At 37.7% G+C, this 60948-nt stretch overlaps 3 protein-coding genes and 2 pseudogenes across 3 annotated transcripts; 2 read left to right on the plus strand and 3 right to left on the minus strand.

The window, feature by feature from the left end:
* The first annotated feature begins 2799 nt into the window (after positions 1-2799).
* On the plus strand, positions 2800-8679 carry LOC146913617 (HSP20-like chaperones superfamily protein). Its single transcript, XM_085716861.1, has 6 exons — positions 2800-2869; positions 3970-4153; positions 4588-4744; positions 7395-7423; positions 7527-7572; positions 8396-8679. Exons 1-6 carry the CDS (start codon positions 2865-2867, stop codon positions 8428-8430), a joined length of 456 nt encoding a protein of 151 aa, XP_085572987.1. The 5' UTR covers positions 2800-2864; the 3' UTR covers positions 8431-8679.
* Positions 8680-29868: 21189 nt separating this feature from the next.
* LOC146913618 (uncharacterized) lies at positions 29869-33156 on the minus strand (annotated as a pseudogene).
* A 9688-nt stretch (positions 33157-42844) lies between these two features.
* On the minus strand, positions 42845-46132 carry LOC146913619 (uncharacterized; annotated as a pseudogene).
* Positions 46133-48773: 2641 nt separating this feature from the next.
* LOC146913620 (uncharacterized) lies at positions 48774-50042 on the plus strand. Its single transcript, XM_085720955.1, has one exon. The coding sequence runs from the start codon at positions 48774-48776 to the stop codon at positions 50040-50042; it is 1269 nt and encodes a 422-aa protein (XP_085577081.1).
* A 1178-nt stretch (positions 50043-51220) lies between these two features.
* FIP2 (potassium channel tetramerization domain-containing protein / pentapeptide repeat-containing protein) lies at positions 51221-59480 on the minus strand. Its single transcript, XM_085716867.1, has 11 exons — positions 59397-59480; positions 59182-59291; positions 57355-57489; positions 56557-56712; positions 55991-56074; positions 55547-55593; positions 55393-55466; positions 54862-54920; positions 53302-53361; positions 52442-52522; positions 51221-51627 (listed from the first exon to the last, which is right to left on the minus strand). Exons 1-11 carry the CDS (start codon positions 59443-59445, stop codon positions 51574-51576), a joined length of 909 nt encoding a protein of 302 aa, XP_085572993.1. The 5' UTR covers positions 59446-59480; the 3' UTR covers positions 51221-51573.
* Between the last annotated feature and the right edge of the window lie 1468 nt (positions 59481-60948).

Below are 60948 nucleotides of genomic sequence, written 5' to 3' on the forward strand. Positions count from 1 at the left end.
TCTTGTGAAATATGTTTACTGGATGTTTAGGGCTTGCAAAATAGGTTCAAGGTTGAGGTAAAACAATGATTTTCGAAAAAATCTGGGCAGGAACTCAAGAAACTCGCTAATGGCGACATTTCCACGCCATTAGTGGAATTTTCCAGCACCACTCCAGAGGGTTACACTATTGGCGAGTCTAGCAGGTGGGAGTTCAAAAAATTTCGCTGATAGCGAAAGTCTCTGGACTTCTGGAGACATTTCGCTACAGCACTACGTACACCGGATTTCGCCATTGCCAATTCGATTCCTTTCATGGAGCACTTCTATAACAATTGAATTCACCTCTAAACTTCTTATAAACATGAAAACAAAGACCTCAATACAAGAATCTATAACCTACAAACCCTAGACATCACCTATCAAAGAGGAAAGAAATAACATGAGAAGCACAATAACTCAAGACATAAAGATGTTTGATGAGAGAGTTATATCTAGGTGTATAGGGTAGAAAATTTATAAGACATGGAAACCCTAGAAACTCGACCAAGAGGTCGAGAAACATGTAGAACGTATGAGTTAGACGTAAGTTTGATTATAATAAATTGCTTTCATATGTATGAAATGTTGTAGGTGTTGCGGTTCTCGTAATCCACAACAGTGGATGCGAGGAGTTTCCTTTATGGAAATGGGATAAGCTCCGCAAGGGGGGGCCCACACGGCACCGAGGGAGTCCGACGTGCCTTAGCTAGGTACTTTCGGCTATGTATGGGATTTGTATTCGGGGTTACTCCACCCAGAACAATCCGTAAAACGAACTCAGATAATTGTTTGTTACACACTATTATGACATGTATGAAATGGCTATGGCAAGCAAATATATGTTAATAGAGTTACAAGTATAGATTATAATGAGCGACCTAGTTCCCCGCACGGTCGTGTAGGCATGCATAGAAGTCACACACGTATAATCAACCAATCGGTTGTAATGTAGACACGTGATAACCATAGAATGTCCCCAAAGTTATCACTAGCCTAGGAAATAGATAGAACTCACTGAGACGTTATGTCTCATCCCGTTTTTTCATTTGTTCAGGTTCACAGGTTTCGAGTGCCAAAGGTAAGGAGAAGGCTTTGGATTGATCGTGCTATCATGGATCCGATTAGAAGACTTTCTAGTGATGCATATGTTATATTAATTGTTGTGTTGTAATGAATTTTGTAACCAAGTTTCATACGACAACCTTTGTGAAAATAATGTAACATATGACTGGAGTAGACTTTTGTAATCGAACTTCCGACTTATGTCGCTTTGTATTGTATAATTAATGTATCCAGTACCAATTATAACACACGTATTTATTATTCTAGACACTATTAAATATGGGCGTTACAGGCACCTCCCTAAGTACTTACTATCAGGGTACGCTCGCTTTCGATTTGTTTCGCTAGCTACTAGTTAATTACTTTCTAGTTAGACAGATATAAATATCAATATTAGGCCATGTCACTACCAAAGTGCCTAAATCAGGGTTATGTTTCAGAGGAGACAAATCTTACGCACTACAATAAAACTAAATAGCGAACAGAAAATAACTGAATAAAAAACTTTAAATTAAATAATTATCCAACAAACAAAATAGAGGTTCATCTTAGAACCCTAGCCTAAAAAGATTTAATTACTCATGGCTAAAAACAAATTACAAAAGAAATAAAACATATCATAGAAAAACCTTGAGTGAGGAGAGATGTAACATCCCAGACGACTTTAAGCATTGCCGACTGACCCTATAAACCACGCTTACCGGGAAACTTCCCAGTAGGTCACCCATCCAAAGACTACTCCAAGTCAAGCACGCTTAACTGTGGAGTTCTAATGGAATGGGCTACCAATCTTGTTGATATAGGTTGTACCAAACAATTCTTATAAGCCTTCATTCAACCATGCAGTACCTTACCTGCACGGCCTCGGGATCTCTCTCATTCCGGTGTGATTCGGTTTGTCTAGAAGTTGTCAGGAGCCGCTCTGTCTTGTGCACCGGCGACCACTCCCCGCACTCGTCAGCCTTGAAGCTCTTAGTGCTTGCCTTCCTCTTGAACCGCTTCGTTCTAAATGAGAACTTGTGAGTGAGGAATGTGGTATTTATAGGAAGAGTTTCCACCTGAACTTGAGCTAAAATATCAGACTTTTCGCACCAAAAAGTCACAAAACAGCACCTTGGACCGCAAGAAACAGGCGTCAGGCACCTAGATAAATGCACCACGAACATGTGAGTGACATTTTGGGAGCCAGACACCTACTTTCATGCGCCAGGCGCCCTAATGCAAAGTTCCTGGTCACCTAGTGTTTAAACTATGACTCTTGCATACCAATGTGGCAATGTCCATGCAGCTTAACAACAACAACCGACCTACAATAATATTTTTATAGGCTTAATTGCATGTTTGATCCCTTATGTTTATTTTAGTTTTCAAGTTTAGTGACTGGAGGGACTAACTTATTCCAACGTGAGTAACGTTTTGGACCAACTTGAAACTTTTAAAACGTAAGGGACAAATTTGAAACTTTTAAAACATAAGAGACCAACTTGAAAACTAAAATAAACATAAGAGATCAAACATGCAATTAAGCCATTTTTATATTATAATTTTACTCGTAAATAAATAATCATTTGTGACGTAGTAAATACACATTCGTAGTAAATACACATTTTTAGATTATATTAAAAAAAATAGATATTTTTTTATTAATATATATTTTTAAACATATTTTATTTTCAGTATTCCTCGTATAAATAGATTAAGGAACAAAAAAAGAACAACCAACGACACATCAAAGAGTCAAACGTTGTCACTCTTTCACTTCACTCTCACTCAGCTCAAGAATGAGGTTCTTCCTTTCCCTTCGTTTTACTTTCACTGAAATCTCAAACTTTTCATTATTATTTGAATTATTGCTTAATTTCAGCATAACCCATTTCAATTTTTTTGTTATTATTGTCTTTGTAACATTTGTTTCAACCATAAAAATCACATCCTTGTAAAAATAATGATGAAAATTTGTGATTTTTTATGCACTTTTGTTGACCCATTTGTTTGTAACATGTAAAGTTTCAATATTTAAAGAATTTTTGTTTATTGAGTATATTGAATGTTGGTTTTGAATTGTGGTTTTTGATATTGTGGAGAATCACGATCAAAGGCTGCTGATATGATTTTAATAATGGCCGTGTTGTGGTTGCAGAGACATCAAAACCCTCTGATGTCGCGGCTCAGATTGTAGTCGAGGAAATTTTTGTAAAACCCTATAGAGTTTCAATATTCTGGGTCATTATTTTTATTAAGTAATTGAATACTGGTTTTAAATCATGGTATTTGATATTGCGGAGAATCATATTCAAATGTTGTTGACACGGTTTCAATGATGGTCGTGTTGTGGTTGTAGAGACATCAGAAACTGTTGATGTCGCGGCTCATATTGTAGTCGAGGAACTTTTTGTAAAACCCTATTAAGTTTCAATAATCTGAGCCTTTTAAACAATTTATATTTATTATGTAATTGAATTTTGGTTTTGAAATGTGGTTTTTGATTTTGTGGAGAATTGTGATCAAAGGCTGCTGATATGGTTTTAACAATGGCCGTGTTGCAGTTCAAAATCCTTTGATATCACAGTTCAGCTTGTAGTCGAGGAACTTTTTGTAAAACTCTATAAAATTTCAATGTTCTGAGCTATTTTAACAATTTATATTAATTAATTGGATAATCATTTTATATCGAAATATTTGATATTGCGAAAAATCACATTCAAAGGCAGCGGACGCGGCTTCAATGAAGGCTGTGTTCAGGCCGCGACTGCAGAGACATTAGAAACCTTTGATGCTGCGACTTAGACTACAGTCGTGGAAAATTTTGTAAAATCCTATAGTTGAAAGATTTTTTTTTTTTTTTATAATTTAATTTGATATGATTTTTGGTTTGTGTATATGTAGTCGCCATCCAGAAGTTCTTTGGGCACAGCGTTCTGGTAAGGTTTACCTGACTATTGCTCTACCTGATGCCAAGGATGTTTCTGTGAAGTGTGAGCCTCAGGGTTTGTTTACCTTCTCTGCTTCTAGGGTTCAACATGAATCCTACAGCTTTAGCTTGGAACTTTACGGATCAATTCAACCTGAGGTGAGTGATCTTTTCTTTAATGGCATTTGAAAATTGAATGCTTTTGTTTGTTTATGCACATACTTTGTGGTTATATCCTACTTTCAAATTGTGGTACGTAATATAAAGGTTTTAAAGGCCTCTTTAACTACATCATGATTGCAACTGCGGCCACATTTGTCTGCATTTTTTCACATTATCAAGGATTGCATAACGAGTCGTCGACTCTTCCATTTTACCAATTGTTGTTCGTGCTATGAAAGTTTTCTGAGCCTCATAACCACATTGCGATTTCAATTGCGGCCGCATTTGTTTGTAGTTTTCCACAATATCAAGGTTTGCATATCTAGTCTATGACACTTCCACTTCACGAATTGTTTTAATTTTGTTTTTCCTTATCATGTTTTGAAAAGGTTGGATGGTCCTGTCTGAAAAATTGTCATTATGGTGTGCAGGGTTGTAAAACTAAAACTGGCTCAAGAAACATACTATGCTCAATTCAGAAAGGACAAAGAGGTTGGTGGAAAAGATTACTGAAGTCTGAAGAGAAACCTGCACCATACCTGAAGGTTGATTGGAATAAATGGTGTGATGAAGATGAAGAGTCAGAATGTAAGCTTTCGTTATCATAAAGTATTTTCTAATCGGCATTTCAAAATTTCACTCTAATTCAACATGAGCATTTATATTTGTATGGGCATTCATGTGATTTCTGCATGTTAGTTTGAAGAATAACCCTTATTTATAGGCATAAACGGCTTCAAATCATAATTAAATAGGGAAGAAATCATGATAATAGCAATGAAATATGTAAAATAATCTTGAGATAATCTAAGATACTAAGATTAGAAACGGATCCTTTGAGATAAAATATGATACTCTAACACAAAATCAAGATATATACTGTCTTATACTCTAACAGTCATTATGATCTTGGAGGTTCACTTGTCTATCGAACCTGGCAAGTTTCTCCAACACATGTTTCTTTGCTGACTTTGTATTCCTTTTGTACGTCATTTCGGCTGGTCTATCTTTCCTCATCCATGCTCATTTTGTTTGAGCAGCATGATCCCTTTCTGCAGTAACTCATTCTAAATGTGTGTTTGTTTTAGCTGCATATTGTTCCAACCTTCCTGCCATGCAGTCACTGCATATTGTCTCTCTCACCGTCTCTCACATACCTTGTTTATTTTATATCTTTTGAAGCCCATCACATGTGACAGTTTATGAAGCCTGTTATGTTATATTTGTAAGTTTCTTTATTTTATTGTTTTGTTTTCAACGAGCTGAAAAAGTAATGAACTTAGGCTCGAGGGGGGGTAATAGAATATTAGGATTATAACTGTGTTAGGATTATTACTATGTTACCAATGATATATAAATGGCCCTTGTCCTAATTGTAGTGAACTTAGTCTAGAATGTTAGCAGGAATAGGAAGGAGTATTAGAATAGTGTTTTACTACTCCCAAGTGTCCTTATCGCGTAATCTTACTCATTGAAAGCTCTCTAACGAAAGGGTTAGAGAAATCCAATTTAATCGTGGTACAATAACTAACATCATATCGTTGGGACATAAAAAAATTGTTTTTCATCTCGTGGCAAAATGACTAAGTAATAAGTATATTGTATTGTTACGAAAAAATAAATATGCACATTATCTTCCGATGACACGATATTATCTTAAGATATGTGAAAAGGCTGAGGGCGTGGTTGAGACATTAATCCGAGCAGTTGGCAGATTTTTGCCTGGCCTACATTGAGCTTCAAGTTGATCAGAACCTGATTAGTTATGAGCTAGTGATTGTATCTAATTCTAGCCTAGGTTGTGAGCTCTTGAGATGTATAGTGATGTTTTTTACGGCGCCATTTATAAATGAATTCTGAACCTCGTCTATTAGTTGCTTTGGCTAGTATGGCGGGTGGTAGAGCAGGTAGATGAGAAGGACATCGGAGGTTGTGGCCTGTGGGTGTAGTATGATCAATGGTTGTATTGGTGGCCGCAGTGGTGTTGATGATTGTGCACAAATGTGCATATCTTTGTTATTCCTGTGGTGAAGAAGGCTGTTAGAATAGCAACTCCGAATCTAAATTAAATAGATAAAAAATGCACACAAGACACAAGCAACTGATCGCGGGGTTTGGTCATTTTACTTACGTCTCCTACAGCAGAGTGACTGCCATGATTTTCGATTAAGCAAAATTCAGGTTACACATTACAACTTGAGTTCAAATATTATGGTCTGGTTTACAAGTTTTACCCTGACCCATACCTCCCTCCTCTCCCTAACACAACAAACAGATGGGCCAAAGGCGCTCCGTCTCTGCTCATTGCGCTTGAGCAACTAATTATGAGTCATACACAGCGAAGGCGATGTTAAGAAAAGTTGTTGGAAGTTAAATGGGAAACCTATAGCACACAATATCAAGGCCAACATTATGCTCTCATGGCCTTACCCTAAATTTTTACCGTATTAGACGCTAATTTGACGACTATACTCGAATTCCAGGCTATAGTAGATATTGTCACTTTTTTATTGCTACTCTTGTTCTGTTACTTGATTCCACTGCTTGTCTCATTTCTTCTCCTGCAACTTGATTATTTACTTAGATGCAAAAGATGGCATGACTGACCACTGACCACTACCTATTTTTCCCCTTCTCTTCCCCTGCAGTCTGTCTTCAGTCATCTATACTTGATTAACATATACACTTGCGCGAGAGCTAGAGAATATTGAGCTGAAATTATATTTTATGTTTTGTGCTTTACTTCTTGGTAATAGTATATAGAGACAAGGAGACTAACAATGGAGTTCTTTTCTCTATCAATTCAAAAGTGAAACTATTAGCTTATTTTTCCTCGGAAAATCTTTTCTGTTCATTTTCTATTTTGATTTTTTATTACAAAAATGTTGCATCATTTCAACAATGTTTCTAGTTTTCAAAGATTTGTATAGAAAACAATGTAAACAACTCATTGTTTTCTATACAAATCTTTAAAAAAAAAAAAAAAAAAAAAAAAAGAAAATAAAGCAGCATTTTTGTAACTAAAGTCTAAAAGCAAAAACAAGAAATGAATACAAAAAATATTTTCTCAAATTAAATAGGACCTTAGCATCATGGTCCCTGTAATTTACCTTGGGTGACAGATTGGTTCGAGAACCTTGCTTTCTTATTTGTGTTAGTTTCTTGAGGATTGAAAATAAATCGACTACTTGTGAGTATTTCACCTGTCTGATTAAAGTTTCTGTTTGAATTATTGCAGCTGAACCGATATCTGACGATGATGGACGGGTAATTTAACTTTTTTCACTTTTCACATGTAATACTGTGTTGTAGAGTTTAACAAACCTCCAGGTACTTAATCTTTGTCCAACGCCATCTTGATCTTTTGCAGTTTGCTGATGAAGATGATGAAAGCAGTGACGACGAAGGAATGTTATGTGAGTGAATCCATTGCATCTCTACTTTAGTTAGTGTGATGTTTGCAATTGCTTACCAAAATGATATTTGTTGGTAATATTGATGTCAATGTAGAATCTACTCCTATGAATTATGTAGGCTCAGTTAGGATAAGCTGTTTAATTAAGCGCTTATGCTTATAGCACAAAAAATTAACCATATAGGTGCTTATGCATAAGCTATTTCTATATTAAGCTGTTTAATTAAGCGCTTATGCTTATAGCACAAAAAATTAACCATATAGGTGCTTATGCATAAGCTATTTCTATATTAAAGGATAAAATAAAGTCAAATTGTTTTCATGCAAGATATAAGTTGTTTTCACAAGTTATCCTTGAGAGTTTATGGAAGTAAGCTGAAAACAGTTTGTGGACATGTTATATGTAGTTTTTCAACAAGCTCTCCCAAATAGCCTCACAAGTGCTTATACCAGTAGATAAACTCAAATAAGAAAATCCAAACAAACCCTTACTTTATTCCATAATATATGGTCAAAATATACCATGCATGCATCTACTCTATCTCTCAATATTTTTTTATTTTTTAAAAAAGGAATAAAGATCTTCACAATTTACATTTTAAAGGATATACATCGTCCGTATAAACCAATTTTACACTTACATCCAATGAAAATCCACTATTTTACCACATCACTCAACTTTCGAAAGTTATGTTAAAATTGATGGTATGACATGGAAAAATAGAGCTTTCTCATTGAATGTCAGTGTAAAACTGATTTATACTAACAATGTATGTTCAATAAACTCTCAGTTTATGTATCAATAAATGATTATTGTTTTGCAGATCTCCCTGACTTGGAAAAGGCTAGAGCAAAGTAACTCTGACACAAAGGTTGATGAAGCTTCAAGGAGATGGAATTATATGGAAGTTTTAGATAGGTGCAAGGATAGACTACTTTATAAGAAACAATGATATTATTGTAGCTATCCTGTATATATAAAATCTGAGTAATGCTTTGAAATCTGAAAACAGTCTTGTTTTTCTTTGATTACTCGGCACTAATTTTAGCTAGCTATCTTTGTTGTGAATGTTGGTTGCATCACATAATATAACATCTTTTATTGTAAGTTTTTTTGTTTTCTTTTGAGATTATACAAACCTGACATCAATCGTTGTTGTTAAGAGTTGGGAATAGGCTGAGCCGAGCTAGACTATTTAAGGTCCAAGTTTGACCTGTAGCCTATCATCGACTTATTTTTAGGCATGAATATGGCCTTTTCAAAAGCTTAGTTGGCATGTTAGCCTATTTAAAAACATATTTCATTTGAACGGATGTAGGTAAGTAATTGACTTATGTTTAAATAGACTAATGAGCTAATAAATCAATGCGACTAAACTGTTGATGTTTGACATGATGTTTTATGAATTTTACTTTATAAAATATCATATTTCATATTATACATTTAAGTACATGAAAAATTAATATAGGTTAATAAGTTTAAATTACTTTTTTTTTAAGAAATAAGTTTAAATTACTGAAAAGTTAACGGATTTATAATTTAATTTGAATTATAAAATCTAATATAATAGTAATAATAATTGTATGGCTTTTCGCCCCTAATTTTTTTAGCTAAATAGACTTATGAAAATAAACCCAAGTCATATTCACTTAAAAATAGTTTGACCGGATCTGATGTAGGGTAGACTACAAATCCTTATTCATCGATCTGACCTATTTCCATTCTAATTGTTGTAAAGCCAAGTATGCGTGCTTTTTTCTATTATCTTAATTTTTGCTTCTAGTTAACCACACAACTTTGACTTTTAATTTGAAAAATGCTAAGATGGATATAACTCTTGATCTTTTTTTTTTGTGGTGGCCGGGGTTTGAACCCCGAACCTTGCATATATTATGCATTGTCCATACCAACTGATCTAAGCTCACGAGGACAATTCTTGATCTTTTGACACAATGGGATATCATTTGACAAATGACTTTTTTTAAAAATATTCAGGTTAAACTAATGTCAAAACTGAAAAGAATTTCATTCGTCAACTTTAGGGTAATTTAGGTTTTCTGCATACATATAGAAGATATGTTGCAAACCTTCATTGAAAAGAGATGTATGTAGGTTGTGTATGCTTTAACCAATTGTGCAAGGAAAGTTTGAGTAAGAAAAGAAAGCTCAACTTTCTGTATTGTTCCTCTGTTTGGAACAACACATAAAGTTGAACGAGAGATAAATTTAAAAAATAGAAGATAAAATGTTCGATTATAAAAAAGGATCACAATTCAACATTGAAGAAATTCTTACAAATTATTATCAGCCTTAAAAGTGATGTCTTTTGGCGCAAAAGAAAAAAAGAATTTTAGTCTCAAATGTGATATTTTAAATTTGACTCAACAATGAAAAAATAAAAAAATAAAAACCTTTTTTAGGGAAAGAAATCATGAATTGAAATCAAAATTGCAACAAAGGTGAAAATAGAGGACAAAAAGTTTGATTTAGAAAAGATTATTTTCATAAATTTGACAAAATAGGAGATAAAAATGCAATTAAACCAATAAATTAATAAATTAAAACAGCAAAAATTAACTAAAAGTATAGATAAAATAATAAAGAAGATCCAACGACTATGTACAATCAAGTTTGATTCTTCATCCTTGATAAGTTAAATTATATTCCACCATATCCATAGGAAATTAATCTTTAGGCACATAGCATTTGCGCACCTCAAACTTTCAAAAATACCCCCAATGCCGTTTGCAACTTTTTAAACCGCTTAAACGAGTAACCGGTCAAAATAATATCCCCTTTCTGGGAGACCATCATAATGGTTCAAATAAGTGAGACTTTTTAGAGCGGTTTAATGTATTATCGATGTAACAAATTGTTGTTTCAATTAGCGAATTACAACATTTAGATCAGTTAAACGTGTAACCAATCTAAAAAGACTTTGAGAACGGTTTTTGTTACATTTGAGTGTTTGAGGTCTTTTAGATGATTTTGTTAACATTTTGAATGACAGTTTGTTTGGGAGCAAGATTTGATATTTACAAAATCTAACCAATCTTTTGTAAACTTTAATTCTATGATCTTCTTTCAATTCATGTGTATTGAAATTAACATTCCTTATTTGTTTCATATATGCATTAGAACAAATAGAGCTACTTTGAAAGTGAGCATAATTTAGAGACTCAAAACTTGCACAAGAAGTACAAGCGAACAAGAGAACATATAAGAGACAACACACACACGGTATATAGGTGGCACGAGCGAAAACAATAAAGCCCAAATGGGCAATACAATTTACCTTTATGGTGAAAAAAAACAATAAAATTTACCTTTATCAGAAGGAGATTGCTTGCCTTCCTTCAAATAAACTTCCGAATGGTAAGGAGTTTTACCTTCCAATTCTGAATCGTCATCATCCTGTTATTTCTTTTGAGCTAAAATACGGGAAGAAAAAAAACAGAAAAATTATAATATTTAAGAGTCATTTTCTCGTTGATTTATCTGATGTATCATTAACCAAAATAAACAAATCGAAAAAGCGCGGAAGCATACACTGCAGATGAAATGATGGCCATGATAAATGTATTCATAATTGTTCGAAGACATTGCTAATACTCTACGAAATAACATAAGAGAGGTCGTTAAGGCACGATTGTAAAAACAATGTCTACCACAAAGTAAACAATACCATATATATAATTAAAACATAAACAAAGATAATTCTAAATCTAAGCATCGAATGAGTTATTCTAAAATTTATCATAATGCCATAACAGGTGCAAAGGAACTCACAATCACAATTATGTTTGGATAATGAATCTCGTTATTCTTTTGATTTTTAAAAAAAATATCTAACATAGACAAAAATAGAGCAATGTTATGGACAACCTCTCTCACACTCTCTCTTAAACACTCATTAAACTATTGGTCCACGTCATTAGTTGTTAACCAATGTATACAGGATAACCAACAAAACAAAAATAACAGTTCACCCATCTCCTTCTTTGTGACTAGTAAGTGCTTGTGAACCCACTTCTAATAATCATAAAAAAAGAAGTCTTCGGATCAAATAAAATATCAGACCCCAAGAAGCCAAATACATTAAAATATCAGACCCCAAGAAGCCAAATACATAATCCTTATTTACATGATAAAAATGGATTGTTTCTTATATGAAAAAAGGGGTTTTTCAATTTTTAAATCAGGAATAGGAATGGATTTTCAATTCTCAAATTGGGTTTCAAAAATTAAGGATTATATTAACTTTTTTTTTGTATGTTGTTGTTTGAGAAGGAACAAAACAAAATGAAGTGAGAACTTATGGTTGTTTCTTATCATGACCCAATTAGCATTCCTATACAAAAAACTGCACTTAACTTTTCTTGTTGTCCATATAAGGATTTATCTCCCTCCTATTTATGGCATTTCAGATCACTTCTTTACAGTGTTGTCAATTCTATGTCGCGAAAAATAGTAATTAGTTATGGTTGTTGTAGAAGTGTTATAGCTGGTATCAATGTTGTCATATGGCAATTGTGACATCGCTAGCGGAATTCGGAGAAAATTGCTATTAATATACGATTTCTTACAAAGTGCTGTCTGTAATGCCCCGGATTTTAGGTCCAAGACATTACTTGAAAATAATCATTCTTTATAAAATTAGGCTCTTTTTTTCTTTAAAAAATAGAATTTCCTATCTCACTAATTTACTAAAAGATTTATTTATTAACTTGTGGTAAGGAAAAATAATATTCATTTCTACATTCATAAAATAACGTGAATAAAATTCTCAAATTTATTTTAATTAAAGGCTCAGTGAAATTTTATGTATTTCTAGCAGAAGATAAACCATCTCTGCGTTTAAAAACAACATAAGAAGTTATGAATTCAAAATGAGATAAGTAGTACGACAGACTTTATTACAAAAGTTCTTTTATTTGTAAAACCCTATTTTTGCCCCCGTACGCGCTTCAACAAGTCAAACATCATCAACCTTGGAATTCTTCTTTGGTACCTAAAATGTTGGTGAAAGGGGTCAGCTTCCTTTAACCACAAACCATGCAAATCAAACCAAACATACAGTATAGTATTATAAAATAAATCATACAATACATAAACGGTCAAAAAGAAAGAAATACTCAAAAATTGTTTTCTTTTATATAAAGGTTTTAATGCAATGTCATGCATGCTCCTGAGAACTAAATGATCCGGATATAGTCAGCCCGCCACTAAGGCACCACACAGAATATTAAACCCGCCACATAGGCACCACACAGAAATTCACATGCCATGATGACCAAATTGAAATAAAATCCAGCCACATAGGCACCACACAGAATATTTATAAATAACACATCGTCATGTACGTAGCCAAAAATCATAATTTTTTAATAGAAGTCATTTGTCCATTATTTCAGACATTAACAATTTCACCTTATTAGTAAAGGTCCAAAAATTAAAACATGAATGATGTGTGATTCGTATAATCATTTTTTTAATAGAACAACATTTCATTTTTTTTTGTTCATCCAATATTTCTTTCGCAAACATCAAAGAAACGTATAAAACATAATAATAATCAAAACCATCATCACATATCACATACTCATGCAGAAATAAGTAAAATATAATAAGAATATCACTTTATAAAAGATTAAATATTATCTTATAAAGTTGTGTTTTAATTTCATTTCTCTTTAACAACGAATACGAATCATACTTTTTAAATCATAATACCTAACCATTATTTTTAGTTATGACAAGTATGGGGAAGTGCCCTTACCTTGGACGCTTTCCTTCCAACCCAATACTCTAGAGCCCACAAGTACTCACAAGCAGAAGAACAAACACTTCAAGGAAATAAATTCTAGACTTTAGAAGGAGATGATGTTTGAGAAGTAGAGGGATTCTCAAAGGCTGACGGGAAAAGGACGAACGATAGTGAGTTAACAACTTAATTTATAGGGAGATATTCCAACCTATCGATGACAACTAGGCTGCAACTCTACAAGGTAATAACCACGTTTTTCTTTTGTCTAAGTCAACAATTGATTTTGATAAATCCCAGTCAAAAGTAAAACTATTTGATGTATTTATTTTGGGTAAGAAATTGGAGTACCGGCCAACCTTATTACGTGAAGTAGCACCTTCCATGCATTATCACACATGAAGCACATGGCATAGTGTTTTGAAACTCTATAACCGCCCACTATATTCCTATTAAGCATGTGTCTTTTTGAGGTTCTAGCACAACCGTCCACTTAAAGTACACTACATATCTTTTGTATTTAGTTTAATAATTAAATTATGATTAGAATTTGTCCTAGCTAAATGGTATAAAGTAAAGGATGAGCCACCCTAAATTTGCTAATAAATAAAAGTATATTTAATCATAATTCTATATAATTATATCATATTGCTCCTACACATACATGTTGTAGTTATTAATCCTTATTTATTGCAATACTATTATTATTAAAAAAAACTAGTAGTAATCTTTAATGACTATTTTCATAACTATAACCTCCTAATAGAAAGAAAGAATGAATAAACTTAATAAAATAAAGGATTTTAATTAATTAATTAAAATAGAGAGTGTTACACTGTCAAATCAGTATTGTCAATTGTGTGTTACAAAAAATAACAGTTTTTTCAAATTCCACTACGCAACAGTGCTATAGCACTGCCTTTTCACAATATTTTGTATAAAATAGCCTATCGTAGAACAATGGCAATTTGTTCAAGTTCTGCTATGCAATAGCGCCATAGCCACTATTTAACAACATTGGCTGCTATTTGACAACACTCTGCACTAAACCGTGTAGGTATATCACAAAGTAATAGTGATTTATTCAAATTCTGCTACGCGCTATAGCCAGTATTTGACAACACTACTTTATAATAAAAACACATATATTAAAGATAATTGATATGGATGAACACATCGCCCATTTTCTTGTCATAGTCCAAGGTCAAATTAAAAGTTAATATATATTATAACATTCACTAAATGGTAATCTACAATTGCACACTCCTTGCTTTACATCAGCAAAGCCCTGTTTGTGTAAGCGGCTTAATTTGTAGCTTATAGCGTAAGCGCTTATCATATAAGCTATTCCCATAATAAAAGATAAAATAGAGTCAGATTGTTTTCCTATAAGATATAAGCAATTGTCATAAGCTATCCTGGAAAACTTATGGAAATAAGCTAAAAACATCTTTTGAAAATGTCATAAGTTGTTAAGCTATTTCCATAATAAAAGATAAAATAGAGTCAGATTGTTTTCCTATAAGCTATAAGCAATTGTCATAAGCTATCCTGGAAAATTTATGAAAATAAGCTAAAAACATCTTTTGAAAATGTCATAAGTTGTTTTCAAAAGTTCTTCCAAACAGTATCACAAGTGCTTATGTTAGCAGATAAGCTCAAATGAGGCAATCAAATACATGCCCTAAAGCCAACATTTGACAAGACTACTCATTTTCTAATAAACATATTTGCATCAAAAGAATTGACATGAATAAAAACAAGCTCATATTTGCATCATTGAAATTAAGCAATGAAGTAAAACAAAAATATTTGAATCATTGACAACATTGTAAAGTAACACAATTAAGCAATAAAGAAAGAGAGATAGCATACATACCTAAGCTTATGGTTGAAATTAAGCGAAGCTGTCGAGGAGAAGGAGAAAACAAAGCGTTTTGTTTGTTTGATCTGTGAAGAGTAGCGCTTACGGCGATACGATACCAAAACCAAACAATAAACCTATGAAGCCCAGATACGTGACACGATACCGATACGGCGATACGGAAAAATTTGCAAAATTCCCGATACACTATGGTCAGGATACGTTTAAAAATATTAAATTTAAAATTAAATATATGAATGCACAATATATAAACATAACTAAAATTGATGATAAATTAACATTCAAATTACTCAAAATGAGCAAACAAGTGGCAATTACATATACTATCCTAAAAGAACATCATTAGTATTATCCCAAAAACTCAAGACATAGTTTAGTTATCCATAAAGAACATCATAGTCTAATAACCATTCAGCCTAAAATAATCACCATTCAGCCTTCAGTTAGTGCGAAATAAATTTGAATTATATTTTAATGTAAAGAGTAAAGATTATGGCGGATCAATTTCAACATATACATAAAAAAAATATTCAGCAAATCTACGAAGATTACAACTAATGAAGTGTTTGGAAAGCTAATTATGTTTAGTTTAATCATAGAATTGATTTTGAATGAAAAATACGTTTCAGACTAAAAATCATGTTTGGAGGCAAAATAATTAAATCTCATAATCAATTTAGAATTCCTCCTAAAATATTAATTGTTTCTACTCAGAACACACAAACATATTCAAATGAATTGTATATATAAGAGAAACAAACGAATTCAAACATGTACAAAAGTGAAATCAAAACATGCACTAACTAGTATGTCTATTTGATATGTGTGTCTGAGAAACAGAATCATGGCATAATCATGACATAACAATTAGTAAAGATGATGAAGAAGGTAAATAAATGTATTCGGTGATTGCAAGAGATCCTTACCAAGGAATAACGGATGTTGATGCAAACAAGGATCTCTGCAGGAGAATGCACGTGATAAACAATTAAAAATAAGAATACACATAATAAACTGTGTAGACAAATATTCTAAATTAGCATAAATATAAACGAGCTGGATTAGTTCCATCAAGAGAGACGGAGAGGTAAAGCTAAGAACCCCACAAAGTAAAGTTGTCGATCGCGGAAAATGGTGATTTGTTCAGATTATGCTATGCTACAGCGCCGCAATAGCAGGTATTTGACAACGGGTTGTACTAAATAGTGTACAACAAAACACTTGCGATTTGTTCATATTCCGCTATATTATAGCACCGCTATTGGACAACGCTACCACAAACAAGATAAATTTAGCAGTATTGAATAAAAAAATACCTAGCATAAACATTGTAACACCCATACTAGACGTATCTAGAATGTCTAGCACGTGCGTTAAGTTTAGTATTGGATACATTAAAAATTTACACCAATAAACTATGAATGAATATATATGTACAACCAAATGCGTTCGTACAAAGAACATAACTCAACTTCTCTAAAAAAATATAATAGATGCATTCCTTGAATATCCATCTCATCCTGCAGCGGGTACAAACGAACACTTGTCGCATCATCCATTCGGCTACTAGCTTGCTAATCCAACCTGTTTATCTGAAACAAAAAGGATTGGGATGAGACATAATGTCTCAGTGAGTTCCCCTAAATCCTAGGCTATAGGTAACCTCAGGGGAAAACTACGGTCACCACGTGTCTAAAATACAACCTGACGGTTGATTATACGTGTGTGGGGACTTGCATACTTAGACGGTCGTGCATACTAGGGCCGTCATAGTCTTATCTCACTTGTTATAGGCTTCACTTCCTATACGTGTCATGGCGGTCAAGGGGAATCTAGAACCGCAATGCCTAGAATACGCTCTACGTATCAAGGCCCAAACATACTATAATCATGACACAATTCTAAACCGGACGGTTAGGGGAAACCTAAGACCGTCATCGGCATATCTTTCTCTATTTGCTCTAATGCATAATACGATGTTTCTAACAACGTATCTTATCATGCTATCATACTAGTTTTGACGATCTACGTCTATGTTCTACATTTCTTGACGATCTACGTCAAGGCTCTACTATTTCTTGACGATCTACGTCAAGGCTCTATGACATATCATAATATATCTAATAATATGCACAGTCAGATTCATTCAAGAAGTTAGCGTTTAACAATCAACATTATCTGAGTTCATTTTATGGAAAGCCCCGAGTGGAGTAACCCCGAGCGCAATCCCTATCTATCCGATGGAAACCTATCTAAGGTATAACCAACGGCACTCCTGCAGTGACGTGCGGGATCCTTACGGCTAACCCCATTTCACCTAATGGAAACCTCTTGAACCAACCTAGTGTGGACACAAGAGACACGACCACTACATCTTACTTACTAAGTGACATGCGGGTTCCTTACGGCTAACCCCGTTTCACCTAATGGAAACCCCTTGCACCAACCTAGTGTGGACACAAGAGACATGACACCTTAACTTTAAAGTCTAGATCTATAAATGCATGAGGAATAAATCTATGCTAGCTATCTCTTTTACCTCGGATGCCTATACGATCCATCTAGGGGTAAACTATATGCTTGCTTAACTTGCTATGTGAAGAGATGTCTAATCAATTCACGTCTTGCCATACTCGTATGGCACTCTAGTTTCTATACGAAGAGAATACTCTATATCACTTCGCATCTAATTAAGCATACTACTCATGCCTAGCATTCTATTCTTTACTAACTATTCTAGTTCTTGACAAGCTATGTCAAGGCTCTACGTTCATGCCCTTTCTTAATTCATCACTACGCGAGTAATATCGGCTTACTCCCTCTTGATTCACTCTTGCCATTCTTGTTAAGTTTGCCATGATTTTCTTTTCAAGAATCGTTTGATGTTATGTGCATTGCTTAGATGTTGTTTTGGGGTTATAAAGTTGTAAAACGATGAAAGAAATGCTTCGGAACGCACCACCGACCCGAGGGAGGGCCAACAGGCCAAAATTAAGTTGGCCATTCCAGAGGGCTGCGCTAATAGCTCCCCTGGAGCGTGGCTTTTCTGGGGAGCTACGCTATTAGCGTAGAATTTCGCTAATAGCGTAGTTCTTCGGGTCTGTGGTACCAAATTTCCAATTTTTGACCCAAAACTCATTCTAATGGTTCCTGCAATGCACCAAAACATCCAGCAACATACATATACATTTCTAAACTTATTTCATGGCAAACTAACAAGTAATCAACAAGAATTTATCAAAAGTACACTAAGGTTCTAAACCTCTCATAAACATAAATCTCTACTTTCTAGCATGAATTTACACAACCAAAGGAAGGTAAACTATCTATGGAACTCACCTAACATGATCCTTGCATATTCTTCAAGTTCCAAGCTCAAACCCTAGCTTTTGATCCTTAGCCCTTTTTCACCAAACCATACTTTAATCTCTTCCTCTACTTGTTTCTTGCTTGCTAAGCCATGCTTGATCATGTATTGAAGAAGTTTGGATGACTTAGAGAGGAGAGGGAGGCGCAATTCTTAGAGAGAAGGGGGAGAGAAAGGTTTTCCAAAACCTAGAGAGAGAAGTGAAATGGGAAAAATGAATATTTTGGCCCCAAAAACACTTATATACTCCCTTGTACGAGTTTACTTAAATGCCCTTCGTCTTGGTCGCGCTTAACCTGACACTGATACATAAACCCCTGCTTGACTGATATTTCATAAAAACATTCTTCCGTCGTACTTGATGTTCTGTAACACTTAATCTCTGATATCTAGTTCATACATGACTTATGCCATTAATAGACATTTCCATGAATATTTGTCCTCTGACGCGTCTGATGGGTAATATTCCGTTACTGATAAGCGGGATATTACACTCTACCCCCCTTAAAGAAATTTCGTCCTCGAAATTTAGAAATCATCTATCAATCACAGTAAGTGTAACATCCCAGACTGGTTACAGGATTGCCGACTAACCCCACAAACCAACACGAGTCTTTTCAGCATGCTTTGTCCTCACGCACATGCTTACCGGGAAACTTCCCGGTAGGTCACCCATCCTAGTACTACTCCAAGCCAAGCACGCTTAACTGTGGAGTTCCTATGGATTGAGCTCCCGAAAAGAAGATGCATCTTGTTGATATGGGTAGTACCTAACAATTCTTATAAGCCTTCCTTCAACCATGTAGTCCCATACCTACACGGCCTCCGGATCCCTCTCATTCCGATGTGTTTCGGTTCCTACTATTGTCGTGGGGGTCCCTTGCGGCTTAAACCGTTCCCCTTAGGTCGGGAACCTTTCGTATCCACCTAGCGGGATATCGAAAGCCACGACGTGGGTGTTACATGCCCACCAGCTTCCGCCTGGTTCGTCCCCGAACCACACCGTACTGGGAGAGGTCTGCTCTGATACCAAGTGTAACATCCCAGACTGGTTACAGGATTGCCGACTAACCCCACAAACCAACACGAGTCTTTTCAGCATGCTTTGTCCTCACTCACATGCTTACCGGGAAACTTCCCGGTAGGTCACCCATCCTAGTACTACTCCAAGCCAAGCACGCTTAACTGTGGAGTTCCTATGGATTGAGCTCCCGAAAAGAAGATGCATCTTGTTGATATGGGTAGTACCTAACAATTCTTATAAGCCTTCCTTCAACCATGTAGTCCCATACCTACACGGCCTCCGGATCCCTCTCATTCCGATGTGTTTCGGTTCCTACTATTGTCGTGGGGGTCCCTTGCGGCTTAAACTGTTCCCCTTAGGTCGGGAACCTTTCGTATCCACCTAGCGGGATATCGAAAGCCACGACGTGGGTGTTACAAACATATACTTATAATCCTCTTCTTTCGTATTCCAAAATGAAAACATGATCTGAAATCAAACCATAGCTATGAATGTACTTGTTTATGGACAAAAGAACCCTAATTGAGAAAAATTACTATCCCTGATTCAATTTTCATATATGTTTTATCTTGGTTTTTCGGGTGTCAAACATTGATTAAGTTTGAACCTTTTTAACCTTTGATATCTCATTTTTTCTTGGGAAGGGAAAAATAAGAAAAACCTTTGAGAATCGAGATCCGGGAGTTGTTTTCGCTATAGGAAGGTGTTAGGCACCTATAACGACTATAGTATTCTATAGGAACCGTCTTTACTTTCTACACACACGCTTTATTTTTAAATGCTATTTGAAAATGTTAATTACACCTAAGGGTTTGCTAGGTTAAGAATTGGAGGGAGAAGAATGTGTTTGGATTTTTGTTTTATTGGACTTGGAGAAGTTTTGACTTCTTGCCTACATACCCTTTTAAGGGATCAAACTCCATGTAGTTCTCTTCCAAAAAATGTTTTTGTGAGTTAAGTTTGATTTTAAAAGTTTGAAAAAATAGAAGTTGAAGAATAGAAAGAGGCCTCATGGGCTTGAGGATTGGAAAAGAGTGAGGTTGGTCAATTTATTTACAAAAACTTTAATCAAAGTATTTAGCAATTGTTTTATCATTTATTAAGAAAATAAAAGGGAAAATTCAATGGGACTTTGATCCCAAGGTTTCTTTGGAAAATTATTTGAGTGAAGTTGTTCACATTTTTTGGGAAAGAGAATTTTTCTAAGTATCGTGATTCCTAAGCATACATCTAAAGCATACATGTGATGTGTGTGCATGTGTCGGTGAGTGTCGGTGTACATCTTTAGAGTCCATTGTCCGTTACATCGGGTCCTAGTTTACATACTACTCCTTGCAAGAAATTAAAAGCATAAAGAAAATTACAAAATCCCTAAGTCTTTACATGCTAAGTCTTGGCAAAATTTAAAGTGCAAGAAATAAATGCTAAGAATATAAGATGGAGGATGAGATGCTTATGGAATGTATGAAACAAATAGATGAGATTGTTAGTAGAATAAGGCATAAGAAATAGTAGAAAATATAGGCAAAGAAGAGTGGCATAACAAATGGTAAAACTAACATCACAAATAAATATCAAACATAACAAAGAAAGTAGCAAAATACTCCTAAAAGTCAACCACAAATACAAGGCAAATACAAGGCCTCTAATCCTCACATTTCAACAATTTTCCAAAGGTTTCATTTCAGTGTTAATAATGAGAATTAGAAGAAAGTATCAAGCCAAGCAATTAGGATGCCTTTTAGACCTATTTTGAACTTATTATTCACAAACAAAAGTTCACATAACTTGTAAAACAAGGTATTAACAAATCACATCACAAACAGTAACAAAACCACAATTTCAGAGGCATATTCATCACCAAATCCACATATCAAGATTCAACATCATATATCAAGATTTAATATCAAGAACATGCAATTTTTTCCACAAATTTAACACAAAACATAACAAAGAAGGCAAGAAAATATCACACAGATTTTTATCAATTTTTAACACATAAAATCATCACAAAAACATCACAAATACATCAAGAAACATACATGAATTTTTTAGTAATTTTTCACAAGGTTTTTGGCATAGCAGTGGTTCAGTTATCAAAACACAGTGTCAAAATAGCAAAAATAATAGGTAGAAACGAAATCCAGCATAAAAACAGGCCCAAGCCCAAATGAGGAAGATCCAGAAAGATCAGGGAACAACAGGAACCGTCAGATCGATCCATACGGATCAAACCTAGATCTGACGGTGAGGATTGAGGGAAAGACGAACCGGAAATGAACCGGACCGGTTTGAATGGTTATATAAAGGTTTGAGATCGGTCCGATTTCATTTCCTCTTCTCCTTTCTCTCTCTACTCTCGTTCTAGTGAGAGAAGCTCTCACTTCTCTCTTCTTTGGCCTCACCGGAGTCTCTTCTTCTCGCCGGTTTAACTCAAACCAAACCCTAAACCACTCGGCTTTTCACACTGATTACGAATATGAACTTAGTTTTGCAAAATAAACGGCGAAAAGTCGTAGATCTACATTTGAAACTTCAGTTTCAAATTTTTTCAATCTTTTTCAAAGCTTTTCGAAAGAACAAGTCTTAGAACTTGTTAATCTGCTTCGATTCACCGTTTATTTGTGTTTGTAAACCTTCGTTGAGCTTTTGCGATGAAAACGAGAAAGTTTTTTGCAATTACCTGAATTTAAACTGAGATTCGAACAAAGAATTCTTCAGAGAACTTCGTAGTAGCTTTGAATCCTTCTGGTGAGTAATCTTTAACTCTGGAAACCGAAAATAAATCGGTATTTTCTTCTCTCTTCTTCACCGGTTCGATTCCTCTTCTTCAATCCTTCTTCTTCTCAACTTCGATCCTTTCGTGATCGTGCTTGAGTCCGTTGCTTTCAGTGATGGATTCGCACTTGAATTGCGAAGGGATAGGTTCGATGATGAAGATTCAACGGTGAATCTCTGAGAACTCTCACAAATTTGTTGAAATTGTGTTGAATTTGTGGTTCTGGAATTTTAGGGTTTGAGATTGGGGATGAACTTTCTGGAAAATTGTTGTGTTTTGATCGTAACTGCCAAGAGAGAGAAAGTGTGATTCTGTTTATGTGATTTTGATGAGTTGTTACAATCTGAATGGGACTGTGATGATTGGGCCTTTATATAGCTGACACTTGTACTTGTAAGCCAGTGAGATGTTGACACCTGGATTGGACTGAAATGGCTCGGCCTTGGACTAATTCTGGACTTGGGACTTTTCTACAATTTTGAAAATACAAGGACCAAACTGCAAATTGAAAAAGGACTAAAAAATGCAATTTTAACAACTTGGAGGACTAATCTGTAATTAATTAAAAGGACAAGGACCAAACTACAAAAAGCAAAAGGACTGAAACAGAATTTAAAAACTTTAGAGGACTATAATGCAAAAAGGACCCAAGAAATAAAATTGAATTAAAATTGGTAATTTGAAAAAAACTTAAAGTGAAACAAAATAAAAAACACAAAAAGGACTAAAATGAACCAACTACCAAATGAGGTACTTTAAAGTAACCTCTCTCTGTCAAAATTTTATGTGAAATGACCAAAATGCCCCTAGGGACTAAATTGACCCAAAATGACTCAAATGCAATTTTTGAAATGGATTTTAACATGGAATTGAAACAAGGATTTATACAAACAAATTGAAAAGACTCAGAGACCATTTACAAGGATTAAAATGAGTTTGAATGCAGGAAACGACTAAAATACCCTTTTTCATGAATTTTTGCAAATAACATTGAAATAAAATGCAGAGAAATATGCAATTGATCAGAGACAATTTCAAATGACTTGATATGCAAGAAAAACCTTTTGGATGGCTTGAAATGCAAGAAAACCACAGACAAAATCACAATTAAACATTTTCAAGTAATAGCAGTAAATTTCAGATAAAGTAGAGTAAAATATCAGAGTAAAACAACAGTCAATTGCAATCTCTCAAGAGTCAAAGACCCATCTCAGAGAATAAGAAAATCATTTTGAGCAAGTATTTTTAGGTCCAAAATTAGGGTATGACAGCTGCCCCTATTTAAGTTTCTTTGTCCGGAGGGTCAAGAGACGAAGTCTTTGATTTGACGAGACGAAGATACTTAAATATTAACATTTGCACTGTTTTTGGACATAAAAATACGTTCTCACATTTTCAAAAACATGAATGCCATGCAACATTTTGATTATGAATGCAAGACAAACAAAATTGGAGTCCACAAGATATGTCATATCACTGGGGATCTAGGTAGACATTAACAGGGTAGACAAACCAGGGGACAAAAGGTAGGTACAAGCTGTTCTTTGGAGCGAACTAGCCACTTGACCAAGTAATACAAACAAAAGATGGGTACAAGCTGTTCTTCGGATCGAACTTGCTACTTGACCAGAAACGAAAGACAGGTACAAGCTGTTCTTTGGATCGAACTCGTCACTTGACCGGAAACACAGATACATAGGCAGATACAAGTGGTTCCTTGGATCGAACTTGCTACTTGATTGAAAAAACAAACAGATACGCAGGTACAAGCTGTTCTTTGGATCGAACTTGCTCCTTGATTGAAAACACAAACAGATAGGCAGGTACAAGCTGTTCTTTGGATCGAACTTGCTGCTTGATTGAAAACACAAACAGATAGGCAGGTACAAGCTGTTCTTTGGATCGAACTTGCTACTTGATTGGAAACACAGCATAAGTCGGGTACAAACTGTTCTTTGGATCGAACTTGTCGTTTGACCGAAAACACAGGCATATAAGCAGGTACAAGCTGTTCTTTGGATCGAACTAACCACTTGACCAATAATAAAACATATAGCAAGATACATGGGAAGCTTGATTTAGCAAGACGCAAATTGAGAGTAGATCGACATTAACTTGACTTGAAGATAGACATGACCATTATCGTTGGCCCAGAAGAAACTTTCACAGAGATTTTAACATAGACATCAAATTTGCAAGTGGAAACATGGCCAAGTAACGTTGGCTCACATAAATTTCACAGGAGTTTTCACATAGACATAAACAGAGACTTTAACAGAGACATTAACAGAGGCATTAACAGAGACATTGAATTGAAAATTGAGATTGAAAGAGACATAGGCATTGAATTGAATCGAAAGTTGAGATAGAAAATGCATCATGTATGTATGGTGTAACAATTTAACAAATGCATGAGCATATAGAATGCATGATTATGCATGTATGAACGCTTGAAATGCATGATTGGTTTACAATTTGGCAAGAAGGTTTCACAGAGACAGACAAAACATTGGAAGATTGGGCACGTAGTGGCTCGTGCTATAACATATACACATGGAAATCCTCCCTGGAGAGACCGTCGTTGAGAGACGTATCAAAACCATGGCTGAGGGCAATATATCATATCACATATACAAAACTTGCAGAAGAGGGAACCTTGGAAGGTTCTTTGATACAAGTCGCCATTGCTAGGCGTGTCAGTGCTGGGTAAACATTGGATGTTCGCATCTGTGGTCAATGCTTTTCATATCATTTTTCATTCTTTTATTTTTCATTCTTTCATTTTTCAGTCCCATTTTTGCCTGGACCGCCCTTTCGGGTTTTCGATCCACCGGGAATACATTCTTTTCATTGCCCCATTTTTGCCTGAATTGCCTTCATAGGTTGTCAATCAGTGGGGTGCTCATTTTTGCTTAAGCCGCCCTTTCGGGTTTTCGACTTAGCGAGCTTTTCATTTTTCATTTTTCATTTTTCATTCTGTTTTTTCATTCTTGCCATTGACCACAGATCATCCTAGGGAACAACCTGCTTGTAACATGTATTGAAATAGACATTGACACACATTTATTCATGCATGTTTCACTGGAATGTACCCTATTGCTCAGGTTTGCTTTCAAAATAGACAGAAAAAGGTTTTTCAATTTTCAAAGATGTTTGCTTCAGACATTGACATTATCAAGTAGGAAGAAAATATTTTGTATATAGCATTGAAAATAGAAAGAAAATAGAATTTCAGTCAAAAGCACAGGCTCAAATTGATGTAGAAGAGTGAAAGTCAGCCAAAGGCGTAACTCCACGGATTTACAAAGCTTGGAAAATGGTAATTTTATTGGTTGGTGGTACATTGAACACGATGACCACTACATTTCATAGAAATTTTGAATTCACAAGTATAGAAGCTTCTGATGAAGACGATCATTGACAGTTGCAGATGCCCCAAGGGGTGATGGTGATTTGCCAGATATAGTTACTTGTCTTTCATATCAATCTCATTTTTGCATGAACCGCCCTTTCGGGTTTTCGGCTCATTGAGACGCTCATTTTTGCCTGAGTTGCGTACAATCTCAGCGAGCTTTTTCATATTTATTTTTTTTTGTCCCTAACTTTTGCCTGGATCGTCCTTTCGGGTTTTCGACCCACCGAGAAGCGCATTTTTGCCTAGGCCGCCCTTTTGGGTTTTCGACCTACCACGCTGTTCTTTTCATATTTTTAGACAAAGTATTTCTTGACTATATTGGCATTTACAGGATTCGGAAGTTCAACACCATCCATGTGTGTAAGGATCAAAGCACCACCAGAGAAAGCCTTCTTGACAACATAAGGACCTTCATAGTTAGGTGTCCATTTGCCCCTTGGGTCGGGTTGCTGGCTTATCCTTCTTTTCAATATAGGTTCGCCTTCCTTGAATTCCCGAGGTCGGATTTTCTTGTCAAAAGCAATCTTCATTCGCACTTGATACAACTGTCCGTGAGCCATAGCACCCATGCGTTTTTCTTCAATCAAATTCAACTGATCATACCGACTTTGACACCATTCAGCCTCAGTCAACTTTGCTTCCATGATCACTCGAAGAGATGGAATCTCCACTTCCAGAGGGAGAACTGCTTCCATGCCATATACGAGAGAGAAAGGAGTTGCCCCGGTTGAACTGCGCACCGTAGTACGGTAACCATGCAAGGAAAAAGGTAGCATCTTATGCCAGTCTTTGTAAGTAGTGACCATTTTTTGAACAATCTTCTTGACGTTCTTGTTAGCGGCCTCAACTGCACCATTCATCTGAGGTCTATAAGGAGAAGAGTTGTGATGTTCAATCTTGAATTCTTCACATAAAGCTTGCATCATGCTATTGTTCAGATTGGAACCATTGTCAGTGATGATCTTGCTGGGAACGCCATGTCGGCAGATGATGTTATTCTTGATAAACTTCACTACCACTTGCTTGGTCACATTTGCATAGGAAGCAGCTTCAACCCACTTGGTGAAGTAGTCAATTGCTACTAGAATGAAACGGTGTCCATTAGCAGCCTTTGGCTTGATTCTTCCGATCATGTCAATGCCCCACATAGAGAAAGGCCATGGGGAAGAGATAACATTGAGGGCATGTGGAGGCACATGAATCTTGTCAGCATAGATTTGACACTTGTGGCATCTCTTGGCATGTTTGTAGCAGTCGTGTTCCATTGTCATCCAGTAATAGCCGGCTCTTAACAGTTTTCTTGACATAGTGTGACCCGTAGCATGGGTCTCAAAAGTACCGTCATGTACATCATGCATTAATTTCTCAGCTTCTTGTTCATCAACACATCCCAACAAGACCATGTCATAGTTCCTCTTGTATAGGATTTCTCCGTCCATAAGGAATTTACTAGCCAGTCTTCTCAACATTTTCTTGTCTTTGTTAGAAGCACCAGGTGGATACTCACGATTCTGCAAGAATTGCTTGATGTCATAATACCAAGGCTTTCCGTCATTCACATCTTCATCAGCCTGATCTGGCATATTTTCAATAGTAAACACATGAGCGGGTCTATCAAGACGCTGCACTTTGATTATGGGCACGTCATTCCAGTGGTTCAGACGAAACATGGAAGACAAAGTAGCAAGGGCATCAGCCATCTGATTTTCATCCCGAGGGATATGGTGTAGCTCAGCCTTCGTAAAATATGTCAACATCCGTCTTGCATAGTCTCGGTAAGGAATCAGCTTCTCATGATGAGTTTCCCATTCGCCTTTTATCTGATTAATGACAAGCGCGGAATCACCGTATATGTCAAGACGTTTGATCCTCAAGTCAATTGCTTCTTCAATTCCCAAGATACATGCTTCATATTCAGCCATGTTGTTCGTGCATTCAAAAGTTATTCGGGCAGTAAAAGGAATGTGGTGCCCCTGCGGAGTTACAATAATGGCCTCAATCCCTTTACCATAAGCATTGACAGCACCATCAAATACCAACCCCCATTTGCTATTGGGATCCGGCCCTTCATCAATCAGCGGTTCCTCACAGTCTTTTGCTTTCAGGTACATAATCTCTTCATCAGGGAATTCAAACTTGATTGACTGGTAATCATCACGAGGTTAAAAACCAAGATGCTCAGCAAGGATACTTCCTTTGATTGCTTTTTGAGCTTTATACACAATATCATATTCAGACAACAACATTTGCCAATGTGCAATCTTTCCAGTAACAGCAGGCTTTTCAAAGATGTACTTGATTCGATCCATTCGGGATATCAACCAAGTTGTATGATTCACCATATAATGACGCAGGCATTTGGAAGCCCAAGCTAAAGCACAACAAGTCTTTTCAAGCATTGTATACCGAGTCTCACAGTCGGTGAATTTCTTGCTCAGATAATAGATAGTATGTTCTTTCTTTCCAGTCTCGTCTTGTTGACCGAGAACACAACCCATGGATTCATCTAACACAGACAGATACATAATCAAAGGCCTTCCTTCCACTGGCGGGACAAGGATAGGTGGTTCCAACATGTATTCTTTAATGCTATCAAAAGCTTCCTGGCATTCATCATTCCATACAACAGGCTGATTCTTTCTGAGCAATTTGAAAATTTGTCCACAAGTAGCAGTCATGTGAGATATGAATCTAGATATATAATTCAGGCGTCCGAGGAAACCTCTGACCTGCTTTTCAGTTTGAGGAGCCGGCATCTCTCTGATGGCCCGGACTTTGTCAGGATCCACTTCGATGCCTCTTTGGCTGACAATGAAGCCTAGCAGCTTTCCAGATCTTACACCGAATGTACATTTGTTGGGATTCAACCGTAGTTTGTACTTTCTCAATCTTTCAAACATCTTTTTCAAGTATACAACATGCTGCTCTTCGTCACTTGATTTCACAATCATATCGTCTACATATACTTCAATCTCTTTGTGAATCATATCATGAAACAAAGTAGTCATACCTCTTTGATAGGTAGCACCAGCGTTTATTAAGCCGAAAGGCATTACCTTATAACAGAACATTCCCCATGGAGTGATGAAGGATGTCTTTTCTCTATCTTCAGGCGACATCCGTATCTGGTTATAGCCAGAGAAACCATCCATAAAGGAGAACACTTTGGATTGAGCAGTACTGTCAACGAGTACATCAATATGAGGCAATGGGAAGTTGTCTTTTGGACTGGCTTTATTCAAATATCTGTAATCAACACACATTCGCACTTTCCCATCTTTCTTCGGCACTGGTACAATGTTGGCGATCCACTCAGGATATTCAGCTGTCATGAGGAAACCCGCATCAATTTGCTTTTGCACCTCAACCTTAATCTTAAGAGCCATGTCTGGACGAGACCTTCTCAATTTCTGCTTAACAGGGGGGCATTCAGGTCTTGTCGGTATCCGATGCTCCACAATCTTGGGATCCAGACCCGGCATATCTTCATAGGACCATGCAAAGACATCTAGATAATCATGAAGAAGCTGGATGATCTTCTCTTTCACTTCTGGCTCAAGTGCAGCACCAATTTTGATATCTCGCTTGTTCTCTTCAATACCCAGGTTGACAAGCTCAATCTCTTCCTGGTGAGGCTGAATGGTTCTTCTTTCTTGCTCAAGCAGTCGAGTGATCTCATATGGTATCTCTTCGTCATCCTCCTCATCTTCGGCTTCATATACAGGGAATTCAAAATTTGGAGGAACCGTAAGGTCACTGTGTTCAACGGGTTTATTATGGTTCAATCTGCATAATATGATTTGGATGATTTTAGAAAAAGGTTTTCATGCAGATTTTTGAAATTAATAAGAAAACAAAGACGTTTTGGTTTTTTCTGGCATTACCATTATTTCCAAAAGCACTAAAAAGTAATAATCAAAGAGTCGCGGAAAAGACGACAACTTTTGTTGATAACGGCAATGCCGAAACAAACATGCCCTTACAAAGACATCACTTTCACCTTGGGCAGAGCGAAAGGATTGTTATTTTGAAAACAAAGAAAAGCATGAGCAACAAGACACATTACATGGAGGTATGCATGACTAAAGGAATATCAACGGCCTCCCAATTTCACACGGTGCCTCCTGGTACAACAAACACAGGCACATAACTACTTTCAGCAGCATCTTCGACAATAGCGTTGATAAACCCAGCACTATAGAAAGTTCCTGTTGAAACGCCCTAGGTCGGGGAGAAGCCAAGGCCCTCTCTGCGCTTATTCTCCAAAATATGTATCACTTTGCCCCAGCCAGCAGCCTGCCCTTCTTGAACAGCTTTCTGGGCGTCTTTCAATGAAGCCATAGTAGCACTAGCTCTTCGGGGTTCCGCACCTTCAACAGTCAAGCCTTGAAATGACGTTCCTTCAGCGGACCCTGCTTCAACACAAGAGAAAGATGACACTTGGCTAACCAGATACGCTTCTTTACCATGTACAGTGACAAGCTTACCATTCCTCACAAACTTAAGCTTTTGATGCAGAGTGGAAGTTACTGCCCCAGCATCGTGAATCCACGGTCTTCCGAGGACGCAACTGTAAGAGGCGTTGATGTCCATGATTTGGAAAGTGACCTGGAACGTCTCCGGACCAATGGTAATTGGTAGATCTACCTCTCCAAGAACATCCTTACGAGATCCGTCAAAAGCCTTAACCAAATAACTGCTTCCCCTTAGAGAAATTCCATGATGACTCAACTGTCTCAGCGTAGGCTCAGGCATTACATTCAAGGACGATCCAGTGTCCACCAACACGTTGGATATCATGTCAGATTTACAGTGCACTGAGATATGCAAAGCTAAGTTGTGGTATTTCCCTGCTTCGGGGAGTTCGTCGTCACCAAACCATAAGTTATTACAAGCAGTAATGTTACCCACTATTCCATCGAACTGATCCACGGAGACTTCATGATCAACATAGGCCTGTTCCAGTACTTTCATCAATACTTTCCTATGAGCTTCCGAGCTCAGGAGCAAAGACAAGATGGATATTTTTGACAGAGTTTGCAGCAGCTGGTCTACAATCTTATAATCGCTCTTTTTAATGAGCCTCAAAATCTCGTCCAGATTAGACTCTTCAATAGATTGGCTCGATGGGATGGCATTCTTGTCAACAGGAGAAGCAACCGGTGGAGTTACTGTGGCAGCAGGTGTAACAACCTTCTTCTGGAACAAGGGTGGGCGAACCCTTCCACTTCTCAGAGTTGTAGTCTCTTCAGCAATGTTACCAACCGCAGCTGGGGATACCAGAGGCATTTCTACACCATTCTCAATCATAGTCGCATCATACTTGTAAGGGATTGCTTTAGTAGAGGCATACGATACCGGGCCAGGTAGCCTGATCACCAAGGGTTCGACCTTCCTTGTCTGAGGTACACTTTTGGTAGGGAAATCATGAAACACTGGCACAATCACACAAACGTCACTAGCAACCAAGTGCTTGTTGTCCATTAGACTCTGTATATCACCCTGCACGATACAACAGCCCATAGGATTCTGAAGACACTCTGAACAGGAAGCATGATCGTGATTAAACAAGGAAGCTTGGCAAAGCTTGACATGTAGCGGTACCAAAGGAGTAGCAACATTACGGACATCTAAAGTGGGAGCCTCTCGAGGAATCCGAGATGTTTCAATTTTATCAAGAGCACAGACTCCTTCGAAAGCCTCAATCATGTTAACAGCCAGATGGTTTGGAAGTGGATTGTCAAGAACGTGTGGGACACTATTTTCGAAGGTCAACTGACCCCTGTCTATTAGATCTTTTACAACGTACTTCAGAGCATAGCAACCTTCAACATGGTGGCCCTGAGCGCCCTGATGAAATTCACATCTGAGATCCTGTCGGAACCTGGGAGGCAATGGCGTAGGCGGAGGCTTGCCTAGTCTGGTGACGCAATGCCCTTTAGCAAGTAGGGTTGGGAGCAGATCAGCATACCGCATTGGTATTGGTGGAAAATAAGGCTTGGGCCGAGGGCCCTGTTGTTGCGGCTGTTGCTGTTGAGCAGGAGGCTACTGTTGTACCTGCTGAGCAATGGCATTAACGGGTACTGGTGGTTGACCCGGTGGCAGCGGATATTGCTGGTAGAACGGTGGAAAGAAAGGATGTTGAGAGTACTGCATATATTGGTAGGGTAGAGGTAACTGAGCAACATTAATAGGAGCAACAGTAGCTGTAAACTGGTTACCGGACACCATCCCTACCTCGGATTCCTTCTTCTTATGGTGGCCGTTACCATACTTCTTTGGCGCACTAGCTGAGGACTCACCTTTTTCAAGAATAATGATGCCTTCTCTGATAGCGTCCTCTAGACGAGTTCCCATAGTAACCATGTCGGAGAAGTTATTTGGTGCAGAGACTATCATCCTTTCAACATATTCCTTCTTCAAAGTTTTCAGGAATGTCTGTGTCAGTTCTTCCTCATCAAGCCGAGGAGAAATACGGGCGGCTGCCCCTCTCCATCTCTGAGCATATTCACGGAAGGTTTCGTCTGACTTATGAGACAAAGACTTAAGAGAATCCCTATTCGGCTTCAAGCGGGTGTTAAACTCATAATGATTTTCAAAAGCAGCGGCGAGTTCCTCAAAAGTATGGATATTGTCTTTACTCAAGCCAGTGTACCAGTCTGCCGTATCTTTCGTCAGGCTATCCTGGAAGCAGTGGATCATCAGCGCGTCATTATCTGCGTAGTTGGCCATCTTCCGGACTTACCGAATGACATGGATGTGTGGATAAGAAGATCCATTGTATTTGTCAAAATCTGGTACTTTGAACTTCTTAGGAACCTCAAACTGGGATACCAGGCACAGACCACGAACCTTAGCAGAAACACCATTCCCACGGCTAGCTTTGACCTCGTGGAGCTCTCCAGCTAGCTCTCTTAACTGTTCTCTCATAGCCTCCATTATAGGGTCCTGTCCACGCGGAGTGTCAACATCGATTGCCTGTTGCACAGTGTGTACAACAGGATTGGTAACAACAGTAGTCACTTGAGGCATAGAGGTAGTTGTAGAGGCAAAAGTTGTTGCAGGAATCTGTCCTTGATTGCCAATACCAGGAATACCAGCCGCAGTGTTGGGAGCATAGAAAGATGAGAGTCCATAAGGGCGCCCATTGGGCATAACAAACCGAGCATCAGAAGCCACAGTAGATAATGGGATGGATGGAATCATTTCGGTAGTAGCTGGGACAGACGTGGCCGGTTGTTCTTGTGCAGCCATCAGAGTAGACATAGCGTCATGAGCCTTGACCAAGTCTTCTTTCATAGCAGCCAATTCGGCACGGAGCTGAGCATTCTCTTCTTCGAAATTAGCCATGTGTCTCCTTCTATATAATCTGGTTTGACGAACTATGGTCGGTTGGTAAACTTTACGAGCACGAGCCACCTTTCAGACTGCGGCAGAAGAACCAGGAGGTAATGAGCACAAGGGAAGTCTTGTTTTTTGGTGACCAATGTATGATGCATATGATGCATGATATGTACAGATGCATATGCAAAAAGACTCTTTTGTTGTTATCGAAGGGTTTTTAGACAAATTAGGACTTTTATAAACATTACTACACAGCAATTAACATAAATGGGAAACCAACAACCAACATATAGTTTTACAGGACGATCCCCTTTGAAATGCCAAGCCAAGGGATAGACTTTAAAATGTAAACAACATGAAACACCGACAAGAAAACAGGAATCCTCAAGCATAGGAAGTAGAAGGATCATCCTCAGGCTCAGACTCAGACTCGTAGCTGCAATATCGGGCGTAGAAGTCACGGGCACCCCTAGCCCTCTTGGAATCCCTCATAAGCAACTTATCTTTTTCTTCAATTTCTTTTCTAGCCTTAGCCAACTCCCTCTTCAACGTCAAAACCTCATGAGTCTTCTGCTCATCCTTTCCATCCAAAGTCATGATCAAATTCTCAGCGTCATAGTATCTGGCCTTCCATTGATGCTTCTCTCGGCTCTCCATAGCTAGATGCTCCTGATACATCTCCTGGGTAGGCAGAGGTAGAGGCAAAGGCATGGTTGGAATAGATGCGGACACATGTCTCATGGCGGGGTAAGGCATGCCGATCTTCTCAGCCTGGTTTATTACCCATTGAGTATAGTTGGATCTCACACCCATAGGCTTCACCTCTTTCTTCCGAATCTTGACCAAGCCTCTATGAAATCTTCTCTTATTCCTATAGGAGCATTAGAGTAATGGAAGAAATAAGGAGATGTAGCAAGATAGATGGGCTTCTCTTTCATCGGGAAACCAAATTGTCGCAAGGCGAGCTCCGGGTTATAGTTGATTCCACCCCGGGTACCAAGAAGAGGTACATTAAGAAACTTCCCACCACCGAAGATAATTTCTTTGACCCTAGCGGCAGGAGTGAGCCAAACCACTTCGTTAGGGGTGAGAGCCATAATCCGCTGTGAAATAGTCCAATTCTCTGGATTATCGTGGAAAGACTTCGGAAGGTGCTAAATAAACCACCTGTATAGGAGAGGTACACAGCAAAGAATGTATCCACGACCCTTGCCAGATCGATCGTGGATAGCATGGTATGTGTCAGCCAGCAAAGTAGGAACCGGATTCTTGGAGCGGAAGATCATAATAGCATTCATATCCACGAAGTCATCAAGATTTGGAAAGAGGATAAGCCCATATATGAGTAGTGCAAGAATAGCCTCGAGAGTGTCCTGACAAGTAGTTTTGAGATTGGCTTTCTCAAGTAGATACTTCGAAGTGAACCTCGGATGCGAGCCTTAGTGACAAGATTCTTGGAGACATCAGAGGTCTTGAGATGGAGATCCTTAGCAATGACCAAGGGAGTAGGGGGATGCACAAGACCCGTGAAAGGTGTCCCCTCGGCAATAGATAAATCCATCAAGCAAGAATAAGCCTCGAGTGTGGGCACCAACTGAAAGTCGGGAAAAGTGAAGCACCGATAATCCCGATCATAAAACTGCACTAGAGTGTGTACAAGCTTCTCATCCACATTAGTCTGGAGAAGAGTAAGTAAGTCCCTGTAACGATGTCGGAAACCGGTCGGATTCACAAGAGAAAATAGCGAGGAAACCACTCTTGAAGATTTATTCTTTGCTCATCCGGATTCAATTGATATGCTCAACACTTTTCCCACCGTTTTGGTCATGGACTCCACCTACAAAACCAATACATACCGAATGCCATTATTTGAGATTGTTGGTGTCATCTCTACCAAAATGACCTATTCGGTTGCGTTTGCCTTTCTTTCCTTTGAAAGAGAGAATAACTTCATATGGACACTTGAGATGTTGGTTGGTCTTTTAACCTCAAAACACAACATGCCTAAGGTGATTGTAACTGATAGGGACCCCGCTTTGATCAAAGCCGTTGCCGAAGTTCTCCCTAAAACGGACCATGTACTTTGCTATTTTCATATTGAGAATAATGTAAGATCTAGGTGCATCGCGGATTGTAAAGTCAATGCCAACCCTTCGAAAGGAAAAGGAAAAGTTGTTGCCAAAGAAGCAAAGGAAGCGGATGATGACAAGCAATGTGAGCTTGTTAAGAAAATAGTGAGTGCTTGGAGAGATGTGGTTAACTCTCCTACGGAGGATTCATTTGCAATTGCATGGTTGACATTCAAAGATGAGGTATGCGGATCGTTTCCATTGTATGTTAAATATGTTGAGGAAACTGTTTTGCCCCTTAAGAAGCATTTTGTGAGGGCATGGACGAATACATACTTGCATCTAGGGTGTAGGAGCACCAACATTGTTGAATCGGCTCATGCACAATTGAAAAGATACTTGAGGAGTAGTGTGGGAGATTTGGCAACATGTTGGGATGAAATAGACAAAATGTTGAAAAACCAATTCGGTGAGATACATAGGAGTTTTGGGAGGAGCAAAACCGTCATGGTGCACAAATACAAAAAAACAAGTTATTCTCCGAGTTGGAGGGGTATGTCTCTAAGGCCGCTTTGGGTTTCATCGATGAAGAATATGAACGCTCTAGGAGATTCGGCTTTGCTAAAAAAGATTGTGGTTGTGTGCAAATGGCAACGTTCGGGTTGCCTTGTGCTTGTATTCTTGCCGAGAAGAGAAAGCAAAAAATTGCCTATTCTTTTGGAAGAAATACACCCTCATTGGCGATGGTTAAGTGTAATCGGAGAAGAGGTTGATGCCAATTTTTCCGTTACTGAGGAATGGGACACCATTCAAGAACGTATCAAGAGGTCCCCTTACAAGATGAAACTCTTCATCAAATACAAGTTGCGTGAACTAGGATTTCCGGAGGAAACAATGTTGAAGCCACCTCCGAGAAAAGTGGCCACCAAGGGGACACCTAAAAGGGTGAAGTCTACACCGAAAACGAGGTCCACCGGTCGAATCCCCTCTAGGTTTGAAATGGATTTTAACATGGAATTGAAACAAGGATTTATACAAACAAATTGAAAAGACTCAGAGACCATTTACAAGGATTAAAATGAGTTTGAATGCAGGAAACGACTAAAATACCCTTTTTCATGAATTTTTGCAAATAACATTGAAATAAAATGCAGAGAAATATGCAATTGATCAGAGACAATTTCAAATGACTTGATATGCAAGAAAAACCTTTTGGATGGCTTGAAATGCAAGAAAACCACAGACAAAATCACAATTAAACATTTTCAAGTAATAGCAGTAAATTTCAGATAAAGTAGAGTAAAATATCAGAGTAAAACAACAGTCAATTGCAATCTCTCAAGAGTCAAAGACCCATCTCAGAGAATAAGAAAATCATTTTGAGCAAGTATTTTTAGGTCCAAAATTAGGGTATGACAGCTGCCCCTATTTAAGTTTCTTTGTCCGGAGGGTCAAGAGACGAAGTCTTTGATTTGACGAGACGAAGATACTTAAATATTAACATTTGCACTGTTTTTGGACATAAAAATACGTTCTCACATTTTCAAAAACATGAATGCCATGCAACATTTTGATTATGAATGCAAGACAAACAAAATTGGAGTCCACAAGATATGTCATATCACTGGGGATCTAGGTAGACATTAACAGGGTAGACAAACCAGGGGACAAAAGGTAGGTACAAGCTGTTCTTTGGAGCGAACTAGCCACTTGACCAAGTAATACAAATAAAAGATGGGTACAAGCTGTTCTTCGGATCGAACTTGCTACTTGACCAGAAACGAAAGACAGGTACAAGCTGTTCTTTGGATCGAACTCGTCACTTGACCGGAAACACAGATACATAGGCAGATACAAGTGGTTCCTTGGATCGAACTTGCTACTTGATTGAAAAAACAAACAGATACGCAGGTACAAGCTGTTCTTTGGATCGAACTTGCTCCTTGATTGAAAACACAAACAGATAGGCAGGTACAAGCTGTTCTTTGGATCGAACTTGCTGCTTGATTGAAAACACAAACAGATAGGCAGGTACAAGCTATTCTTTGGATCGAACTTGCTACTTGATTGGAAACACAGCATAAGTCGGGTACAAACTGTTCTTTGGATCGAACTTGTCGTTTGACCGAAAACACAGGCATATAAGCAGGTACAAGCTGTTCTTTGGATCGAACTAACCACTTGACCAATAATAAAACATATAGCAAGATACATGGGAAGCTTGATTTAGCAAGACGCAAATTGAGAGTAGATCGACATTAACTTGACTTGAAGATAGACATGACCATTATCGTTGGCCCAGAAGAAACTTTCACAGAGATTTTAACATAGACATCAAATTTGCAAGTGGAAACATGGCCAAGTAACGTTGGCTCACATAAATTTCACAGGAGTTTTCACATAGACATAAACAGAGACTTTAACAGAGACATTAACAGAGGCATTAACAGAGACATTGAATTGAAAATTGAGATTGAAAGAGACATAGGCATTGAATTGAATCGAAAGTTGAGATAGAAAATGCATCATGTATATATGGTGTAACAATTTAACAAATGCATGAGCATATAGAATGCATGATTATGCATGTATGAACGCTTGAAATGCATGATTGGTTTACAATTTGGCAAGAAGGTTTCACAGAGACAGACAAAACATTGGAAGATTGGGCACGTAGTGGCTCGTGCTATAACATATACACATGGAAATCCTCCCTGGAGAGACCGTCGTTGAGAGACGTATCAAAACCATGGCTGAGGGCAATATATCATATCACATATACAAAACTTGCAGAAGAGGGAACCTTGGAAGGTTCTTTGATACAAGTCGCCATTGCTAGGCGTGTCAGTGCTGGGTAAACATTGGATGTTCGCATCTGTGGTCAATGCTTTTCATATCATTTTTCATTCTTTTATTTTTCATTCTTTCATTTTTCAGTCCCATTTTTGCCTGGACCGCCCTTTCGGGTTTTCGATCCACCGGGAATACATTCTTTTCATTGCCCCATTTTTGCCTGAATTGCCTTCATAGGTTGTCAATCAGTGGGGTGCTCATTTTTGCTTAAGCCGCCCTTTCGGGTTTTCGACTTAGCGAGCTTTTCATTTTTCATTTTTCATTTTTCATTCTGTTTTTTCATTCTTGCCATTGACCACAGATCATCCTAGGGAACAACCTGCTTGTAACATGTATTGAAATAGACATTGACACACATTTATTCATGCATGTTTCACTGGAATGTACCCTATTGCTCAGGTTTGCTTTCAAAATAGACAGAAAAAGGTTTTTCAATTTTCAAAGATGTTTGCTTCAGACATTGACATTATCAAGTAGGAAGAAAATATTTTGTATATAGCATTGAAAATAGAAAGAAAATAGAATTTCAGTCAAAAGCACAGGCTCAAATTGATGTAGAAGAGTGAAAGTCAGCCAAAGGCGTAACTCCACGGATTTACAAAGCTTGGAAAATGGTAATTTTATTGGTTGGTGGTACATTGAACACGATGACCACTACATTTCATAGAAATTTTGAATTCACAAGTATAGAAGCTTCTGATGAAGACGATCATTGACAGTTGCAGATGCCCCAAGGGGTGATGGTGATTTGCCAGATATAGTTACTTGTCTTTCATATCAATCTCATTTTTGCATGAACCGCCCTTTCGGGTTTTCGGCTCATTGAGACGCTCATTTTTGCCTGAGTTGCGTACAATCTCAGCGAGCTTTTTCATATTTATTTTTTTTTGTCCCTAACTTTTGCCTGGATCGTCCTTTCGGGTTTTCGACCCACCGAGAAGCGCATTTTTGCCTAGGCCGCCCTTTTGGGTTTTCGACCTACCACGCTGTTCTTTTCATATTTTTAGACAAAGTATTTCTTGACTATATTGGCATTTACAGGATTCGGAAGTTCAACACCATCCATGTGTGTAAGGATCAAAGCACCACCAGAGAAAGCCTTCTTGACAACATAAGGACCTTCATAGTTAGGTGTCCATTTGCCCCTTGGGTCGGGTTGCTGGCTTATCCTTCTTTTCAATACAGGTTCGCCTTCCTTGAATTCCCGAGGTCGGATTTTCTTGTCAAAAGCAATCTTCATTCGCACTTGATACAACTGTCCGTGAGCCATAGCACCCATGCGTTTTTCTTCAATCAAATTCAACTGATCATACCGACTTTGACACCATTCAGCCTCAGTCAACTTTGCTTCCATGATCACTCGAAGAGATGGAATCTCCACTTCCAGAGGGAGAACTGCTTCCATGCCATATACGAGAGAGAAAGGAGTTGCCCCGGTTGAACTGCGCACCGTAGTACGGTAACCATGCAAGGCAAAAGGTAGCATCTTATGCCAGTCTTTGTAAGTAGTGACCATTTTTTGAACAATCTTCTTGACGTTCTTGTTAGCGGCCTCAACTGTACCATTCATCTGAGGTCTATAAGGAGAAGAGTTGTGATGTTCAATCTTGAATTCTTCACATAAAGCTTGCATCATGCTATTGTTCAGATTGGAACCATTGTCAGTGATGATCTTGCTGGGAACGCCATGTCGGCAGATGATGTTATTCTTGATAAACTTCACTACCACTTGCTTGGTCACATTTGCATAGGAAGCAGCTTCAACCCACTTGGTGAAGTAGTCAATTGCTACTAGAATGAAACGGTGTCCATTAGCAGCCTTTGGCTTGATTCTTCCGATCATGTCAATGCCCCACATAGAGAAAGGCCATGGGGAAGAGATAACATTGAGGGCATGTGGAGGCACATGAATCTTGTCAGCATAGATTTGACACTTGTGGCATCTCTTGGCATGTTTGTAGCAGTCGTGTTCCATTGTCATCCAGTAATAGCCGGCTCTTAACAGTTTTCTTGACATAGTGTGACCCGTAGCATGGGTCTCAAAAGTACCGTCATGTACATCATGCATTAATTTCTCAGCTTCTTGTTCATCAACACATCCCAACAAGACCATGTCATAGTTCCTCTTGTATAGGATTTCTCCGTCCATAAGGAATTTACTAGCCAGTCTTCTCAACATTTTCTTGTCTTTGTTAGAAGCACCAGGTGGATACTCACGATTCTGCAAGAATTGCTTGATGTCATAATACCAAGGCTTTCCGTCATTCACATCTTCATCAGCCTGATCTGGCATATTTTCAATAGTAAACACATGAGCGGGTCTATCAAGACGCTGCACTTTGATTATGGGCACGTCATTCCAGTGGTTCAGACGAAACATGGAAGACAAAGTAGCAAGGGCATCAGCCATCTGATTTTCATCCCGAGGGATATGGTGTAGCTCAGCCTTCGTAAAATATGTCAACATCCGTCTTGCATAGTCTCGGTAAGGAATCAGCTTCTCATGATGAGTTTCCCATTCGCCTTTTATCTGATTAATGACAAGCGCGGAATCACCGTATATGTCAAGACGTTTGATCCTCAAGTCAATTGCTTCTTCAATTCCCAAGATACATGCTTCATATTCAGCCATGTTGTTCGTGCATTCAAAAGTTATTCGGGCAGTAAAAGGAATGTGGTGCCCCTGCGGAGTTACAATAATGGCCTCAATCCCTTTACCATAAGCATTGACAGCACCATCAAATACCAACCCCCATTTGCTATTGGGATCCGGCCCTTCATCAATCAGCGGTTCCTCACAGTCTTTTGCTTTTAGGTACATAATCTCTTCATCAGGGAATTCAAACTTGATTGACTGGTAATCATCACGAGGTTAAAAACCAAGATGCTTAGCAAGGATACTTCCTTTGATTGCTTTTTGAGCTTTATACACAATATCATATTCAGACAACAACATTTGCCAATGTGCAATCTTTCCAGTAACAGCAGGCTTTTCAAAGATGTACTTGATTCGATCCATTCGGGATATCAACCAAGTTGTATGATTCACCATATAATGACGCAGGCATTTGGAAGCCCAAGCTAAAGCACAACAAGTCTTTTCAAGCATTGTATACCGAGTCTCACAGTCGGTGAATTTCTTGCTCAGATAATAGATAGTATGTTCTTTCTTTCCAGTCTCGTCTTGTTGACCGAGAACACAACCCATGGATTCATCTAACACAGACAGATACATAATCAAAGGCCTTCCTTCCACTGGCGGGACAAGGATAGGTGGTTCCAACATGTATTCTTTAATGCTATCAAAAGCTTCCTGGCATTCATCATTCCATACAACAGGCTGATTCTTTCTGAGCAATTTGAAAATTTGTCCACAAGTAGCAGTCATGTGAGATATGAATCTAGATATATAATTCAGGCGTCCGAGGAAACCTCTGACCTGCTTTTCAGTTTGAGGAGCCGGCATCTCTCTGATGGCCCGGACTTTGTCAGGATCCACTTCGATGCCTCTTTGGCTGACAATGAAGCCTAGCAGCTTTCCAGATCTTACACCGAATGTACATTTGTTGGGATTCAACCGTAGTTTGTACTTTCTCAATCTTTCAAACATCTTTTTCAAGTATACAACATGCTGCTCTTCGTCACTTGATTTCACAATCATATCGTCTACATATACTTCAATCTCTTTGTGAATCATATCATGAAACAAAGTAGTCATACCTCTTTGATAGGTAGCACCAGCGTTTATCAAGCCGAAAGGCATTACCTTATAACAGAACATTCCCCATGGAGTGATGAAGGATGTCTTTTCTCTATCTTCAGGCGACATCCGTATCTGGTTATAGCCAGAGAAACCATCCATAAAGGAGAACACTTTGGATTGAGCAGTACTGTCAACGAGTACATCAATATGAGGCAATGGGAAGTTGTCTTTTGGACTGGCTTTATTCAAATATCTGTAATCAACACACATTCGCACTTTCCCATCTTTCTTCGGCACTGGTACAATGTTGGCGATCCACTCAGGATATTCAGCTGTCATGAGGAAACCCGCATCAATTTGCTTTTGCACCTCAACCTTAATCTTAAGAGCCATGTCTGGACGAGACCTTCTCAATTTCTGCTTAACAGGGGGGCATTCAGGTCTTGTCGGTATCCGATGCTCCACAATCTTGGGATCCAGACCCGGCATATCTTCATAGGACCATGCAAAGACATCTAGATAATCATGAAGAAGCTGGATGATCTTCTCTTTCACTTCTGGCTCAAGTGCAGCACCAATTTTGATATCTCGCTTGTTCTCTTCAATACCCAGGTTGACAAGCTCAATCTCTTCCTGGTGAGGCTGAATGGTTCTTCTTTCTTGCTCAAGCAGTCGAGTGATCTCATATGGTATCTCTTCGTCATCCTCCTCATCTTCGGCTTCATATACAGGGAATTCAAAATTTGGAGGAACCGTAAGGTCACTGTGTTCAACGGGTTTATTATGGTTCAATCTGCATAATATGATTTGGATGATTTTAGAAAAAGGTTTTCATGCAGATTTTTGAAATTAATAAGAAAACAAAGACGTTTTGGTTTTTTCTGGCATTACCATTATTTCCAAAAGCACTAAAAAGTAATAATCAAAGAGTCGCGGAAAAGACGACAACTTTTGTTGATAACGGCAATGCCGAAACAAACATGCCCTTACAAAGACATCACTTTCACCTTGGGCAGAGCGAAAGGATTGTTATTTTGAAAACAAAGAAAAGCATGAGCAACAAGACACATTACATGGAGGTATGCATGACTAAAGGAATATCAACGGCCTCCCAATTTCACACGGTGCCTCCTGGTACAACAAACACAGGCACATAACTACTTTCAGCAGCATCTTCGACAATAGCGTTGATAAACCCAGCACTATAGAAAGTTCCTGTTGAAACGCCCTAGGTCGGGGAGAAGCCAAGGCCCTCTCTGCGCTTATTCTCCAAAATATGTATCACTTTGCCCCAGCCAGCAGCCTGCCCTTCTTGAACAGCTTTCTGGGCGTCTTTCAATGAAGCCATAGTAGCACTAGCTCTTCGGGGTTCCGCACCTTCAACAGTCAAGCCTTGAAATGACGTTCCTTCAGCGGACCCTGCTTCAACACAAGAGAAAGATGACACTTGGCTAACCAGATACGCTTCTTTACCATGTACAGTGACAAGCTTACCATTCCTCACAAACTTAAGCTTTTGATGCAGAGTGGAAGTTACTGCCCCAGCATCGTGAATCCACGGTCTTCCGAGGACGCAACTGTAAGAGGCGTTGATGTCCATGATTTGGAAAGTGACCTGGAACGTCTCCGGACCAATGGTAATTGGTAGATCTACCTCTCCAAGAACATCCTTACGAGATCCGTCAAAAGCCTTAACCAAATAACTGCTTCCCCTTAGAGAAATTCCATGATGACTCAACTGTCTCAGCGTAGGCTCAGGCATTACATTCAAGGACGATCCAGTGTCCACCAACACGTTGGATATCATGTCAGATTTACAGTGCACTGAGATATGCAAAGCTAAGTTGTGGTATTTCCCTGCTTCGGGGAGTTCGTCGTCACCAAACCATAAGTTATTACAAGCAGTAATGTTACCCACTATTCCATCGAACTGATCCACGGAGACTTCATGATCAACATAGGCCTGTTCCAGTACTTTCATCAATACTTTCCTATGAGCTTCCGAGCTCAGGAGCAAAGACAAGATGGATATTTTTGACAGAGTTTGCAGCAGCTGGTCTACAATCTTATAATCGCTCTTTTTAATGAGCCTCAAAATCTCGTCCAGATTAGACTCTTCAATAGATTGGCTCGATGGGATGGCATTCTTGTCAACAGGAGAAGCAACCGGTGGAGTTACTGTGGCAGCAGGTGTAACAACCTTCTTCTGGAACAAGGGTGGGCGAACCCTTCCACTTCTCAGAGTTGTAGTCTCTTCAGCAATGTTACCAACCGCAGCTGGGGATACCAGAGGCATTTCTACACCATTCTCAATCATAGTCGCATCATACTTGTAAGGGATTGCTTTAGTAGAGGCATACGATACCGGGCCAGGTAGCCTGATCACCAAGGGTTCGACCTTCCTTGTCTGAGGTACACTTTTGGTAGGGAAATCATGAAACACTGGCACAATCACACAAACGTCACTAGAAACCAAGTGCTTGTTGTCCATTAGACTCTGTATATCACCCTGCACGATACAACAGCCCATAGGATTCTGAAGACACTCTGAACAGGAAGCATGATCGTGATTAAACAAGGAAGCTTGGCAAAGCTTGACATGTAGCGGTACCAAAGGAGTAGCAACATTACGGACATCTAAAGTGGGAGCCTCTCGAGGAATCCGAGATGTTTCAATTTTATCAAGAGCACAGACTCCTTCGAAAGCCTCAATCATGTTAACAGCCAGATGGTTTGGAAGTGGATTGTCAAGAACGTGTGGGACACTATTTTCGAAGGTCAACTGACCCCTGTCTATTAGATCTTTTACAACGTACTTCAGAGCATAGCAACCTTCAACATGGTGGCCCTGAGCGCCCTGATGAAATTCACATCTGAGATCCTGTCGGAACCTGGGAGGCAATGGCGTAGGCGGAGGCTTGCCTAGTCTGGTGACGCAATGCCCTTTAGCAAGTAGGGTTGGGAGCAGATCAGCATACCGCATTGGTATTGGTGGAAAATAAGGCTTGGGCCGAGGGCCCTGTTGTTGCGGCTGTTGCTGTTGAGCAGGAGGCTACTGTTGTACCTGCTGAGCAATGGCATTAACGGGTACTGGTGGTTGACCCGGTGGCAGCGGATATTGCTGGTAGAACGGTGGAAAGAAAGGATGTTGAGAGTACTGCATATATTGGTAGGGTAGAGGTAACTGAGCAGCATTAATAGGAGCAACAGTAGCTGTAAATTGGTTACCGGACACCATCCCTACCTCGGATTCCTTCTTCTTATGGTGGCCGTTACCATACTTCTTTGGCGCACTAGCTGAGGACTCACCTTTTTCAAGAATAATGATGCCTTCTCTGATAGCGTCCTCTAGACGAGTTCCCATAGTAACCATGTCGGAGAAGTTATTTGGTGCAGAGACTATCATCCTTTCAACATATTCCTTCTTCAAAGTTTTCAGGAATGTCTGTGTCAGTTCTTCCTCATCAAGCCGAGGAGAAATACGGGCGGCTGCCCCTCTCCATCTCTGAGCATATTCACGGAAGGTTTCGTCTGACTTATGAGACAAAGACTTAAGAGAATCCCTATTCGGCTTCAAGAGGGTGTTAAACTCATAATGATTTTCAAAAGCAGCGGCGAGTTCCTCAAAAGTATGGATATCGTCTTTACTCAAGCCAGTGTACCAGTCTGCCGTATCTTTCGTCAGGCTATCCTGGAAGCAGTGGATCATCAGCGCGTCATTATCTGCGTAGTTGGCCATCTTCCGGACTTACCGAATGACATGGATGTGTGGATAAGAAGATCCATTGTATTTGTCAAAATCTGGTACTTTGAACTTCTTAGGAACCTCAAACTGGGATACCAGGCACAGACCACGAGCCTTAGCAGAAACACCATTCCCACGGCTAGCTTTGACCTCGTGGAGCTCTCCAGCTAGCTCTCTTAACTGTTCTCTCATAGCCTCCATTATAGGGTCCTGTCCACGCGGAGTGTCAACATCGATTACCTGTTGCACAGTGTGTACAACAGGATTGGTAACAACAGTAGTCACTTGAGGCATAGAGGTAGTTGTAGAGGCAAAAGTTGTTGCAGGAATCTGTCCTTGATTGCCAATACCAGGAATACCAGCCGCAGTGTTGGGAGCATAGAAAGATGAGAGTCCATAAGGGCGCCCATTGGGCATAACAAACCGAGCATCAGAAGCCACAGTAGATAATGGGATGGATGGAATCATTTCGGTAGTAGCTGGGACAGACGTGGCCGGTTGTTCTTGTGCAGCCATCAGAGTAGACATAGCGTCATGAGCCTTGACCAAGTCTTCTTTCATAGCAGCCAATTCGGCACGGAGCTGAGCATTCTCTTCTTCGAAATTAGCCATGTGTCTCCTTCTATATAATCTGGTTTGACGAACTATGGTCGGTTGGTAAACTTTACGAGCACGAGCCACCTTTCAGACTGCGGCAGAAGAACCAGGAGGTAATGAGCACAAGGGAAGTCTTGTTTTTTGGTGACCAATGTATGATGCATATGATGCATGATATGTACAGATGCATATGCAAAAAGACTCTTTTGTTGTTATCGAAGGGTTTTTAGACAAATTAGGACTTTTATAAACATTACTACACAGCAATTAACATAAATGGGAAACCAACAACCAACATATAGTTTTACAGGACGATCCCCTTTGAAATGCCAAGCCAAGGGATAGACTTTAAAATGTAAACAACATGAAACACCGACAAGAAAACAGGAATCCTCAAGCATAGGAAGTAGAAGGATCATCCTCAGGCTCAGACTCAGACTCGTAGCTGCAATATCGGGCGTAGAAGTCACGGGCACCCCTAGCCCTCTTGGAATCCCTCATAAGCAACTTATCTTTTTCTTCAATTTCTTTTCTAGCCTTAGCCAACTCCCTCTTCAACGTCAAAACCTCATGAGTCTTCTGCTCATCCTTTCCATCCAAAGTCATGATCAAATTCTCAGCGTCATAGTATCTGGCCTTCCATTGATGCTTCTCTCGGCTCTCCATAGCTAGATGCTCCTGATACATCTCCTGGGTAGGCAGAGGTAGAGGCAAAGGCATGGTTGGAATAGATGCGGACACATGTCTCATGGCGGGGTAAGGCATGCCGATCTTCTCAGCCTGGTTTATTACCCATTGAGTATAGTTGGATCTCACACCCATATGCTTCACCTCTTTCTTCCGAATCTTGACCAAGCCTCTATGAAATCTTCTCTTATTCCTATAGGAGCATTAGAGTAATGGAAGAAATAAGGAGATGTAGCAAGATAGATGGGCTTCTCTTTCATCGGGAAACCAAATTGTCGCAAGGCGAGCTCCGGGTTATAGTTGATTCCACCCCGGGTACCAAGAAGAGGTACATTAAGAAACTTCCCACCACCGAAGATAATTTCTTTGACCCTAGCGGCAGGAGTGAGCCAAACCACTTCGTTAGGGGTGAGAGCCATAATCCGCTGTGAAATAGTCCAATTCTCTGGATTATCGTGGAAAGACTTCGGAAGGTGCTAAATAAACCACCTGTATAGGAGAGGTACACAGCAAAGAATGTATCCACGACCCTTGCCAGATCGATCGTGGATAGCATGGTATGTGTCAGCCAGCAAAGTAGGAACCGGATTCTTGGAGCGGAAGATCATAATAGCATTCATATCCACGAAGTCATCAAGATTTGGAAAGAGGATAAGCCCATATATGAGTAGTGCAAGAATAGCCTCGAGAGTGTCCTGACAAGTAGTTTTGAGATTGGCTTTCTCAAGTAGATACTTCGAAGTGAACCTCGGATGCGAGCCTTAGTGACAAGATTCTTGGAGACATCAGAGGTCTTGAGATGGAGATCCTTAGCAATGACCAAGGGAGTAGGGGGATGCACAAGACCCGTGAAAGGTGTCCCCTCGGCAATAGATAAATCCATCAAGCAAGAATAAGCCTCGAGTGTGGGCACCAACTGAAAGTCGGGAAAAGTGAAGCACCGATAATCCCGATCATAAAACTGCACTAGAGTGTGTACAAGCTTCTCATCCACATTAGTCTGGAGAAGAGTAAGTAAGTCCCTGTAACGATGTCGGAAACCGGTCGGATTCACAAGAGAAAATAGCGAGGAAACCACTCTTGAAGATTTATTCTTTGCTCATCCGGATTCAATTGATATGCTCAACACTTTTCCCACCGTTTTGGTCATGGACTCCACCTACAAAACCAATACATACCGAATGCCATTATTTGAGATTGTTGGTGTCATCTCTACCAAAATGACCTATTCGGTTGCGTTTGCCTTTCTTTCCTTTGAAAGAGAGAATAACTTCATATGGACACTTGAGATGTTGGTTGGTCTTTTAACCTCAAAACACAACATGCCTAAGGTGATTGTAACTGATAGGGACCCCGCTTTGATCAAAGCCGTTGCCGAAGTTCTCCCTAAAACGGACCATGTACTTTGCTATTTTCATATTGAGAATAATGTAAGATCTAGGTGCATCGCGGATTGTAAAGTCAATGCCAACCCTTCGAAAGGAAAAGGAAAAGTTGTTGCCAAAGAAGCAAAGGAAGCGGATGATGACAAGCAATGTGAGCTTGTTAAGAAAATAGTGAGTGCTTGGAGAGATGTGGTTAACTCTCCTACGGAGGATTCATTTGCAATTGCATGGTTGACATTCAAAGATGAGGTATGCGGATCGTTTCCATTGTATGTTAAATATGTTGAGGAAACTGTTTTGCCCCTTAAGAAGCATTTTGTGAGGGCATGGACGAATACATACTTGCATCTAGGGTGTAGGAGCACCAACATTGTTGAATCGGCTCATGCACAATTGAAAAGATACTTGAGGAGTAGTGTGGGAGATTTGGTTGGGATGAAATAGACAAAATGTTGAAAAACCAATTCGGTGAGATACATAGGAGTTTTGGGAGGAGCAAAACCGTCATGGTGCACAAATACAAAAAAACAAGTTATTCTCCGAGTTGGAGGGGTATGTCTCTAAGGCCGCTTTGGGTTTCATCGATGAAGAATATGAACGCTCTAGGAGATTCGGCTTTGCTAAAAAAGATTGTGGTTGTGTGCAAATGGCAACGTTCGGGTTGCCTTGTGCTTGTATTCTTGCCGAGAAGAGAAAGCAAAAAATTGCCTATTCTTTTGGAAGAAATACACCCTCATTGGCGATGGTTAAGTGTAATCGGAGAAGAGGTTGATGCCAATTTTTCCGTTACTGAGGAATGGGACACCATTCAAGAACGTATCAAGAGGTCCCCTTACAAGATGAAACTCTTCATCAAATACAAGTTGCGTGAACTAGGATTTCCGGAGGAAACAATGTTGAAGCCACCTCCGAGAAAAGTGGCCACCAAGGGGACACCTAAAAGGGTGAAGTCTACACCGAAAACGAGGTCCACCGGTCGAATCCCCTCTAGGTGGGAGACTAGTGATGCTCAAAATCCCGATAGTCAATGCACACATGGCAAGAGTAAGTCTCATAAAACTAAAGGTTCTCGTCTTGGCACTTGCTCCCGCTCACAAACTTCAACTCCTACTTCAAAAAAACAACCTTATTTGCAAATACCATACATTTCACAAATTCCAAATCTCATGAGACCTTACGTTGAAGACAATGTGAATGTTAGAGGGGATGGTAATTGTGGTTTCCGGGTCGTAGCTAGGCATATGGGATTTCATGAGGATGATCATGTTTTGGTTCGTCATGCACTTATTAATGAGTTGAAAACTCACAAGAGTGACTACTTGCCAATATATGCTACCGAGAGCCGTTACAAACTTATCTTGGATGGTTTACACCCTCCAACAAGTAAAAGTGGTATTGCACCTCCAGAGAAGTGGTTGACCACTCAGGATATGGATCACATTGTTGCTAGTTGCTACAATAGAGCGGTTGTTCTATTGACTTTACCCGAATTGGGTGGTTCATGTGAGACATATTTTCCAATCTGGAGTGCTCCACCACTTAATGCACATTCCAACATAATGTGCCTTTGCTTGATTCCCGACCACTTTCTTCATGTGAAGTTGAAAGAAAATTGTCCGCTACCACCTCCTCCTAAGGAGTGGATGACTCACAAGATTGGTGATGCGGAGCAATGGCTTTTTCAGTTTTTGGATAGAAATGCCGCCTTCGATGAGCTCATGTCTAAGGAGCCAAAGCCGCCAAAGAAACCAACAAATGAGCACAATCCTATTACTTTAGACACCCCGGAAAAGCCAAAGCAAGAGAACGAAGTCATGGATGAAGATGGAGATTATGCACTATCACTAGTCTAGTTAGATAGGTTATGACACTTTTGGGTCGGTGGGTGTTCGTCCTATTTTTTGGTGGTATTACAACCCGACATATTTTTTGGTGGCCTATTGTGTAATTTTGATATTTATGGCCAATATGTAACTAATATTATATAAATAAATGAAATGAATTATTTTGGATTGTTTATGTGTCATTAAGTGTGTTTAAATTATTAAATTATTACGGGTCATTACCGACGAATTTATGAAATTTGGACTGTTTGGATCGTTTATATGTGATTACGTGATTGTGATAAAAACGATGTTTTTAAGTAATTTTGATCAATTATGTCGTATTATCCAATAAACTTCTTAAACTGGCATAATTTGGTTAAGTTATGAATGTGTCGTGATTACGGGTCTTTCTAGACTAATCACAAGTCTGTTCTGTTATTGCATGCATTTAATGCAGTTTCTGTTTCTGCTATGAACGTGAGTTAACTCACGCCAGTGCAAATGGCAACGTGAGTTAACTCACGCACTGCATTACACTAATGCATGTTAACATGCGTGTTTTTTTTTACAAATAACTCAAACGCATGTTAACATGCGCAATGTCTTTCAACAAATAACACTAACGCATGTTAACATAAGTAATGTAACTTAACATACGTTAATAATTGTACTAGCGTAACTTAACATGCGTAGGGGCAGTTTGGTATTTTACTTTGGGAGTGAGCAAACCTGTTTGGGTAAAGAGCAGGATTCTAAGACTTTTACTTTAGACAACATTGACAAAGATAATAATCTCTTCGCATTGGAAAAACCTCTTGTAACTACGCTTTTCGATTATCGAAAATGGGCATCAATATTCTAAATTTCATCCATATATGGATGAATATATTCCTAGAATACACAAATCAAGAGTTGCGATACAGTAAAACTGAGAAGGTTGATTCAACAAAAAAGAGTAAAATAAATAAGAAAATTTTATGAAAATAAGTATTCCTTCACTTCCGTTCTATTTTAACTTCTACCAAACAACTAAAAAAACATTCTATTTTCTACTCACTTTCATTCCTTCCACTTTCAACTCTGATCCAAACAAAGCAGTAGAGTTGCATTCAAGAGTTTGTCAAGTCGAGTGATTTTTCGAGTGCAGACATTAAAGAAAGATTGTTGATAAAAAAAAATGTGAAAGGAAAATATTCACATCACAATTAAAAGGTTTTTAACACATCATGCATAATTGTCATCAGAAACAGTACTATACACAAGATGGGTCGCAAATTATAATAAATAGTAATATTGCGATTTTCTTTCACCAAATACAAACAAATCAACAAACCATAGAAGCAAATACTAATGAACAATAAAAGCCTAAATGTTAGAGAAGATCGTCAACAGGCACAACCAACCATAAACATCAATCAACACCCAGTTGCACAACTTCATGAGAAGCAACGTTAAGTACTGTCGAAACACGATTCAACTTCTCAGTTAACTCATCTTGACAATCTTTAACCACATCCCCACTTCTCAATATTATTATCTTAACTCTTCAGTCCAAATATTATCTGATTGCTCCGAGCAAATTGGCACCATCAAGCTTTGCTCCTTCCAAGTCCTGATTGATAAAAAAGGAACGGAGAAATGTTAGATTATCAAATATTTTGAACATAAGAATAATCTTTCCATCTCCTTGTGTTGGCTTAATTTATGCTAGTCGTCTGAAAGCTAACAATAAGAGGACAACAGAAACCAGGAAATACACATGATTTCACCAAAAACCCTGAATTTAAATACAGGTGATTTCCCAATGTGATTCTATAAGGTAGGTACTTTTTTAACCAGTGTTGACAACAATCGCAGATCGCATAAAATAGCAGTTTGTTCAAATTCTACTATACTACAGTGTTATAGTGTCACTAGAGCTTCTATTCGACAACACTTTGTAATGTACTAAATAGCGTATCGCGGAACATTAGTGATTTGTTCAAATTCTGCTATTTTATAGCCGCTATTTGACTACACTGTATTTAACTATTCATTCTAAAGGTAAAAACTCGTGCTTTTTCGGCTGTTATATAGAATTCTGCATTATACGTGATTTAATCAATTAGTTCTATGCCAATACAGAAGAATTTCCCTGTTTTGCAGGGTGTCAAACTGCAGGAATTGTGTTCAACTTTTTACAACTACATTTTCAAAACCAATTGTCTCAAACTGCACAGGCATCCGCCAATTATTGGCAGAAAAAAAGGAAATTAAATATGCACCACATTAGAAAATCATATTAATAGGAATTGGCATTTTCAAAATAGAAAAATCAGGACCACAACAGGTGAACATAGTCAAAAGGAAATACTGATTAGCTGATCAAGAATATGATAATATCAAAGACATGAAAAGCACTACAAAAATTCAGCTCGTTGACATACTGTATCTCGAAGATTAACATGACGCAGATAAGCTCGTTGAAGGTTAGCATTCTTCAACTTGGCACTGTTCAGCTTTGCACCCTGAGATATAGGGAATTGATTTCAATCAACTAAGCCAAAATAGAAAAATAACATTTCAAAAAGCCATTGAAATGATTTCATTGAAGAAAATTAACTTATAAATAACAGTAATTATATAGAGTTAACATTATGTTTAGCGAAATTGCAGGAGCTTTTATTTTAAAATTAAACAAAAAGCTCTGATTCATATTTGAAAAATTATAAAGACCTCAACATAACAACAATATCGTCCTTAATGTTTCACTTTAAGAGTGGTACACGAATTTCAAACAAAAAGGGACGTCTTACTGCAATTTTGTCAAACCTCAAGGGATTCATGTATAGAAAGGGTAGTGCAATGAACAAGACTCTTATCATTATGACTGGGGAATATTACCTCCATGAGCAAAGAGACCGTTCTATGACAAAAAATTGTGACCCTATGTGACCCTATGTCTCAAGGCAGTAATCTCATTGTGGTGCCAAGGTTGATAATTTACTTAAGATACATGAGCATGTTTATATGTTCAGCAATAATGCATATGGTGCATGAATGTTATTAAATAAGCAAAACTTGCTAGTTGCTACAAAAATCAGTCCAAAAATCCAATTACATAAATTTATTTATCCAATATTTTGCATAGGTAGAGAGCAAATACATCATAAGGTGTCTCGGTCATGGTGATAAATGGTAATCTTCTAGGTGAGTAGTGCAGAAATCATCAACACCTTTTTTCTTTTTTTGTACAAAATATCTGCAATCCTGCTACTTTTTCCAATATAGGTTCTCAATATCTTACCTTCAAATTTGCTCCTTCCAGATTAGCTCCCTCCAGATTGGCATTAGTAAGATCAGCATTCTGTGGAGTTAAAAATTACCAGGTAATTAATCATCTCAAACCTTTAATCAACACACAACATTATTACACTAGGGCTGCTTGTATCAAGCTAAAACCCATCACTTGAAATAAAAATCATCCTCTGGAAAGATATTATTTATATATACTTTCACTTGTCACTATACATTTAATAATTAAAATGAAATGTAAACAAAGATTTCACCAAATTAAGGTGGTCAATCCACCATTTAATTGGTTATAAACTAATTTCATTGACTCAGAGTGTTTGTCTAAGCATTACAACAATAGTCTATGTAGCACGGATAGTCAGTTATAAGCATACTTGAAATGATGTTCTAATCCATAATTTGTACAAATATAATAGCCCTTGTCATAAAATGAAGTGATTGACATCTCGTATATTCATCTAATCATATCAAATATCTAATTGACCACCTTCATTAGGACAAAAATTCATTTCAAACTAACGAAATTATAGTAAAATTTAGATTCTGTTACAACTTACAATTCCCCCAAGAAACCTAATTATTTACGTGTTAGTGGCTTGGTGCTGACAAAAATCCAAAGAACTATACAAGATTGATGGAAGTTGTAAATTACGAGGTAACTAGCATCTTAAGAAGGAAAAAATTAATGTGGTGTCAAAACTCAAAATGACTTCATCATACCAGAAAATGTTTTTGAAAAAATGAATAGCCATGCCTTGCCTTGTAAATACCATTTGACCGCCAGGGTAATATTTATAACGTTGAGTAGGGCAAGGCAAAAAAAGAAAATAAAACAAAAGTTAAGTGATTTATTTGCCATTAATTGTAGAGAAGTGTCGGATGAATGACATTGTGGATCTCAAAAGGTTAAGAGGTAGGAAGATCATAGCTCAAATTTAAAGCAGAACAGGACAGTTTTAATTTATCAATTGCACCACAAGTAGGATTAGGGATGACTAAACATACAAGACAAAATAGGTTTATTTACGAATGAATACATTGGTAAGACAAATGGCATCAACTGCGGAAAAGATGGTAGAATATTGCCTTATATGGTTTCTATATGTGCCAAAAACCTATAGAAGTCTCAATAAGGAGTAACAATTAAAAGCTACTCTATGCCCAAGAAAAACTAAAGGCAAAATCATTTAGAATGATTTAGATCTAAATGTTTTAAATAGATTGATTTATGATATGATTTTAGTGTCATTTCATACATGCAATTGACTAAACCTATTTGAAAAAGGGTTTTTTAGATGCTTTTAATCTTAAGAGGAGTTAGAGGAAAACACAATATTGATGTTAGTTTAGACGTTCCGCTTCTAAAGAAAACGACAGACAGGAGAATATACTTTATTACTAAATTAACAGAAGTTAATAATATATTCTGATGAACCTCGCACATAAGAGAAAAAAATGGCACAAAAATAAAAAGCTTTTAGAAAACAAAAAGAACAGCATGAAAGATATAAGTTCAAATTATAAATCATATAAAGATTCGTGTTTGGAAAACCTGTAGATGTGCAGATCGCAGGTCTGCTCCACAGAAGCTACATCCTACTAAACAAGCATCTGAAACATAGCAGTTTTAAACAAATGAAATACATTTACGGGAATACTGTTCAATATACTACTACAAACAAATGCTTACTGTCCACATTATGTTCATGTCAAACCAAGAAAATTACTAGGATATTGCAAACCAAATTAAAAATATTATGCCGGATGCCATAGGAAGGTAACCTGAAAGTTGGACTTGGTTTTCAAACTGGATAGTTTCCTATTTGTTCACGTAAATAGCAAGTAATATGAATGCACACTACAATGCCACAGTACTGGCTATTGTTGATATTTTCCTTATCGTTTACTAAAAAATTGCTATTTTGATATACTCCAATAGATTGATCCATGCCATAGTGAGATAAGGTTTGGTTGTTATTTGGTTAAATGCTAAATAGCATAAATGACAAGGAAATATGTGGAGGTAATACTGTATAGATTCCAAAAATCAGAATTGGTAAAAAGCATATAATATAAAACAGACCTTGTAGATTTGCGCTTTGAAGATTTGTCCCAGCCAATAAAGCACCACGAAGATTTGCCCCAGTAAATTCACATCTTCCCTAGGAAAGATGAAATAATTAAGAGGCCTGCAAGCATGTATGCAATTAAATAGCATAGTTTTCTGATTGACTTACTCACGCAAAGTTGCATTATGAAAGATGGAGCCCTCAGCATCAACATCCTATAAAATCATATAGGTTTTAGGTCAACTTGTAAATTAAAATAAAATCTAGATGATGATGCGATCAATAGCACCAAAATATTGTAATCAAGAAAATATGTGGTGATCGCTAAATACTACATCACTGCCAATCATCTACATTTGTTAACAAAAAGAAAAACCAATCGTTTACACAATATATTTATGTTAAAGACAGGTATCCTTTGGCTGGACAATAAAGTTGGATTATAAGCTGTGTTAAAACTATTGAAAGTCTAAATTCACAAATGGTCTGAACTAAATTTAGCTCAAGCTTAATTTTAAACCTAACTAGCCTCATATTATTATAAATACACGCTTGAATGAACTGGCTAAATTGACATCCCTACGTATGAAGACAGGTTATATTCACACTTACCCGAAACTTTGCACATTGAAGATTTGCTCGTGAAAAGAACACATTTTTAAGACAAGCATAGCTGAAATCCACAAATGATAAATCCTGAAAATCCAAAATTCAAGAGATCAATGTAAGGGTTGAAGTTGGTGGCCTTATTACCCTGCATAAATTTACCATTTCAAAACTCTATTGAACATGATGACTTAGATCTCTGTCTAACATTATGTTAATTTCTACAAAAATGGTTAAGGAAATAAGTTTCTCCACCTAAGGTAACACATTAATGTCATCCTTTGGTGCATTCTTCAAATGCCACAATTGTATAATATTTAAGATTTAAGATAAATATGAACACAAGTTAATTTAAATAACTTTGTTCACGTATATAACCTTTCATCTTCCAAGTATTGACAAAACTGAAGTTACAGAACACTAGATAAAGTAAAGTTTGGAGGGGCTATATATATAATGGCTAAAAGAAAATGCACAGCTTTCTCCAAAACTCATATCCAAGTAATAACAACCTTTGTTTTACAAGTACACAGATACATACATTTTATATAATAAATGGTCCAAGAATTTACCAGTTTAGAGAGGTCGATGCCAGAAAGATTAACCCCTCGAAACCTGACTCTCTCAGATTGTATACATTTGATGATATCAGTACGTGTCAATTCTGTACGGAGCTCCTCTTCTTCCTTCCTCTTATTAAGGACATCTTGGATTCCATCTATAAGCCCCTAACATTTTGCAAGTGATCATAGGTTATAGGAATTCAATGCGGCCAGAAGTTTCAGTTTCTTTTCCATATAAGAAACTTAAAAGTATAACATCATGGACTTAAGAGCTAAGTAAGATATAATATCAAGCAAGTGTAAGTATCCAAATATTTGTTCATAATATAGCAAATGATCGCTTTGAGTTTAAATGGGGAACATTTCCATTGCAGATTGCTCTTAATGATAAAACCTTCACAAGAACCGTGATCCTTGTGCAAGTTGTATTCTGGACTATTAATGAAAAAAAGTTGCTATGTCCTAAACTAGGAGGAAAAAACTTAAAAGAATTACAGAATGTAGTCCCAAATTTTATATTTTGAAAAAAAAGGTCAAGCTACATTTGTTATCAAATGCATTTGTTATCTAATCCACAATTAAAAAAGAATTTGGAAAAAAGAAGAAACTTCGGGTTGTTGCTTAAAAAAAACGTTTTCAGATTTCATTTTCTACTATTCTAGTACAACTAACCTAAAGCACAAGCTACATTAAAACCCTTTGCCGCAGTTATATACACATCATTTCAAGCTACACTATACTCATGCAAGAATTGCTACACCCTAGAAACAAAGCAAAAAATAAAAGAAAGAATGAAGCTGTGCTCACAAGTAGCTGATAGTACTCGGCTTCCCTTAACAGCTCTGAATATTCAGCTTCCTCGAGAGTGGGCACCACGCCATCCCTTAACCAATTGAGAATGTGTCTGAAGTGCTTACCATCCCTATCAACAAAAACATACCCCTGCGATGCAAACACACATTACCACTGTCCCCAAATCAACAAATATAACAAAATTTACAATTGAACAATTATACAGAATTTTATAGATAATATTAATAATAATTACATCACCTTGAGGTCTCATATCACAATCTCATCAGATACTTTTAATTAAATTACAACAATAATAAGTAAATATCCCAACTGGTCATGACAAGAAACACTAAGACGGTAAGACCTATTTGGTCTCCGAGAACTAACATTCTCAAATGTAGGTCTAATTAGTTTCTAACAGAAACTAAAATGTCCCTAAAATCATCCTAAAAATAACTAATTTTTACCCACGTGTGAGATTTTTAAGAACTATTGATATTTTTTATTTTCCCCCATATTAAATGTGTTTTCGTATTTTCTGTCGAAAGCAAACTACACATGGACTATTTTGTATTGGACAAGGTAAGTAAAGTCTGATCACAAATTGTTTCATAATTTGGGATTGAACTCGAGTATTAGCCCAAAGTATGGCCTTTCAGATGAGTTAGACATTAACCACTTGAGCCCAAAGTCTGTCATAAAAATATCCCTATCCGGCACATTAATCTCTAGATTTTTCTTAATAGTTTCTCTTATAGTTTTTCTACCTCTTCCTCTGCCTCTAATGATTTGACTGCACTCTGTCTGATCTACACTTCTAACTATAAAATCTAAATGTCTTCTCTCTACAAGCCTAAACCACCTAAACCAAGTTTCCACCATCCTTTCTATGATAGGTGGTACCCCAACACTCACCCTCTAATGTTGTCATATCTTGTTTAGCCTTACCACATATTCAAAGCTACATCCTCGTCAACGCCGTGTTTATCTTATTCCTGTGTTGGTTATTCACCACTTACAATTGTACTTTTGGGCACTCAAAAAAAAAAAAATTGAATTTTCTACTTTTATACTTATACATAAAAGGGAAACTAACTTTTTTGGTAACAATAATTATTGTAAAATTTTCCCTTCATTTAGGGTCTATTAGCCACGCACAATAAGATAGCTTATATCTGACAGCTTATGGCTCTATTTGGTAAAAAACGGTGAATAAGTCATAAGCTCGTGAGAAAGTAAAGGTTACCAAACGGGTCTTTTTAATCAAATGAGCTTATAAGACATAAGCTCAAAAATAGGACTTGCCAAATTGACCCTACATCTTATAAGCTCAAATGACTAAAAAATACTTGTTTGGTAACCGTCATTTCCTCACGAGCCTATAGCTTATTTTTACTAATCATAGTATTTTCTAATAAGTTAATTCAAGTAGATTCTAGTATAAACCTTATAGCTTATCATATTTTATCTCAATTTTACCTTTGATATCTTAATAGAAAGGAAAAAAAAAAAAAGATTAATTGAATAAACATATCTTTTTTATGTGATTTCATATTTATAAGTTAGTTCAACCGCTAATTCTTAACAAATACTACAAACCTATGAAGCACAGACACTCTTGGGATTATGTACGTCCTAGTGTCAGACACGTGTCATGTTCGACACCGACACATATAATTACACTCAATTATGTAATTTTCTCAAATTCATGTCTGTATCCGTATCCGTATCCAGGCTTGCTTTAAACTAACTCCTCATCTGACCGCTATTTTTTACCGAACATAGTCATAAAAAAACACGAAAACAAAAGAAAATGTAAGAAATTTAGGGATTGTGTACGTTATTGGGATCTTGAGAGAGAGTATGGCGACCACTGAACATAGCAGCTAGCATTGAATCTGGTTCACGTTGTGTAACTGTATCGATCGTTGTCCAGAATTTCTTTCCTCCTGCGAAATTCAGAAATAAAATGTGAAAATTGATGATTATAAAGAACGATAAATTGAAGAAGAAGAATTAAAACGACGTCGTATAAGAGAGAATTAGTTAGTTACCGATGTTGAGACGAAGCGCGGAAGATAAATCGGATTGGAATTCCTTCATCGCACAAAGGAAGGAAGGTGTATCAAAATGAAATCAATTCAATTTTTGTAAAGAAAATATTATGAATTAAATCAAGTAGGCATAAATAGGAATATTGCAAGGGGCTTGATTAGGCACTAAGTAAAGTTTGACAAAATATTATTTGGGTTTGTCTAACATGTGCAATATTGCATATGTTAAGGTAACCAAGAGTATTGTTAAAAAAAAAAAAAAAGGTAATCAAGAGTAGTAACTTTTTATTGAAAATCAACAATTTTTATTCAAAAGTTACATATTTATTATAAAAAACACAAGTTTCAAGTCAAAATTACTACTTTAAACTTCTTAACATGTGCAAATTTGCACATAATAGAAAAACCCTAATTATTTTTATCGTTTATAAGTTCTAACTTAATTGTCGAAATTATTATGTTGGATATCATCATGGTTGGGATTAAAATCTCACAACTTCGTGTCATTTTATAATAACTATGTTATTTTGTTTATCTTAAAAAAAAATTCTCGTTATAAATTGAAATCAGTTTCTCTTGAATAATTCGTTTTGAATAAAACTTATTAACCACTTGAAAATAAATCAAGTTGTTTGTTAATTTCTTTACAGATTTTTTTTTTTTTTACAATGATTTTATGCTAATGTTATAGAAAATTGAAACCTAGAGTAATTTTTTTTTTTTTTGGATAGAATTGGTTTTATTATGGTTGCTCCATGCGCACTTTGAAGTGTTCAATTTTTTATTTAAGCCGATCAGATTGTATCTCCCAATGAAAAAAGATCGATTTGGCCATATCTTTAGATGGGTTTTGTATGATTTAAAGTTACGTTTGATATATCAATGCAATGGTTTTTAGAGCGAACATGAGAGAAACATAGAGCAATTTCGTAGTTTTTGTTACAAATAAATAAGATATGTGAGGCAACGCGAAAAAACTATAGTCCAGATATCAATTTTGCGACAACCTCTTTGTTTCAACCACCTTTAAGACCGTTGGACTTTCGGAGCGAAAAATGATAGGATTTCACGTCTTCCAAATAGGACACACCAGTGAATGTCAAACCAACAATAAGTCTTTTGGTCTCCTTCCATTCCTTACCTAGAAACAAAAACTTTTTAGCAAAGCAAACAAATTCCCAGATATCATTGACAACACACCAAACCACCTAAAAATTTCATATAAAATAGACGCCGCAAAACCAAGGTTCACAAACAAGTGCTCCTCTAAATCTACCACTTCTGAACACCACACACAACAAGACTAATCAACACTCCCAAGCACCATCGTCTTAAAAAGATTTATATATGTGGATTATCGACCAACAAGCTTTTGCCAAGAAAAATAATCATCTTAGATGATGCATAACTATCCCATAAATAACCCAAAACTTTTCCATTTTCCCTCTCGGACAAGAGAAGAAAATGGTAAAGAGATGCTAAAAATATTATAAATTTCATTAACCGATAACATACCATGAATGTTTGTTGAACAACTAATTATCCTCCAAAA

The sequence above is a fragment of the Medicago sativa genome, chromosome 6, assembly GCF_051527215.1.
Source record: "Medicago sativa cultivar Bolivia chromosome 6, Bolivia_mono, whole genome shotgun sequence".
NCBI lineage: Eukaryota > Viridiplantae > Streptophyta > Magnoliopsida > Fabales > Fabaceae > Medicago > Medicago sativa.

Coding starts and splice junctions, on each gene's coding strand:
- FIP2 (XM_085716867.1), bottom strand. CDS start 59,445: ATGAAGGAATTCCAATCCGATTTATCTTCCGCGCTTCGTCTCAACATC. Junction 59,292..59,396: donor CGCGCTTCGTCTCAACATCG/GTAACTAACTAA, acceptor TGAATTTCGCAG/GAGGAAAGAAATTCTGGACA. Junction 57,490..59,181: donor TCTCTCAAGATCCCAATAAC/GTACACAATCCC, acceptor TTTGCATCGCAG/GGGTATGTTTTTGTTGATAG.
- LOC146913620 (XM_085720955.1), top strand. CDS start 48,774: ATGAAGAATATGAACGCTCTAGGAGATTCGGCTTTGCTAAAAAAGATT.
- LOC146913617 (XM_085716861.1), top strand. Junction 7,424..7,526: donor TATCTGACGATGATGGACGG/GTAATTTAACTT, acceptor GATCTTTTGCAG/TTTGCTGATGAAGATGATGA. Junction 7,573..8,395: donor TGACGACGAAGGAATGTTAT/GTGAGTGAATCC, acceptor ATTGTTTTGCAG/ATCTCCCTGACTTGGAAAAG.